This window comes from Gossypium raimondii, chromosome 1, assembly GCF_025698545.1.
Source record: "Gossypium raimondii isolate GPD5lz chromosome 1, ASM2569854v1, whole genome shotgun sequence".
Classification (NCBI taxonomy): Eukaryota; Viridiplantae; Streptophyta; class Magnoliopsida; order Malvales; family Malvaceae; genus Gossypium; species Gossypium raimondii.
In genome coordinates this window covers 51,607,027-51,677,981 of record NC_068565.1, presented here as the reverse complement: position 1 = coordinate 51,677,981, position 70,955 = coordinate 51,607,027, and the positions used below count along the sequence as shown (strand labels likewise).

General features: G+C 32.0%; 8 protein-coding genes and 1 long non-coding RNA gene across 30 annotated transcripts in view; 3 read left to right on the top strand and 6 right to left on the bottom strand.

The window, feature by feature from the left end:
• Positions 1-1,473: 1,473 nt before the first annotated feature.
• On the bottom strand, positions 1,474-7,472 carry LOC105786506 (uncharacterized). Of its 2 annotated transcripts, none has more exons than XM_052620847.1 (2): positions 7,360-7,472; positions 1,474-3,099 (listed from the first exon to the last, which is right to left on the bottom strand). In XM_052620847.1, exon 2 carries the CDS (start codon positions 3,064-3,066, stop codon positions 1,585-1,587), a length of 1,482 nt encoding a protein of 493 aa, XP_052476807.1. In that variant the 5' UTR covers positions 3,067-3,099; positions 7,360-7,472; the 3' UTR covers positions 1,474-1,584. The 2 variants fall into 2 exon arrangements, with proteins under 2 accessions (XP_052476807.1, XP_012468437.1); XM_012612983.2 differs by lacking the exon at positions 7,360-7,472 and adding an exon at positions 3,603-3,908.
• LOC105786507 (uncharacterized) lies at positions 5,175-7,508 on the bottom strand. Its single transcript, XM_012612984.2, has 2 exons — positions 7,360-7,508; positions 5,175-6,973 (listed from the first exon to the last, which is right to left on the bottom strand). Exon 2 carries the CDS (start codon positions 6,842-6,844, stop codon positions 5,402-5,404), a length of 1,443 nt encoding a protein of 480 aa, XP_012468438.1. The 5' UTR covers positions 6,845-6,973; positions 7,360-7,508; the 3' UTR covers positions 5,175-5,401.
• A 4,179-nt stretch (positions 7,509-11,687) lies between these two features.
• Positions 11,688-14,201, bottom strand: LOC128039795 (uncharacterized). The gene is made up of 3 exons (XR_008194445.1): positions 14,106-14,201; positions 13,570-14,020; positions 11,688-11,758 (listed from the first exon to the last, which is right to left on the bottom strand). It is a non-coding gene; the product is annotated as an uncharacterized LOC128039795 (long non-coding RNA).
• A 1,836-nt stretch (positions 14,202-16,037) lies between these two features.
• Positions 16,038-21,374, bottom strand: LOC105786508 (uncharacterized). Its single transcript, XM_012612985.2, has 7 exons — positions 19,779-21,374; positions 18,929-19,019; positions 18,685-18,842; positions 17,810-17,861; positions 17,627-17,706; positions 17,447-17,540; positions 16,038-16,792 (listed from the first exon to the last, which is right to left on the bottom strand). The coding sequence occupies exons 1-7, from the start codon at positions 21,372-21,374 to the stop codon at positions 16,038-16,040; spliced, it is 2,826 nt and encodes a 941-aa protein (XP_012468439.2).
• Positions 21,375-24,836: 3,462 nt separating this feature from the next.
• On the bottom strand, positions 24,837-25,250 carry LOC105787124 (cyclin-dependent protein kinase inhibitor SMR3). Its single transcript, XM_012613567.1, has one exon. The coding sequence runs from the start codon at positions 25,248-25,250 to the stop codon at positions 24,837-24,839; it is 414 nt and encodes a 137-aa protein (XP_012469021.1).
• An 11,411-nt stretch (positions 25,251-36,661) lies between these two features.
• On the top strand, positions 36,662-39,887 carry LOC105786504 (actin). Of its 2 annotated transcripts, none has more exons than XM_012612978.2 (5): positions 36,662-36,813; positions 38,059-38,128; positions 38,224-38,617; positions 38,904-39,517; positions 39,595-39,887. In XM_012612978.2, the coding sequence occupies exons 2-5, from the start codon at positions 38,069-38,071 to the stop codon at positions 39,658-39,660; spliced, it is 1,134 nt and encodes a 377-aa protein (XP_012468432.1). In that variant the 5' UTR covers positions 36,662-36,813; positions 38,059-38,068; the 3' UTR covers positions 39,661-39,887. The 2 variants fall into 2 exon arrangements, with proteins under 2 accessions (XP_012468432.1, XP_012468433.1); XM_012612979.2 differs by having other exon boundaries at positions 36,699-36,838.
• A 2,515-nt stretch (positions 39,888-42,402) lies between these two features.
• On the top strand, positions 42,403-47,259 carry LOC105786503 (pectin acetylesterase 5). Of its 2 annotated transcripts, none has more exons than XM_012612976.2 (13): positions 42,403-42,658; positions 42,778-42,860; positions 43,740-43,869; positions 43,979-44,058; positions 44,478-44,567; positions 44,665-44,789; positions 44,925-44,985; positions 45,733-45,786; positions 45,895-45,972; positions 46,049-46,154; positions 46,599-46,741; positions 46,829-46,932; positions 47,081-47,259. In XM_012612976.2, the coding sequence occupies exons 1-13, from the start codon at positions 42,421-42,423 to the stop codon at positions 47,106-47,108; spliced, it is 1,320 nt and encodes a 439-aa protein (XP_012468430.1). In that variant the 5' UTR covers positions 42,403-42,420; the 3' UTR covers positions 47,109-47,259. The 2 variants fall into 2 exon arrangements, with proteins under 2 accessions (XP_012468430.1, XP_012468431.1); XM_012612977.2 differs by having other exon boundaries at positions 47,071-47,259.
• A 13,060-nt stretch (positions 47,260-60,319) lies between these two features.
• Positions 60,320-61,130, top strand: LOC105786502 (metallothionein-like protein 2). Its single transcript, XM_012612975.2, has 3 exons — positions 60,320-60,487; positions 60,624-60,704; positions 60,791-61,130. The coding sequence occupies exons 1-3, from the start codon at positions 60,423-60,425 to the stop codon at positions 60,879-60,881; spliced, it is 237 nt and encodes a 78-aa protein (XP_012468429.1). The 5' UTR covers positions 60,320-60,422; the 3' UTR covers positions 60,882-61,130.
• Positions 61,131-62,745: 1,615 nt separating this feature from the next.
• The window catches only part of LOC105786499 (E3 ubiquitin-protein ligase PRT6), a 10,804-nt gene continuing 2,594 nt past the window's right edge, over positions 62,746-70,955 (bottom strand). The window contains exons 3-18 of one of the 19 annotated variants that reach the window (XR_008188727.1): positions 70,636-70,955; positions 70,388-70,528; positions 69,783-70,026; positions 68,990-69,691; positions 68,578-68,769; positions 67,811-68,487; positions 67,089-67,140; positions 66,369-66,999; positions 65,289-65,497; positions 64,424-64,944; positions 64,204-64,308; positions 63,996-64,062; positions 63,761-63,843; positions 63,453-63,521; positions 63,263-63,362; positions 62,746-63,147 (exon numbers count right to left, since the gene is read on the bottom strand). The exon at positions 70,636-70,955 is cut by the window's right edge and continues 816 nt beyond it. Coding sequence is in view for 10 of the 19 variants with exons in the window: in XM_012612966.2 (XP_012468420.1) it covers positions 63,288-63,362; positions 63,453-63,521; positions 63,766-63,843; positions 63,996-64,062; positions 64,204-64,308; positions 64,424-64,944; positions 65,289-65,497; positions 66,369-66,999; positions 67,089-67,140; positions 67,811-68,487; positions 68,578-68,769; positions 68,990-69,691; positions 69,783-70,026; positions 70,388-70,528; positions 70,636-70,955 (4,083 nt within the window). In the remaining 9 variants the exon portion in view is untranslated. Of the gene's footprint in view, positions 63,148-63,214; positions 63,363-63,452; positions 63,522-63,760; positions 63,844-63,995; positions 64,063-64,203; positions 64,309-64,423; positions 64,945-65,288; positions 65,498-66,368; positions 67,000-67,088; positions 67,141-67,810; positions 68,488-68,577; positions 68,770-68,989; positions 69,692-69,782; positions 70,027-70,387; positions 70,529-70,635 lie in introns of all 19 variants that reach the window. The other 18 variants (XR_008188730.1, XR_008188726.1, XR_008188729.1 and 15 more) reach the window with 18 other exon arrangements.

The window sequence follows — 70,955 nt, the reverse complement described above, 5'->3', positions numbered from 1 at the left end:
AATTTGCCCTCAAATTCCTACTAGTCATTAGCCATTGGCTGTATCATCAATTCACCTAAAACTATACATAGAATGTGGACTAATTCCCCACCCACCCACCATAGATACCTTAGCTTGTTTATTTTTAGTATCTCTTTTCACCCAAATTATCTATCATTTATACCTTTCTTTCTATATTATATAAAAAGTATAATGACTTATTTGGTCCTTTAACGTTATAAATAATATTATTTTAGTCATCTATTTAATTTTCTACTTTTTTATCAAATTATTTTAAAATAGATGAAAAATTAATATTTTTTAACTGAAGTGCCATACGTGGATGACACATCAGCATTTAATTGATTTTTTTTAATTTTAAAACTCAAGAAAATATAAAATTGAAAACCATTAAAATTATTTAAAATATATAAACAATTATAAAAAAAATTAATTAAATGCTAACAAGTCATCTACACAACAATCCACGTACATGCTATGTCAGCAAGGTTAACAAACATTAACTTTTCCATCCATCTGGGGTGATTTGATAAAAAAATATAAGTTCAAGGGTTAAAAGAGATAAAAAAATTAAATAGAAGGTTAAAATAACTCTTTTTATAAAGTTGGAGGGCCAAAAAAAATATTATACCTATATAAAATAAAAGGTTGTTAGGTGTCACCACTTTGTATGTTTTCATTGGTCTTAAACAGTAATTTTGCCCTTTTCCATTACATTAGGTGGCAGTTGGACTTGGTCTTGTGTCATTGATTTAGGATTAAATTAATTATGACAATGAACCTTTGAAATAATTGATAAAAGGATAAGCTCTAGGTCTCAAATTTTAAATATTTGTGCTTGAGTTTGACTATGTTTAAATAGTAGGTGAGTTTTGTTCAGATTTAATTTATTTTTTTAAAGAAAAAAAATATAAAACAATTATAATTTTAAAGTGTTATCAATGTAGAAAAACAGTATTACGCTCAGCTATCGGTAGTGTCCATACTGAATCTAAAAACTCCCAAAACAGTTGCACATTACTCAATCCACTTGAAACTGTTTTAGCCATATGACCAGCAACATTATTTTAAGCTCTCGAAACGTTGATGGTTTATATTTTTCTAATGACTTGAATATCATTAATTTTTTTCTCAATTTTGATCTTTACGATGATATGACACTCTAAAATTATAATACATAATCACTTAATTATTCTAAGAAAATATAAATTTTATGTATAATTTGGTACAATATCAAAGCACTTGAGCCAAAAATAGGATAAAATTGTGGACCAAAAACAATTTACGTGTTAATAAAAGGACTCACCAAGTAATTCAACAATTTCTACCTTTTCATTAAAATTCAATAAATAAGTTTAATATATCTTTTACTAATGACTAAATATAATAAAATATGTCTGAAAAATCAAATTCTAATTACAGTCAAACAAGGACCACTACAAAGAAACATATGAATTAGTGGGGCAAAAATGGTAAAAAAATAAAATGTAGGACCCATATTTTTGTTTTCATAGATTACATTGTATGGTACAAAAGTCAGTAAAAACAATGCAGCACCAACCATAGTAACTACCCTTTTATAATTCATGTCAACATGAGATCATTCCCCACATGTTTAGGCCGAAGACAAACCCGGATTTCGTGTTCTTCGGGCACCATCCGTAATTTTGGAACCATAATCTCAAGCACGGAACCTGGCCCGTCGTGATATGCTTCTATGTCGGCATCTTCGGGAATTCGAGTTGACAATGGGATTTCTCTAACGAATTCGCCGGGAGGGCAATGCTCGGGAGAGGGATCTGTAAGCTTGAAAGTCCGGTTGTGTCGTTTGATGAGCGGCATACCCGATGTGCTCAAACAAGATAGTTTTATAATACCATGAGTGAGTGTGTTCCTCCATGAGACCTTTACCCTTTGAAGATCAACAAAAGGCAAGCTGATAATGATCAAGTAACCGGCTTCGTCCTCGTAGATGGCTTTCGCAGCAGTAACGGGACCGTAAGTGCTTTTCATTACCCCGCTGAAGTCGTTTAACCAGTGTGGTTCACTAGGATGAATTTCCATGTCCGGGATTCGGTCAGGAGGAGGAATGACAGGCAAAAAGCAATCATCGTCTTTCCTCCTCTTGTTGCTCACAAGTGATAAGTCTGTGCCATCACCGTACGTATGGCTTGATGATTGAGTAGATAAATTGAGTCCAGACCCGTTGAGCAGTTTCCTCGAGTGAGAATGTGGTATGTTCTTTATTATCTGAGGTCTCTCGAGCTCAAAATCAGTGTTTGGGAGGTTTCTCCATGAACTAAAATCACTAGCTTCGGGTGGAATCGTGAAGTTTAAATCCCTTCCGGTAAGCTCAATCCATTTCTTCCGATCTTCTTCACTGAGAGCCATGAGATTCGGTGATGGAACAAGTTCGATCCCGTGCACACACTGAGGGTTTGACAATCCTCTATAATGCTTCCGTTGCATCCTATGGGAACGGATAAATCCCTTATCGACACTAAAAGGAAAAGGACGTTCCCCTTGGCGAGAATGCCCATTCATGTAGCTTCGAAGTTGCATTTTACCTAATGCATTCTCGGGCTTCTCCTTGAAAACCCACATATACATATTCTCCATGTCGTGTTGAACCATGAAAACATCCAACTTAAGATCCGATTTATCGAAACCAGAAACACCATTGCTATCTCGAACGATCTTAGCCTTGGATTTCTCTTTCAAAGCGGGTTTGAAGTAAAAGCTAAAGAACAACCAAGCACCCCATATACTATCTACCCGCTTAGTGCATTTCCGTCCGGCTTTCGAGACTGGAAGGTAGCTCTCAGTTTCATAAGCTTGTGAACACAGCCCAACATCTAGAATATCGCACTGATCGGAGTTCCATGGCTGCTGTGGTGGAGGGCTACGCTCGGCAGATAATGGCAAATTGATATCCGGTGGCCGGGACAGAATAGATTGCCGATTCTTGTCTAAATCAAACTCGTCGTGAGCGCTCGAATCCATAGATAAAAGAGTTGAAGGATGATGATTCTCCATTGAGAAAGTTGTAAGGAGAGAAGCTCCCATTTCAGCTTATGCAATTGGAGATTGTAATAATTGCTGCTTGTGGATTGAATTTTTCCATTTACCCCAAAAACCCCCCCAAAAAATTCAATAAATTATCAATCACCACATGATTTTCCCCTCAATCAAAACCCTAGAATTTTATTAAAAAAAACATAAAACAACAATCCCCAGAAAACCCACAGAAATCAACAACTTATTTTTTAAAAATCAAATTCAATAAACCCCAACTTATTAACAATATAACAAACAAATTGTAAAACATAAATAATTTGACCCTAAATTCTAACACAATAAATTTCCCTAAAAAGCTGCTAAAGAAAGAACCTAAAATCTACAGAAACTGAATCAAAAGCATAAATTCCATAAAAAAAACAAAAAAACCCAATTCTTATTTTTGCTTTACATAAAAAAAATTACATCTTAAGAATTAAAAAGAAAGAAGACCAAACTTTGACAAAGCAAAATTAAAAAAAAAAAAAAAGAGAGAGAAATTTCAAATTTTCTAGAAGAGAAATGAAGGGATCTTTAAAGGTTACCTTATGGGATAAGCATCGAGGAATCGAGATGAAGAAGGACCTTCATGAACGATTATAATGCTCAGCTCCACTAAATCATCATCATCCCCAACCTTACCCACCATTTTTTTTCCCTTTCCTTTATCTCTTCAACTATTTTTTTTTAAATTTTAGTTTCTTTTTTATATTATGATACGTTTATATGCTTTCCCCCCCCTTCTGTTCCTTCCATTTACTTGCTTTGTTTTGTGGCCAGTAAAGAGAAAACAGAGGAAAATGAAAATAAAAAAAGTGAGAGATAATGAGAAGAGAGATAATTGAAAGGTAAGCCACCGTCTCATTATACAGAGGTTTATATCGTTAGTAAAAGCCTACACTGGATATCACCCATATTGATTATCGCCGTTACTTAACGGTAACGGTGCACTTTTCCTTTGCGCCACTTTTCTCAATCCTCCACCGTTTTGTTTATCGGTAAAATACATCTAGCGGCACTAAATTTAGTAAACTTCAAAAAGTTATAAATTGTTTATTGAATTATTTGAAAGTTTTTATTTAATTTATTGGGCTGTTAAAATTATTATCGTATCGCTTTCTCTATTCCCATTGCTTACACTAATTGAAAGTTTTTTCTTCTTTCTCTTCTACAATTTTGTTTTTTTATAAAAGAGCTTTCAATGTCACGGATTTGGAAACTAAAACCCAAATAACTTTCTTCTCTAGTCTTCGGCTAACTGCCAAATCAAATTGGATCTAAGTATGTTCTTCTTCTCACTAATTGGTATTACTCCACCGTATCGATCATCGAATCATTGCTTGGAGCTCGCTAGCTAAATTAAAAAAAAAACTTAATAGCTTAGCGACTTAAATAAAAAATTTTGAATAGTCCAATTACTTAAATGAAAACTTTTTAATAGTTCAGTGATTAATTTGAAACTTTTTAAAGCTTTAGTGACTAAAACGTAAACTTATTAATAATTTAGTGATCTCGAGTGCAATTTACTCATAATTATTTTTTAACGATGTTGTGTGTTCTTAGTTTTAGTTGGGTTAATATACTATTTAGAACTTGAGTTTAGTTTCAATGTTTAATTTCGTATTTAAGTTTTGCTTTAATGCTCACTTTGGTACATAAGTTTTTTAGTTTGATACTTAAAAGTTTTTCTTAGTCAAAATTAAATATCTAAAATTTAGTTTCAATGTTCAATTTAGTGTTTTACTTTTTCTTTTGTCCTAATTAAATACGTGCATTTTTATTGAATAACGTGTCCAATGATATTTTTGATACCTAAATTTTTTAGTTTGATACTTAAATTTTTTAATCAAAATTAAATATTTGAAATTTAATTTCAATGTTTAATTTAATGCTTCACTTTTTCTTTTGTCCTAATTAAATATATGCGACCAAAAAATTTTTACTGAGTTAAATCGAGAAAAATTAACAAGTTCAAAGACTAAATGTTACTTTATCCCTTTATGCAAGGAGAGTAAATTATCTATTTTATAATAGAGGAATTAATTTGCTGTTCGATATTATTTTTGCACTAAAAGGACTAATTTGTTCTTTGATCTATAATACAAGGACCAACCAAGTAATTCAACAATTTCTACCTCTACATTAAAATTCAATAAATGTCTGAAACTACAAAACACAAGTTTAATATAATCAAATGTCCGAAAAATCAAATTCTAATTACAGTCAAAAATGGTAAAAGTATAAAACGGAAGACCCATATTTTTGTTTTCATAGATTACATTGTATCGTACAAAGGTCAGTAAAAACAATGCAGCACCAACCATACCAACTACCCTTTTATAGTTCATGTCAACATGAGATCATTCCCCACATGTTTAGGCCGAAGACAAACCCGGATTTCATGTTCTTCGGGTACCATCCGTAGTTTCGGAACCATAATCTCGAGAACAGAACCCGGCCCGTCGTGATATGCTTCTATGTCGGCGTCTTCGGGGATTCGAGTTGACAATGGGATTTCTCTAACGAATTCGCCGGGAGGGCAATGCTCGGGAGCGGGATCCGTAAGCTTGAAAGTCCGGTTGTGTCGTTTGATGAACGGCATACCCGTTGTGCTCACACAAGATAGTTTTATAATACCATGAGTGAGTGTGTTCCTCCATGAGACCTTTACCCTTTGAAGATCAACAAAAGGCAAGCTGATAATGATCAAGTAACCGGCTTTGTCCTCGTAGATGGCTTTCGCAGCAGTAACGGGACCGTAAGCGTTTTTCATTACCCCACTGAAGTCGTTTAACCAGTGAGGTTCACTAGGATGAATTTCCATGTCTGGTATTCGGTCGGATGGAGGAATGACCGGCAAATAGCAATCATCGTCTTTCCTCCTTTTGTTGCTCACAAGTGATAAGTCAGTGCCATCACTGTCCATATGGCTCGATGATTGAGTAGATAAATTGAGTACGCTCTTTATTATCGGAGGTCTCTCGAGCTCAAAATCAGTGTTCGGGAGGTTTCTCCATGAACTAAAATCACTAGCTTCGGGTGGAATCGTGAAGTTTAAACCCCTTCCGGTAAGCTCAACCCATTTCTTCCGATCTTCCTCACTGAGAGCCATAAGATTCGGTGATGGAACAAGTTCGATCCCGTGCACGCATTGAGGATTTGACAATCCTCTATAATGCTTCCGTTGCATCCTATGGGAACGGATAAATCCCTTATCGACACTAAAGGGAAAAAGACGTTCCCCTTGACGAGAATGCCCATTCATGTAACTTCGAAGCTGCATTTTACCCAACGCATTCTCGGGTTTCTCCTTGAAAACCCACATATACATATTCTCCATGTCGTGCTGAACCATGAAAACATCCAACTTAAGATCCAATTTATCGAAACCAGAAACACCATTGCTATCTCGAACGATCTTAGCCTTGGATTTCTCATTCAAAGCAGGTTTGAAGTAAAAGCTAAAGAACAACCAAGCACCCCATATACTATCTACCCGCTTAGCGCATTTCCGTCCAGCTTTCGAGACTGGAAGGTAGCTCTCGGTTTCATAAGCTTGTGAACACAGCCCAACATCTAGAATATCGCACTGATCGGAGTTCCATGGCTGCTGTGGTGGAGGGCTACGCTCGGCAGATAATGGCAAATTGATATCCGGTGGCCGGGACAGAATAGATTGCCGACTCTTGTCTAAATCAAACTCGTCGTGAGCGCTCGAATCCATAGATAAAAGAGTTGAAGGATGATGATTCTCCATTGAGAAAGTTGTAAGGAGAGAAGCTCCCATTTCAGCTTATGCAATTGGAGATTGTAACTATTGCTGTTTGTGAATTGAATTTTTCCATTTACCCCCAAAAAAAGGGCCAAAAATTCAATAAATTATCAATCACCACATGATTTCTCCTCAATCAAAACCCTAGAATTTTATCAAAAAATCAAAAACATAAAACAACAATCCCCAGAAAAATCAAATTCAATAAACCCCAACTTATCAACAATATAACAGACAAATTGTAAAATATTAAATATTTCCCCTAAATTCTAACACAAAATCTATTGAATATTTGCCTAAAAGCTGCTAAGGGAAGAACCCTAAAGTCTCCAGAAACTGAATCAAAAGCATAAATTCCATAAAAAAAACAAGTAACCCAATTCTTATTTTTACTTCAAAAAAAAAAAGAAACAAATTACATCTTAAGAATTAAAAAAAAAAAAAAGACCCAACTTTGAGAAAGCAAAAGAACAAAAAGAGAGAAATTTCAAATTTTCTAGAAGAGAAATGATGGGATCTTCCAAGATTACCTTATGGGATAAGCATCGAGGAATCGAGATGAAGAAGGACCTTAATGAACGATTATAATGCTCAGCCCCACTAAATCATCATCATCCCCAACCTTACCCACCATTTTTTTTCCATTTCTTTTCTCTCTTCAACTTTTTTTTAAATTTATTTTCTTGTTTATATAATTATACGTTTATATGGTTTTTTCCCCTTTTGTTCCTTCCATTTACTTCCTTTGTTTCGTGGCCATTAAAGAGAAAACAGAGAAGAAAATAGAAGAAAAAAACAGAGGAAACAGAGAAAAAAAAGTGAAAGAGATTTATAAGAAGAGATAATTGAAAGGTAAGCCACCGTCTCGTTGTAGAGAGGTTTATTTCGTTAGTAAACGCCTACACTGGATATCACCAATATTGATTATCGCCGTTAATTAACGGTCACGGTTGACTTTTCTCTTGCGCCACTTTTCTCAATACTTCACCGTTTTGGTTTTTGGGTAAACTACACCCAAGGTTACTAAACTCTTAGTAAGTTTATGTTTTGGTTATTCAATTTAAAAATGTTACAAAATGGTCACTAAACTATTTGAAAGTTTTTATTAAAGGCATTGAGCTGTTAAAATGATTGTTGTTTGGCCTTCTTTGTTTGTATTGATTGCAATAATTGAAAGCTCTTCTTTCCCTTCTCTTCTATAGTTCAATTTTTTTTAAATATATACTGAATTAAACATTATCTGAAATAACAAAATATCTAAAACAACAAAATCAGGGGAAAGACCATTCAGTTTCTAAGAAAAACACACAACATATGAACCAATTTCTTGCTTTCCCTTTTTTCAAATCAGTATTAGTTCAATTTGGTGCCTTAATCTAAAGTTGCGAACCAAAATCCAAATAACTTTTTCTCTAGTCTCCAACACTGATTATTAGATCGACTTGGATCTAAGATATGTTCTTTTACTCATTGATGGGTACTGATCCACTACACCAATTATCGAATCGTCGCTTAAAAAGCTTACTAGCTGAACTTTACAAAAAGGTTTAACAATCCAATGACTTAAATAAAAACTTGAATAGTTCAATGACTTAAATGAAAACTTTTGAATAATTCAATGACCATTTTGTAATTTTTTAAAGTTGAATGATCAAAATGTAAACTCACTAATAATTTAATGACCTTGGGTGTAGTTTACCCAATTATTTTATAATGATGTGACGTGTTCTTAGTTTTTAATTAGGTCGATATACTATTTAGAACGTGAATTTGGCTTCAATGTTTACTTTAGCTCTGAGTTTTTCACTTAAATACTTGAGTTTTCTTTTATCAAAATTAAGTACCTAAATTTGACTTTAATGTTTAGTTTAATACTTAACCTTTATTTTATACTAATTAAGTACCCACATTTTTTAGAGTACACATGTCCTAATGATATCATTTTATAAATTTCCTTAAATGTATTCCGACAAACAACAATTAAGATTATTTTTTCAAAAAAAATTATATATTTTTTATTAAATCGAATATAAATTATGCAATTAATATTGTATTTGTAGGTTTTGATCATAATTGTTCTTTCTGACATAAAGATATCTAGAATTATCCATAGCCCCTCCCCAATCCATTAATAAAAGGATAATGCGCTTCAACACACTCAAACCCACGCTCGCTTGTATTGACAACAATACCTATACCAATCGAGCTAAGACTAAATCGACAAAACCTTTTGGTTTTTAATGGTCAAATATTAAAAAAAAAACAAGTAATTTGGGTTGCTTCCAATAGTTTTTCTCAACTAATTTCTATCAAACTGTAGTACCAGTTTTTATTGAGAGATAATTACTTTCCTACTAAAAGTAATAAATCGTTTCTGGTTCTGTGTTGGTTCGTGATTGTTTAAGCTCACACTCAAAACACTTCGTGATACGAGAATAGTAGAGAAGGTCGTTCGATTGAAAATCGAGAACGTCTAGGATCCGTCTCGCTCAAAGCACATGTACTTTTCAGGAAAAAAATTACTATAAATATCACAAACTTACTCGATTTTCTAAATTTTAATTTTTCACTGTGATTGAAAATCATTTTTCTAAACCAAAATTTTCTAACAACAAATCATATGGCTAAAATAGCAGGAAACTTGAAACTATCATATAATTAAATATATATTTTTTATAAAAAAAATATCGATAAACTCAAAATAATACACCAAAATAGATCGATAACAATATGTACTATTTCCGATAAAAAAAAAAACAATGCATCCATTGATACAATGCCAATCACCTTAATTCTATTATTACTTGAAAAAGCTCAAACTATGTAAGTGGGAGATGTACTTGACATTAAAATTAGCCCAAATCAAATTTAAGTCACTAAAGACCTCTCGTCTCGATAGAGTCTAATAGCTTGTGGTTAGGAGGTATGTCTGGAAAAGATTAAAAGAAAAAAGAAAATAAATGGGGCTTCATTGTTTCGTATAATGACTTATTGGGTGCTGCTGCTGAATAATGGACCATCTGCTGCACTACTAATTTTTTGGACCACACTCAACATTCATTGCCTGTTTCCATTTTTACGAGTGATACGTTTTTTTCTGGATTCTAGATGTGCTAGGGTTTATGTATAGTTATAGCTATGATTACGATAGCTATAAGTACAAACATGTGCTATAATTTTAAATATTTTGATTAATCAATCATTCATCAAATTTAACTTTTATAAACAATTTTTTTTTGCATATAATAAAATTTCAAAATCGATTTTATTTGGATTATATTTTATCTTTTTTTTATTAAAATAATGAATAAAGTAGTTTTTGTATATTAGTTCGAAGAGGAAATTAGTTCCTTCTATTAAAATTTCATCCATGGTGTGTCTTGTGTACCTTATGCTGACGTACAGAAGTTAATTTTTGAGTAAAAAGGATAAAATACAATTTAACTTTTAGTATATCCACAAAATTTCAAATTTCAAATTTAAAAAGAAAAAAAAAAAGACCCAATTTTCTAGAAGAGAAATGAAGGGATCTTCAAAGATTACCGTATGGGATAAGCATCGAGGAACCGAGGGATGAGAAATTAATATAAGCATTTTCATTAAAAAAATAATTTGACTCATTTTAAAATATTAATGTTTAAATTTAATTAAAAAATATTATCCAAATTAATAAAAATATATAAAAATGGATAAACTATAAAAACAGTCACTTTTGTTTGCCTCATATTACATTTTAGTCATTTATGTTTAAAATGTTACATTTTAGTTACTTATGTTTAAAATGTTACATTTTAGTCACTTACGTTATCGTTTTGTTACGACGTGATCACTTTACCATTACGCTTCATTACCTCCCTAACGGTGATCCTACGTGGCAGTCTAAATGGGTTTTAAAAATGCCAACTTAGGTGTCCTATGTGGTAGTCCAAACTAAATTTATTTAACAACTAAACATCCAAGTTGGCATTTAAAACCCATTTAGACTGCCACGTAGGTCTGCCGTTAGGGAGATAACTGAGTTTAACGGTAGAGTGGTCACTTCGTAATAAAACGATAACGTAAGTGACTAAAACGTAACATTTAAAACATAAGTAACTAAAATGTAATCTGAGGCAAACAAAAGTGACTATTTTTATAGTTTATCCTATAAAAATTGAAGGTTGAATTTATCATTATATCATATAATATCTATAAATATTTTATTTCTTAGTTAGTGCCCAAAATCAAGCATCATCAAAAATCATTACAAATTTATAAATGTGACACATTGTTTGTAGGATGTTTGATAATTTGATTTCCATAACATTAATCAATAGGTGGTTGAATATATATTTGTGCCTAAAAACTACAAAGAAAGACTCAATATTTTGGCATAAAACAAAAACCTTTAAGATGGTGGATACTTTTTTTTGAATAATCTCATTATAGATTCTGATCATATCTATTCTTTTTGACACAATGCTTAGAACTACTCATAACATCTCCCCAACCTATAAATAGGAGGATAATGCGCTTCAGCACAGTCAAACCCACATCCTCCTATATTGACAACAATAGTTATTTCAATCGAGTTAAGACTCAATCGGCTAAGATGTTGAATACTTAATTGCATTTAATTAAGCAGAAGAAATTTAAACTTAATAATTGAAACAACTTATATAGAGATCTATGATTGGTGGAATATGGGGATCCTATTAGCCTCATTCTTTACATTTTTTTAATTCCTCATTAACAAACAAACAAACAAACAAAAAAGCAACATTATAGTCCATATCAAATGAGTTGAAGAACTCTCTTCCAATTAAAGTCGATAGTAGAAGAATAGTTCTATATGGATTCAACTTGTGTTGTATGGTCTGTACCGCAGAGGTGCCCCAGTCCAGCTTTATGCTTTGGCCCTTCACCCTCACAGATCTATTTATTTTGCCACTGTATTTATTTTTTCAACAAGTGAGGGATTTACGTCACACAATTATATGGTAGTTGCTTATTTATTATTAAATTCAAATTGCAATAACTATTATCAACCATTTCTTCTTCTTAGCATCAGCAAGTCACTGATGCTCGAGCAAAAAACTGCCAACTTTCCTATATCTGTTTTAAGCTCTTTTTATCTTTAATGGAGTTTTAAGTTTAATAACATGGAACTATTATATAATTCAAATCAATCATCATTCACATATATTATAAATGTCTATAAACTTTATTTAACAAATCTCAGAATCAATTGGGGACGAAAATTTTTGAAGGAGAAATGTAACGATTCGATTTTCATTGGTGTCGAAAAAATCAGTTTTGAAACCAAATTCATTAAATCGAACCGTCCATAATTTTTAATTAAGCAGGTACGAAGCAAGCACTGAATTAATTAGAGCTATTTGAGAGGTTGAATCAAGAAAATTATGAGTCAAATACGAGATTAAAAAACATATTTAATTAATAATTAAACATATCAATTAAGTTAGTATAAATGGTATGAGGGTTAAATTGCATAGTGATTCAAATGAATAGAAAATTGATTAGAAATTTTATAAGTTGTTAATAAGCTAGTAACCAAGTCCTTGAAATAAATATTCCACAATTAATATTATGGTAGTGGAATTCCATGGTTTTCTCCACCATTATTCATTAATCAACATTAGAAAACATGATTAGTGATAGATTAATGATTTATTAACTTAATTAAATCACTAATTATATATATATCCTTTAGTGGGAAAGAGAGAATGAACATTAGTTTTCATTCTCTTCCTCTCCATTCGGTAGCAAAATAAAGGAATAGAAGAAGACTTTTGTTATGATATTTGTTATTATCAGTCCAAAGCCCGAATGAGTTCGGGTTGGATGTCATTGAGCTCGCGCGATGAGCTCGCATGATAATAGCAGACTAAGCTCGCATAATAATATGTGTTCACAGAAGGGGTACTTATATTATCCTGTAAAATCACACGTGAAATCGCATATAGGATCACATAAATACGTTTTAAGTCTAGAGTATAATACGTGTTGATATGCATGAAACCTACCTAGTACATCATATCAATGAACAACACTTATATCATATAAATAGAGAAGCCTCACCATCTAAAAAGGACAGAAATAAATATTCAACAACTTTCATTTTGCATTCGATACAAATTAATCGACCTCGATGACTTTTATGGAATTTTGATCATCTAAGGTTAAGAATTCATGCTAATGTGTTACATTTCTTAGTTGTTGAGTTTTAATCAAGTTGCCATTAAAGAATCGATGAAATTAAATTTCAAAGAGATTGATTCATGAATAATGAGCTATTATAATTCGTTTCAATTATTAGTTCGATGAATGGTTAGTTGACATAGTAAAAATAATAGCAAGTTTCTAGCCATTGGAAGCCTGCTTTAAATTAGGCCGGAATAGCCCATTAAAGCAAGATCAAGAGTGGATCACTGATGGTCTAATTCTTCCCCCAGCCCTTGTATTCTTTAAACATTTGAAATTTAGTCTAATTTTAATTTCATGAATTCAATCCCTTACTTGTTTGACTTAAAAATTAAAGTCCAATTGACAACCTTGTTAATGTTAAATTCATGAAATTAAAAGTAGACTAAATTTCAAAAGTTTAAAGAATACAAGGGCTGGAGGAAGAATTAAACCATAACTGATCCTAAAACTTGTAGATTTTGGTTTTCTTAAGATTCAAAAATGTTAACTGCGAAAGCAAGAAGAACAGTGAAAGAGATAATGAGGAACCTTACCTTTTGATCAAATCTAGCGCGCGAATTTCTTCACCAATTTTCAATGAACTAACGAACCTCAGCTGAATCTTTTTTTGGATTTCCAGATCTTCAATGCTCGAATTTCTTCAACGCCGTTTTTTTTCCCACACGCTGAAACGGAGAACCGATCTCTTCATCTCCATCACTGCCATCCCTGAGTACATCGAAATCATCGTTAAGATCAATGGCTTTGTTTCTCCAGCTGCCTCCGTTAGAGTTCCTCGAATCCTCTTCCACGAACACCTTAAGTTCATCAACAGGCCACTCAAATCCCTTAAAATTCGTCTCCAATTTTGCCTTCTTTGAACGGCTTATCTTGGACGAGATCCCTGCTAGAATGACCGGATCTAAATAATCTTCTAGCCTTTTTTTAACCGTTCTTCCGCTCTGTTTCGAATTCACTTTCAATGCCAAAGAGTTAGAAACTTCCCTGCAAAAAAAAAGGAAATTTTGCAATTAAATCAAACGGGAAATTCAAAGCCGCTTTGGCTAAGCAGAGAGGTAAGAGAAAGTACGGAGGAGAATGAAGCGAGGCAGGGCGGAGGAGGCGTTTTTGGATATCTTCTACGGTGGCGAGAGGACTGGAATCTTCAAGCCTTATGCTCTCTGTCATACTTTCGCGCCTTAAATTCAAACCAGTTAATCGGTTACAAATACTTTCTAAGCTGCATCAGGTTTATAATTTTGGTTAAAATATGGTACAAGTCCCTGTATTTTTTTACATTTGAAATTTAACCTCTCTACTTTTATTTTCAAGAATTTAATACATTTATTTTTAGATTTCAAAATTCAGGTTTAATTGTTAACACTGTTAAAACTCTTCTAATAAATTCGCTAACATGACATTTTAAAATAATAAAAAAATTATTCGATAGTCATGTAATAAAAAAATGACATTGTAATGAACACTGAATTTAACGGAAGAATTTTAATGATATTAACATTTGGACTTACATTTTAATTTTGAAAAGAGAAGGACTAAATTTCAAACGTAAAAAAATTACAAAAATTTTGAGTATATTTTAATCTTTTATACATCATCTAATTTATATTATATGCAAATTAAATATGTAATTCCATAATATAAGTACTAGAAAAATTAAATCATTGTTTACGTTTAAAATTTTATCAGAAAATTAATAATTATAAAAAATATTTTTACAATGAAAAAAATAATATGGATGAAAATGGGTTTTGGATTAATCGTTACAAATATAAGTAACTTTTTAGACAACATTTGATAGTCATATTTCACGTTGAGCTGAACTAAATCAACTATATTATATATTGGTGACATACATAACTCAATCAGCCTAACTCAACTCATAGACACCATTACGATAAAATAGAGGTGTTTAAGTTCGGTTTGCCCGGTCAGTCTGACTCACTTTGGGCCAAATTTCTGTGTAGATTTTTTAAAATTGGATTAATCAACTTGACCCATTATATTATTTAAAAATAATATAGTCTATGAGACTTTGGTTTAGTGACAAAGTTGAATCTAGGGGAACTTTGAAATTTCAAGTTTGATTACATTATGTGTAGATCATGTACGAGTTATCACTACAGATTTATTTTAGTTTGTGGATCTTGTATAAGTATATTTTGAATATTAATCTAATTTTAATTTGTAATGTTAATTTTAATTATAGTTATTAAATTTATTAATTGTGATTGATTTTACATGTAATTATACGACGATAAAACTACAATGGAGACCTTATATTAGAAGTCAGATCCCGTATTACTCCCTCTATTCAATAAATAGGCAAAATGAGTCCCTATACGTTAGACCAAAGAGAAAATTGGTCATTCTGATAAAAGTTTCATCAATTTCTATTGTTAAGTGATGACGCATTACTATCTAGTTGCTTGAATTAGTTCCTCCATGTAAAAAATTCCATCCATTTCACTGTCTATTAAAAATTCCATCAATTTCTTCCGTTAACAATTTCATCCATTTTGCTTGAATAAGTCTTCATTGTCAACCTGAGGTACATGTGGCACGTCAAGTGTCATTGTATGATTGCTCCATTAGTCACGTAAGCACTTAACAATAAAACTGGTTGGGATTTTTACCAAAAAGACCCGTATGCTCTTTGATTTAATATACAATAATGAATTTACTCTTTTGTTTTCAGTAAAAAAGGTAAAATGCAATCTAACTCCGACCTCCATGGTACTTTTACATACAAACATTGAAATGAATTATAATTTTTTTTTGAAATTCAATTAGATGAAACAATTTCACAAAAAGGGTTTGATTAATTTCTTTTAAAAGATTAAAATTTATATTAAAAAGCCAATTTTGCAATGTAATTCAATTCTCTGTCATGCAAAAAAAAAATTGTTAGATTAAAAGAAAAAAAAAACAAAAATAAAAATAAAAATAAAAATAAAAAAGCAAATTTGTTTTTCGATGCTTTGATAAATATGATTATACAATTTTAGAGGCGACTAACTCTACGTGGTAACCCGAAATTTTGGTAAATCCTTATTTCGCCACTCAAAGTGGCCGTCACAATTACTAGTCCCCAAGCTGCCGCATTGTGTCCGTGACTGCTGACATTGAACCACGACCAAGGCGACGATCCTATGAAAGAAGATATCGATGGTGAATCACCGTATCTTATTGAACCCGAAACCCGGTTCGAACCTGAAGAGTTCAAGTTGCTGGCACCGGAAAGAGTGGAAGACCTTGACATCGATGATGTTGATGTTGATGATGATGAATCATCATTTGAGACCGAACTACTTCGACTTGAAGCCGAAGCAGTGGAAGACCTCGACATCGAATCGGCCATCTCACCATCTTCGTCAGTTATAATTTTGCCTAGATGGTGGTTGCTCTTCTTTTTCGGAAGTGGCGGCAAGGGCAAAATTTTCTTGTTATGATCATTTTTAGTCGGGGATTCGCCATTGGGAACTTGTAAACTTTTGGAGCTCCGTTTCAAATGCGATGATCCTGTCATTGACAGGGGCTCGCTTTTGATAGTGCCTGGCCATGGGATTGCTACCGAAACGTCTTTGCATGGGAAATATTCGTGGCCTCGTGCAGTGATCACTGATCGTTTTCCGGTGCCGGTGTTCCGAGGCTCTTCGGTTCTCCATATGAAAACCTGAGAATCTTCACTTGCACTTATCACATATGTTCCGTCGGATGTAAACGTAGCTGCAATTTGACTGTTTGTATTTTTGAACCCTGATCACAAAGAGCAAGTTTTATCGACCAGAATAAACTTGTTGAACTATGTTACTTGGAGTTGGGCATACGCCCGACATGGAAAAAATTCAAGCAAAAATCAACTATCTAGTTGAATTAACTTGTTTATGTTCACAACCATGGTAAATATAATTAACCAAAATAAACTCGTAGAAGTATGTTAACTTAGAGTCGAATATGTATTCAATATAAGGATAACAATGGAGCAGGGTGGGAGTGAGTACACAGTAAATATATTGACAAAATAAACCTATATGAAGTATATTAGTGAGAAATTCGTAGTGCCGCACGGGTTTTGTTATCCTAGTCCATCAGTTCTCGATCTAATCAGACCATTTAATTTAAATCTAATAAATTATTAAATAATCATAAATATTAAAAAAATATAAAATTTACCACTAGTTTAATCGGTTTTTTAGCCTAATTTATGCCAAATAATAATTCACAGATCAATAAGTTTTTTATCTCTCTTTAAACTAATACCCCAACTCATATTATCCAATTAAGAAAAGATTGACATTAAGTTCTTTTTTTTTCAAAATTTTTATATGATTTTAAAGCATCATATTTTCATACCCATATTCCGATGCAACATTGAATACAAATATCAAACAATAAATAGTCATGGGGTACCTTTAAATTTATAAAAGACTTCGGGACCGCCCAAAACTCGTATTCGGGAATCGGCAGAAGTGATAAGTAATTCGGTTGGATTAATCGGACAATACTGCTTGATATTAAAAACAATTATAAACCGTTAATGCATCAAATATAAATTCTAAAAAAAAAAGAGTTGAAGGGGAATGAAATTACTTGAAAACCAGTGATCTTTTTAGCATTGTCTTTCTTCTTGTTTTGAGTGGTGATCTGATCTAATTGAGTTAATCTGCAATCTAAATCATCAATTTATTTAATGATGAGAAAAATATAATTTAATTTCAATTAAAAGCTACTTACGAATATATGGATTAAAAGGAAAATCAGAGCAAACCATACCCTCAGTACTGTATAGTCGACAACTGCCTTTATGTGTACCAATTATGGCACCCTTCATTAATGAAAAACATATTCATAGTTTAGAATGTGAATATATTACAAAACCTCAATTTCATACATATATATACACGTATATTGTGAGTGGAGTTTTTAAATTTCACAAATAGAATTGTCAATTGATATGTGCATTGTTGTTAATACAGGAAGAAGTGAGTTCGAGTGCGCTGAAACGCATTATCCTCCTATTTATGGGTTGGGGACGGACTATGGGTAATTCTAGGTATTGTGTCAAAAAGAATAGATATGACCAGAACCTATAATGAGATTGTTAAAAAACAAAATTCACGAAACTTTTATGAACATTGCTCAATTAATGTAATTTTGAAAGATTGACAAACAATGGGTTATGTTACTTGGATCCGAATATGGAAATATGCCTATTAAAAATAATTAAATAAGAACAAATTGGAATAGAGTTAACATTTCTTGTTTAAAAAATAAAATCAATTGAACTGCAATTGGAAAAAATAATTTTTATACAATGAAATGTTAACTTTGTTACAATTTGGACTTATTTGATTCTTTTAATTATATAAAAACTAAATTAATCCATTTAATAATAGAGAGTCTAATTTAATCTAATCCTATAATGTAGGGACCTCCAAAGTATTTTTAACCATTTTAATGTTATGATATTAAATAACTACTTAGCCCAAAAGATTGTATAAATATTTATGTTGAGTTGAACATCAACTTAAATAATAGTATTTGATCGAATTAGAATTAAATTTTAAATAATAAATTTCAGATCAAACTCGAGCTCAAGTAACTCGATACAACTCGAGTATAGATATTTTAAGAAAAATGAAAAATACCTGACCATCAGGAGTGTAACAGACAGCAGTAACCATTTCATTAATGTCAGTCCAATCAACAACTTGCCTCTTTGGTATGTTCCAAATCCTAACTTTTGTATCAAGTGACCCACTTATGAAATAATCATCATCCATTGGATTGAAATGTATGCATGTTACTGCCAAATTAAATTAAATTAAATTAAAAGGGACTGATTTGTAATTTTATAAACTTTGAAGTTAAAACAAACTGAAATTATCTTACCATAATCATTGTGGGCAAATAATTTTAGACAGCTCTTGGTATCCAAATCCCATAACCTTACGGTTTTGTCCATGGAAGACGAAAGCAATTGCTGCAAAATAATGAAACATTCGAGAATTTTAATAAAAATATTAAACTCGAAAAATGTGATTCGATTTTTTAAAATATTACCATATTAAAAAAATTAAAAAATAATATGGATGGAAATAGACTGGCTTAGGTTAATTATTATAAATAGAGATGATTTGGATAAAATTTGAAAACTTGGTTGGATTAAGCTTAACAGTAAGCAAAAATCGGCTTTATCGACTTAACCAATCAAATCAACTTATTTTTAGTTGATTCGATTATATTGGTTAAGAACTAAACAATTAGTTAAAGTATGAAATTGACCGGTTAGATTTTTTAATTTTTAATCGAATAGATCGATTATTCTCTTGCATTTGCTTGTAACTTAAATAAAATTCGACCCAACCTAACACATACATATATATATATACACACATGTTATAAAACATGATAGAAGTATCATGAATATATTTGTATTAGGAGACAATTACATTTTGTCCCCTCTGCTAAAATAGTAAACAAATTACTCCATGTATGTTAGATTAAAGAGCAAATTAATCTTCTATTATAAATTACATTCATTTCTACTATTCAAAATTGATCCTTATGCGTCAATATAAGGTACACATAGTATGTCACGTCTCATTGTATGGTTATTTTGTCAATCAAATCAGTTTTTAATGGTATGAGTCGATCGGTTTATTTTTTGATGTAATGTGTCCAGAATGATTTAAAAGATAGAAAATTTTAGATGATTAATTAAGAATGGTTAGAATCATACCTGGGATCTAGACCAAGACAAGTCCAAAACATCATCCAAATGTCCTTTGAAAGAACATATCGGTTTATCCGACAATGAAAACACAGTTTCCGGCACATGAACATAGTTAGGAACTTGATTCCCTTTTTTACTACTCGACGATCCTTTTCCTTTCTTCTTTTTATCTTCCGGCGACGAACACGCTTCATTCATCGGCTTCACTTCACATTCTTGTACTTCCCATACATATATCATCGTATCTTCACCGGCGCTAGCCAAAAACCTGGCGTTGGTACTGAATTTTATACTCCAAATCGACCCTTCATGAGCTTGAATCTCTTGACATAAATGTAAAGCACTCAATTCCTTATACGATTTCCCCGTTTGTCGAACTTTCACCCATTGATTATTATTACTATTTCCGTTGTTCTTCTTTTGATCGACATTAAATAAATTTTGTTCCTTTTCTTTTTCACCTCTCAACGTCATCGAAGTTGCCACCCCTTTGATGCTTTTCAACACGGCGGCGCCGCGCTTTTTGCTTACTTTCAAGCTCTTTGAAAAATAAGAGTTGAGTTTCCGGTCGCTGCCGTGTTGGTTCGTTACCATGCGGTTAACATTTTCATCACGGCTCATTAAATCTTTAACCACCGGCGAATACCCTACCGATTTCTCGAATTCATCCATTGTTAATTGTTTTCCCGTTTGGATATCGCTCAACTTGTTCCACATTCCGTCTTGATCGAACTCGTTGACGATGAATTCTTTCCCGTTATCCAAATTCTTGATTAAGAAAAATGCTTCAAAGTTGTTGTCCGAAAAAGCCGACGTGAAACCGTCGTTTTGCTTCGTCGAAACATTGTTATTGTTGTTGTTGTTGCTACCACTACTCGCCACGGCGGTAGCATCTTTAGTTGAAGCTTTCTTAGCGGTTGCTTCTTTGTTAGGATACGATTGTGCTCTGGGTGTTGACATTAATGACGAAGTTCTCCTCAAGCTTTGTTTCGATACCGAACCGAGTAACTGTTTTTTTCGTTTCTTTTCGATCGAAAGCAGCTCCATTTCGCCGTCGGATCGAGATCCGCCCACCGAACCAGAACGTGGCTTGCTTTCTTTCGAACCATCTTTCTTGTTCTTCTCATCTTTAGAATCAGTTGTAACCGTAGTTGTAACTTTGGGTGGTGGTGGTGGTGGTGGTGGTGGTAGTGTCGTCCGAACCGAGCCATTAAGTACCTTATTGGTATCTAAATGTTTGAAGCTTAAAAGCTCTTTGTTAGCGGATAAGCCCATCCCTTGAAATAATTGTTGTCTACGGTGCTTTATGGACCCGGGAGATGACTTCCATATATCGTAATTAGGCGACATTGGTGGCATTATTGGTGGTGCCACTATTGGCGGTGCGACTGTTGCCACCGCCTTTGCACGATGGATGGGTGAGCCATTGGACGAGAACGAATGTCGACAGTCATCGAAATCATCGCTATCTTCATCGGTCAAGTCTCGAGGCACGGCGGAGGATACTCGATTACTAGGTTCAAAGAACTCATCATCGTCGTCACCTAGGCCATCCCAATTCATGGTCATGGTTTTTCTTCGCTCTAATTTGCGAGGCTCCATTTTGGGTCATTTGATAGAAAAAAAAGAAGAAGATAATTTCTTTTTTCAACGACAATAACAACAAAAAGGAAAAAAAGGTTATCACTTTTGAGGTTGAAACATAGGCTTTTGATTCAACAGTTCTTTGTTTTTGTTTTTTTTTTTTTTCCTTTAGTTTCTTTTGTTTTCTTGGGAAAGTGTTAGGGAAGAAAATTGGAAGGAAAATTGAAGGATATGGAAGAGAGGAAAAGAAGGGAAATTATCGTTAATGAAAAGGAAATTGACCGTCAAATAGGGTCGTTTAGTTTTGACATTTTTAATGTTGGTTTAATTTTGTCTTTGGTCCTTGTATCTTTTTAATTTTTATAATTTAATTCTTTTACTTTGGTTTAAAAATTAAAATCTTATTGATAATACATATACAAATTTAAATAAAGTCAATTAATAGTGTTATCAGTTACATTCTTTTATACTAACAAGTATTGAGTGCAGTGGTAAGACACATTGCACTCTTAAGAAGAGAGGCGACATTGTTAAGAGGGGCAGCCAATAACCTTGATCATAGACTATAAAATAGACATGAAAATTTAAAAAAAAAATATTCTTTTATACAATGCCTAAACTACCCATGACCCCCAACCCCTAAAGTAGAGGATATTACGTAGTTAAGTGCATTCAAATCTACGTCCTCCCAATTATTGCAACAACAATGATACTCAGTCGAACTAAAACTCAATTTTTTAAATCAGACAAGCAAAGTACTAGGTTTTAGAAATTAAAAGCAAAGGGACTAATTTTAAAAACTAAATAATATAGGGATTGAGGATATAATTAGACCTTTTAAATATCATATATCGGTTTGCTTGATTGTGCTACCCATGATTTCGCCACATATATTTTCTAGCTTACATCATTTGTATACAGATATGAAAAGATCATGGACTCCCACTTACCTTGTGTGATTCAATTCTGATTTGGTCAATTCAACCCTATTGCTCTTCTCTTTTCTTTTTCCCTTTATTTTAAATTCATAATCAAAACAACATTGATTTTTGCCCTTTTTTTTCATTATTTTTTTTATTTTTCGAGGTATCTAACTAATTCTCGCATTCTATATATCCATTAAGAAGTAGATGTTGGTTATGAGTTTTAAAGCTACTCCATACCTAGGGTGAGAACTAAACTTTCAACTACTGATTAAGATAAGAGAGACTTTTACCGTGATTTTTTTCACTCATTATTTTAAATGTATAATCAAATCAAGATTAATTTTATTAATTTGAGTTTGATTAAGGGTTGGGGTTTTTTTTTTATATTGATTGACCCAAAAAAGGGAGTTGGGATTGGTAGGCCACAATGGAAAGGGCTTTGGAAGTGAAACTTAGGAAAGAATCATTAGGATTTATTTATTTATTTAATGTATAGACTTTTGGGTTTGAGTTGAAAAGGAGAAAATGATTTTGTAATTGTAATTAGGTAGAGTTTTGAAAGAACCAACTGTTGTTAGATGTAATGGATTAGAGTTGATTTAGATGCATGATATTTTTCTTCAGCTAAATGTAATTAGGTGTAGCATTTACACACATATTAAATGGATTAGAAGTGATTATGGGTCGAGTCGGTTCTCAATTAAATTTTAGGTCTTTTTTTTTAATTTTATGTTCGTTTTAACTCGAAAAATAGGTCTAAAATTTTGTTCAAATTCGACTTGGATAAAAATGCTAAAACTCGAGTCAAGTTCGGCTTACTCGTATTAAATTTTTTTATATAAAAATAAATTTAAAAAAATATAATACATCAAATATGTTAAAAATATTAAAATAGATGTTTCCCAACAAATTGAAAATAAATTTAAAAAATATTTATACTTAAATAACACTAAGATAAGTGCAACTTAGTAAGCAAATACCTCTAAAATAATAACAAATTTAATAATAAAATAAGAGTTATATAATATCCAAACAATAACAAAAAAAGTAGTAATATAATAATAAAATGACACCAAAACATTAGTAAAAGCAACAATTTTTTTTTTTTTGCAAATTCAGGATGGGCCGAGTCTGGGTGAAAAAAGTTTACTCAATGCTTAGCCTGTTTAGAATTCAGGCCTCATTTTTTTGCCCAAGTCCATTTTTTGGTCTATATTTTTGTCCAAATTCTTTTATTTTTCAGACGAGCACCCAACCCGACCCATTATCAAGTATAATATGGATACATCAACATTATACACCACACTAGATCTAAAAGGAACTATCCAAATAAAGGTTTACCTCCTGCTCTCCAGGGGTTTGAACTTGAATGGATTTAATGAATGAACAACTTAACTCTTGATCATCAAACCAAATACGAGAGTTCAATATAATTAAATAAAAGAATTAAATAATTTTAGATGCTGCAAAGTCAAAATGGATTTAAATGTTTTGTCCAAGGTAATCATAAACATTGAAAGTATTATTCTTCTTAAATTGGAGGATATTTGATACCACAAAATAATCCATAATATTTTTCTCTAGTTAGTTAGATTTTGGGAGATTTAAAATAGTTTCAAAAATATAAACAAATATAAAAATTTAAGAATACATTCTAACAAAAATTAATCTAAACTTTTAACATTAACATATTGAAATTTGAATCCGAATTTATAAATTTATAAAGTTGATATAAAAGGTAATAGTTTACTATATATTAGACATGTTCATGGATCGGGCTATTCGCCTAGGTCCAAAGGCTCGTCTAAATTTTAAGAGGGTTTGGGCAAAAATATTAGGCCCAAAAAATGGGTTTGAATAAAAAGATTAGACCCATTTAAAATATGGGCTGAGCTCGGGTTTGAACATTCAAGGCCTGAGCCTGACCCAACCCGACCCCTTTTAAGTTTATAATACTTTATATTATGTTATTTTAATATATTATGTAATTTAGAACACATTAAAAAGATAAACATATACTAAATATATAATACTACTCTAATGCAAACATTAAAATAATATTAAAATGACTATATAAAAAATTTCAATAAATAAAAAAAATATAAAATTATTAAATAATATAATAAAAAAATTAAAAATCTAAAAAATAATATTAACGGACCTAAAATAGGCTTGGGTTAGTCTTTTACAAATATGGGCAAGTTTAGACAAAATTTTAAGCCTAGATTTCGGACTAAAACTAAGGTTAAATAAACATAAAATATGTTAATATCATACTTAGACCCGACTCGACTCATGATGAACTCAAATATACATACAATATCATTTTTCTTGGTTTGAAATTCATGCCTTCTTAATTCTTCTTTTCCCATACATTTAACTATACAATAACATCATATCATAAAATTTTGCTTATACCCAATTCCACCATCATGATGATGATGATTTTCTTGAAAATAAACCAAGAAAATTAATTCCCAAAACGATAACCATGATCATCTTATAAATGTTCTTACCATATATGGATAAAAAGAAAACAAAAAACAAAAAAAAATCATTGATTATAATCTTCTTTACGAGCTTTCTTGACCTTGCGGTGTGTATCAGCAAGAACATCACTAGGAAACAAAGACTCCACCTCTTTGGCAAAGTCGATTTTCAGCAGGTTCCTATCACCACCTGATGATGGCGGCGATGATGGTTTCCTTTTATTTGAGGAGAGTGGCTTTGGTTTCCTTGGTGCTGGTGGACATTGTTTCATCACTGGGATTTTATGATCCAATGATGTTGGAGTCTTAAACCCATCATCATCACCATCATCATTGGCCCTCAATTCTCCCAATGATATAATCTTCTTCTTGTCTTGAAACTCCAATGAGTTCCTTTCGTCTTCATCTTCATCTTCATCATCACCATCATCATCAATTACCTTAAATTCTCCCAATGATATCATCATCATCATCATCATCTTCTTCTTCTTCTTCTTCTTCTTCTTGTCGTCTTGAAACTCCAATGAGCTGGTCCTTTCAGCTTCATCATCATCTTTAACGACAACAAGCTTTGAACTTGACATTTGGGTTTTGTTTTTTGTTTTGTTTTTTTGGATATAGAGATTCAAAGCAAAAGAATGGTGGAATGTAATCATCAAATCACTTCCCTTTTTTTCTACATTTTTGGTGAGGGCTTTGAGATAGTTTTTAGATTTTTGTGCATTGGATCCTTGAAAAAGCCTATCATAATATTTTTTCACCAACTACCCTCGTTTAGGCTTTGATGTTATGTATGTGCACGTGGTTTGCTATGCATTGGGGGATAATGGGTAGTTTTCATATGATTTTCAAACCACATCCCCTGAAATATTATATTATTAGGGTTAATTCTATTGAAAGTCCTCGAAATATGGGTCAGATTTTGAAATGGTTTCAAATTTTAAAATGTTTTAATCGAATCCTCAAAGTAGTAATACGTTGTTAATGAGATTTTTTCAGTAGTCTAATTAAGAGCATATTTAAAACACATAATTAAATTTTAATCACGTGAATAACGCACCCCATGGTGAGGCCACCCCAACCAAGTAAAGATAGAGGCCACTAAGAGTGCAGACAATGGTTGCCAAGGGTCCGGATAGACCTCCTCAGATGCTGCAAGCCTAGAATGTGTCTAATTAGAGAAGGAAGAGCTCGGAACATGGCAAACACTTCTAGAACATGTCAGAGGAATTGGGTCCAAGCTATTCATGTAGTAGGAACACATGCGTCTAAAATTTAACCCGTACATTTGAGCTAACATTTAATGCTCAAGCTGACAGAATAACTTAATTGAAACAGTATTGATAATTTCAAAACTTAATCAGAGCGCTATGAAATTTGAGGACAAACTTGAAATCTGAACTATAATTTGAGGATTATGATGCAATTAACCCTATTATTGGTGAAACTTGCGTGCATGGTTTATCTTTGCAAAGGGGGATATCAACTAACTTTGACTTTGCATTATTTTCTTACTATACCCAACCAATCTTTTATTATTATTTTTTTCGTTTTCAACTAATTAAAATCTAATTTTGTTCATTGCAAATGGAATATTATGAATCACTTTTCAACACTCGTGTGGTATGAGACCATGTTTTAATAAACTAAAACTTACATTTCAGTGAATCCAAAAAACTTAATACACGCCAATTTCTTCACCTACTCTTCAAGGCTTATGCCATTACCACCGGCGGAGCACATTTCATCATTTTAATAATTTATATATTTATAATTTTTAAAGGGTTAAATTAAATATTTATCAGAATCAAAGTGCAACTTTACCTTTATTAATTTAAAAATTTATCATTTTAGAGAGGTGATGGCCCTCGGGTCTCTACTAAGCTCCCCCACTCACCATAAAAATACTAATCTTTGATTTTTTTGGGGGGTCCTTTAGGCTATATGGAAAGAAGGGAATTCTATGTTGGGAGTGCTTGAATTTTGCTTTACATTTAGGGTTTTCTTTTTCAAAGCAAATAAAATTAGTTGTTAGTACAATATCGACGGATGTACAGTTTTTGTTATAGTATTGGTATGTAGGGGTAAAGCCAAAATATTATTTAGGGGTCAATTTTATAATAAAATTTTAAAAGATCAAAGTATAAATTTATTATTATATTAATTTGTGATTGGGCTAAATTAGTTGAATATGTCGAAAAAAAGTTAATTGGCCAAATAGACCGTTTTTGGAAAGAGAGTGTGAAAGCTCGTCTAGCCGGGCGTGTTTTCCTTAACATGTCAGCAGGAAAGCTAGTCCAATTGAACATGCCACGCCCGGTTGGACGCACTTTCACACACTGTCTCCAAAAACGACATATTTCCCTAAATTTCAAAAAAAAAAAACTGGCCTATTTGACCAATTAATTTCTTTTTTTTTTTGGCATACTTGATTAATTTAACCTTGTAATTGCATAAATTTTAAAAAGATCAATACGGTAATTTTACCATGTTGGGGGGGCCAAGACCACTGTCTGCCCCCTTGTCTCCTCATCTGTTGATAAATATTTTATTAGTGTATTTCGGGGGAGTAGATAAGAAGGCACGCAGTGATACTGCTCCCAAAATTGATAAATATACAATTTAACCCCTTCGAAATTTATGAAATGACAAGTTAGTATGATGGGGTAAATTTCACTTTCTCCCAATAAATTAAGTTCATCTTTAGCCCCTCTAAAGTAATTTTTTGACTTTACCCCTGGTGTATTTCAATGTATCATTTAAGGTTTATATACATATTTGGAATCTAATTTCTAGTTTCTTAATAATATATTATATATGCATAGTCTAAATTTAAAATTAATAATTAGATTTAATAACATAATTTAATGATTACATTTTGTTTTCAAATGTAATCATATAAAAATAAAAATTAGTAAAGGCAAAATATTAAATTTTGGTTTAAAATATAAAAATATATTTTATCAATCAATATGAATTGATATGCACTTCTATAAATTAGAATCGATCGAAACAATTAAAACACACTAAAATTTTGATTAAAACGAAATTTAAATTATGTGATGTTAATTTAAGGATACAATTGTTAAAGGCAATTCTAATAAATAAATAAATTAATTAATTAATTAATTAAGAAGTGATAATTTATAAATTGTAAATTTAATTATCTCAATAAATATAATTATGTGTTTATAATAATGTATGTGAAACTTAATTGTAGACTTTCGTGTAAGTTCATACAACCATATAATATAAACATTAATAAGAAAATAATTAAGACCCAGAGATTGTAAAGACTAGAGACTCGGACCAACAAGTGGTTGGGTGTAATGTTAAGGTAAATTGCACTCTTAAGAGAAAGATTCAAGTTCGAACTTTGAAAATAACATTGTTGGAAGGGACAGACATAAACCCAGAACATGGACTATAAAACGGATATGAAGTATATATATATAAAAAAAGACCCAAATTAGGGTCCGGACTGGTCCTACTATCCTCATAGCATTTCAAGCAATAGAGCCTTTAGTTTCAAAAATAGATACCTCGAAAAGCACATTGTATTATTAGAATGAAAATTTAGGCTCGAAATTTAGATACAATATTATTGAGAGGGACAGTCACGAATTCTGAAAGGATTAATTTTCATAGTGAAATCAGGGGTAGATAGGGACATTGATCCCCTAAAATAAGGAATTTTTGTTTTAATTTTTGTTTTAGACCCCTAAAATATATAAAATTATAAGTTAATATATGGTAAAATTATAGTTTACCCTCCCAAAAAGTGATAAAATTTTGATTTAGTCCTAGGAGCGAATCTAGAAAAAGATTTTTCCTCAATTTTGAAAAGACAAATTAGACTTACTTTTTCATTTTTGAGGGGGTCAAAGTATAATTTTATCATACATAAATTTATAATTTAATGATTTATATGGGGGATAAAATGCAATTTTTCATTTTGAGACCAATACCCTTGTCTACCCTCTTGTATTCGTCTTTATTTAGTCCTAAAACAGTAAAATTACATTTTAACTTTTATAAAAGATATATAATTTAATCTCGACTTTAAAAAAAAAATCGAATTCACCCCTGCATAAAACGAATATAAAAAAATACCTATTTTGAGCTGACAGATAGTGGTAGTATGTTAATGAAATTGCAGTTATAATGAATGAGGTCATTGTGGGTTTTTGGCAGTGACACAAAGATAGTAGATTTATGCTTTAATTTTGTAATGGGTACTCCTTTTAGGCAATATGGGGTCACTTTCCATAACTTTTGTTGCAGTGGAGTAGACGATATCTAAGGCTTATTGTGGGGGGAATTAGTAGCTTTGGTTTTCCCACTCTGAAAATGGAACTGAAAGAGTTTGTGATTTTGGTATCTCTTTCATTCTCAACTAACAACTATCACCAGCCCCCATTTTTGTTATTATCAATTTTAATGCACATATATTGTTGTAACAAAAAAAAAAAACTCGAGTTATTGGCTGAAGTGAATTCATTTATGCTTGAGATCAGGGTTAAGGGTAAAGTCAAAAACTTTTTTGTGGTGGGTCGAAATTAAATTATATATTTGTATAAGAGTTAAAATACAATTTTAATATCTTATATCTTTATAATTTTTAACGGGCTAAATCGGTATTTTATCATTTTTGAGGGGTCAAAGTGTAATTTTATCATTTACTAATTTTACCTCCATTGGCACCACCCCTGATCAAGGTTCAAACAGCAAGTTTGCCTATGTGGTAATGTAATGGGTGCGTATGTGGGTGTGAGAGTTTGAACTTGTATTGTATAAAAAAATTGGTCAAATTCTACTATTAGACCCTGCACTTTGTGTATATTGTGGATTTAGTACATGGACTTTAATTTTTGATCAATTTTTGCTTTGTACTTTTCGAATTTTGAAATTTCAATCTTGACCCAATGGTAACTATTAAATCTGTTTGGTTAAATTATGTCATTAGTCCTATTTTATGCATAAAGTTATAGATTTAGCGTTCACCAATTGAACATTTTAGTGGCTATATTTTTGAATTTCAAAATTTTAGTCTTAATCCAAATGATAGTCGTTAAATCTATTAATTGAGTTTTTGTGAGTAATACGTGAAAATAACAAATAGATATAGCATTACACATTTGATAATATGTTTGACACATCAAATTTTAAAAATAACAGAACTTAATGAATTTAATAGTTATCATTTGGTCAGAACTAAAATTTTCAAATTCTAAAATTACGGGAACTGAAAATGACCAAATTAAAGTATATGTACTAAATCCACAACTTACGCAAAGTACAGGGTCTAATAGTAGAATTTGACCAAAAAATTCAACCCACATAAAATAAAAACAAAATCTTTTCAGAAGTCTTTTGAGATGATCGATCAAAGAAATCTCACTCTCTACCATCAACGTTAAGTGCAACGGTAATGCATATTGTACTTTAAAAGAAGAATGCAGATTCAAATCATGAAAACAACATTGTTGGAAAGAATAATAATGAACTTTCAACATGAAAATATAAGAATTAACAAAAAATTAAAAAGAAATATATTTCTTTTAAATATTAAAATATGGATATGAATGTATTGCATTACCATATGTTATTATCTTATAAGAGACAAAATTCTTTTTAGATGAACGATCAAATGAAAGAAAATGAGCATGTCATTTCATGATCTATATGTTATTCGGCTAATGACCAAATTATATAAAACTAAAATATATTAGAGTTGTATGATCCGAATCCGGTTTAGTCTCCAGTTTCAAAAGTTCGATGTGCAACTCACTTGTCAAAGAAATAAAATGGAAAAGCAAAATTGGGGACCTGTGGGGTGAATGACCGAGGACCCGAGGCCATAGCTCGCCATGGATTCCCATCCACCACTAAACTCGACTAGGGGTGCGAGAGCAGAGCCCCCGGTACGGACCATGTCACACAGGGTTGTTTCACCCTTAAAATATGTAGTCGAAAACCACTTGCATTATTGTTTTTCAACATTATAGTGAATTTCTCCTCCCCTGCCTGTGGTTTTTCCCGATAACAGTTTTCCACGTAAAATTTATGTGTTCTTATGTTTTTTTTTCTTCTTCTTCATACTTTGCTATCATTCCTACCACTATTATCGACGTATAGTATAACAAAATACAAAAATTAAATTCTCAAATTAAATACAATATACAAATAAAAATCACATTTTAACCCTTCAACTTTACATTCTTTTTAAAATACTTTGACATAGATCTAAAAGTAAGATATGTAATTAGAGGATGTGTACATATTTGTTGGATTTTTAGGTACATGTTCATTAAAACTAGTTTAATAATATCTGTTTTTAGCAGGTAATTTAATGAGGGGGACAAAAACTCTCTGATCTGATGCAGAAATTATATTGCATGCCAAATTGCATAAACCACATGGATCATGATTTTGACCCCATTGCTAACCATCATGCATCTGTCCTATAAATGCCCACAAAAAATCTCCATTTCAAGTTTAATAATATAAGGCTGCCATTTTGGTACCCATGACCCAATTATCTATATTTTTGGACTGCCTTTGAGATATGGGTTTAATTTCTTTTTTCCATGTGAATATGCTTTATTTTATTCAACCTTTATTTGTGTGTGTTCGGAGACTTGATGGAGCTTGTATTGCTTGATTACTATAGTTAAATTTAGGTGTAATCGTAATCAAGAATTGGGAGAATTATGTGGGTAAATTCTATAAGATTTTTTTAATTTTTTTTAAAATTTAAATGACTCGAACTCGATTCAATTAATCTGAATTCGAACTTAATTCAATCTGATTTGAAAATTATAATAACCCGTAAACATTTAGTTCGAACTTGAAAATGACTCGAACTGAAATAACCCAAACAACTCAAAATGACCTGAATTCAAATATCAAACCGGAATGAACCCCAAAATAACCCAAATCCAAAAATTTAAAACTCTAATTAACCCAATCTCTAACCCGTCAAATTAACAAGTCTATAAGTATGTAGGTAGAACTCATCCATGAATTAGGTAATTCGTAAGTATGAATGTGTATTATGCAATGAAGAAACAATGAAGGAGAGCTTAAACCCAGAGGCGAATCTAGAGAGGACAAGTAGGGACTTTTCCTTTAAATAGAAAAATTATTTCTTAGCCCCTATAAAATTAGAAGTTAATATATGATGAATGAAATTATAAAATATGGTTGAGCTGAAAGAAAGTTGTCACCTTCTTCAATTTCATTCATAATATATATTATATACGTACAAGATAAAATTACAAGTTTCAAAGGTCCTAGACAATAATTAAAAATGTAATTTTATCGTATGGATCGAAGGGGCCAAGCCCTCCCGTCTTTTTAGATCTATTCTGTGACATATAAATTTATTATTGATTGAACATGATTAATCAAGCTTTCAAATAATCTTAACTATATGATCAAACAATAATTTTTTTTACATAATTACTTTAACACAATCACCATTATTAATTTTAAATAATAACTTAAAATTGAACTAATGGTCTAATAAGTCAATTCACTAATTTCTAATTCAATGGTACAACCGTCCATTCAACAATAATTAAATAAAAAATGTACAAAAAATGTAAAAAAAAATTATAAATTATTTCAGCAATTGTTGTCTTTTTTGTCTTGATTTATGGTTTTTTACCATTTCATAAGCGATTTGTTGTATATTTCATTCTTACAAGTGGTCGGAAGAAATAGAAATGGTCTTCTTTTCCAGGCATTTGGATCAAGTTCAAATATTGGAGTTGTCATTGTAAAAAGGGCTTTACCGAAATACCACCTTAGCCCGAACAGGTCTGGTCTCAAACCATAAAACAGACGAGGACACCTATAATTATACCAAAAGAAAAATTAAACTATACCTTATTATAATGGAGAAATCAAATCAAAGTTCACTATCAAATTGCACATTATATCAATGTTTACGAATAATTTTGAAAATTTTCTCTAAAAATACTTCGCATAATCACTTTTAACACAACCACCATTATTAATTTTAACCAATCTTTTAAAAATCAATTCAATTATCGAATCAATCAAACCATTAACTCTTAATTCAACGGTTTGGTTATCGATTTAACAATAATTAAATAAATAATAAAATTATAAATTAATTTAACTGATAATTTAATCTATATACGATTTTACACTACCGATTCAATTCGACTCGATTCAAACAATCATTTTAATTCACTGATAACATATTTTTTAAAATATATATATACCTAATTATAGTGGTGAGACTGAATGTGGAAAACATAAAATTTTTAGATCTCAAATCTTAAAATAAGATGATGTCGTCCACTATGTTGTGTCAGAATTGCAAGCACACACACCCTATGTAAACCCTGTTAGGCAACCTTTTATCATCATGATTTGCACTTCTAAGAAGATTTTGATGACGATCAATGTTCTTTAATTTTTCGATGTATGTCAACATGATATCATTGTCTGAAAGTTTTGAAAACAATGATGGTGTGGGGGACCATTTAGATTCCGAATTCCAGGTAGGCCACCATTGAAAAGCAGCTAAAAATTGAGTTGACTTGAAGCTTTGATCATGGTGAATCATAGTGTGCTGTAATTGCAGCCATTTTGTGTTAACATGTACTATAACAATGACAATATCTATTTTTCGGGCAAAATATAATAAAAAAATTATTATTTTTAAAATTTATCGAAATAGACTCAGTATTTTATTATTTATCAAAATGGGCCCTTTTCCCTTAGCGCTATTTCTGTCCACGTCAGCAAAGCTTTGCTGACGTAGACGCAATTTAGGGAAAATAGTTCATTCCAGTAAATAATAAAATACCAGGTTCATTTCGGTAAATTTAAAAAAAAAGGCTTTTTTTGGTATTTTACCCCTATTTTTCACCCTAATGTAATAAATTCTAATTTTTCTAAATTTTATTTTTGGATAAACTACACGTTACTCACTAAATTATGATTAAATTTTTGTTTTCATTCTTAAAGTAAAAAAAGTTATAATTTGGTCATTAAACTATTCAAAAGATTTCATTTAATTTTTGTAAGCAAGCTCTAAGTGAAGATTTGACGATCGTTGTTGTATAAGAGAAAAAAGCTACTTGAATTTTGATTTGCAGATTTGTGACGTTTAAAGTTTATTCATGAAAAAAAATAAACTATAGAAGAGAATGGGAAAGAGAGCTTTTGATTGATGCATACAATGCGAATGGAGAAAGCCATATAACATTGATTTTAATAGTCCAGTAACTTAAATAAAAACTTTTAAATAGTTCAATGACAAAATTGTAATTTTTTTAATTAAGTGACCAAAATAAAAAAATTACCAATAATTTAGTGACTAATGGTGAAATTTACCATTTTCTTTATCTTTTACCCATTAAGATAATCCTTATATCACAACTATTTAAAAATTATAAAAATATGATGATTAAGTCTTAGCTTGATTGGCATAGGTATTATTATATATCAATACAAAAGGACATAAGTTCGAGTGCGATGAAGTACATTATCTTCCTATTTATGAGTTAATGAGGGGTTATGAGTAGTTATAAACATTATATTAAAAAAACAAATTATACCTATTTTTTAACTTAATAATTTTCCTTATTTATGATTATTAAATTGTTGGGGGTGAGAGGATACCCCAGAATTAATGAAGATCAAAATCTGCTTAAACATTACACCTAACTCCAAATAAAAATTTATAAACTTTTAATATAGTCCTGTATATTGATTTCCGTAAATAATTTTTAAATTTATAAATGTTATCACAATTATAGATATAATACATATTCGAATCATTATTATTAGAATCAATTGTTATAAAATATTATCGGACTAATAAATGGTTTTGAATCAAAATAAATCTAAATAAGATCCACAAATGATAAGATTTAAACTAGAATAAAATTCAGAGAAAAATCATACACGTTTTAAACTGTTTAGGACTCAAACTTGGAATCTCAAAATTACCCAAACTTCAATCTTCCGAAACCTCGTTAGAAAATTAGTAAATTAAATTAAATTAAAATGAATTGTTAAATATATTAAAAATCTAGATATAGGAAATATTTAGTAAACTACTAATGGAGTTTTAGATTCCACAAGCAGGACTAAGGGATGGATAAGTATCTTATAGTGTGATATAGTAAAATATTAAAATAGAAATTTAAAAAAAAGAGACACGTGTCAATTTTTAAATTTGTTTGTGAAATAGAAAAAAAATACATTGTCAATTGTCAATGTACCAAATATTGTTTAATATATACACATTAATTATGTTCGATACTATATTTTTATTAAATATATTACAATTATCTTGTTTAAAGTAGACCTATCAATTTTGATGTAGAGTAGAAAATTTAACTCGATCAATACGAAATTGGATTCAACTTGATTTGACAACAAAAAGTCAACAACTCAAAATTTTTAAATTAAATATTTTTGGAACTAGATTAGTGATTGAATTGGTTAGGCTACTCGTTTACGAACCGGTTGGTTTAAATAAAAAATAATTAAAAATTCAAACAAATTAAAAATTTAAAATAATAAAAAAAACTCAGTTCAATCATCAATTCAACCGGTTTTTTAGTTAGTTCAACAAATTAGTACCAATTTGCAAGTCAATCAATTTTTTTTTTTGTTCCAGATTGATGTATTGATTGGTCTTGTTTGATTTTGAAAACACCAGTTAAAATTGAATCTGAAGTGTCATAAACCCAAACTAACTCTATCACAAAATTGACTAAAATAAAAAATTATTCAAACCCAAAATGATTCAAATTTCAAATCTAACTTTTTCAAACAAATAATCCAAAATTATTTAAACCAGAACTAACGAAAACCTGAATTGATCTAAGGCCGTAATATCTAAACTCAAAAAACCCAAACCTTAAACTTAAATAAATTAAATCCAAAACAACCTAAATCTAAAATCACTTAAACCCATAGTTGATCCAAATTAAAAAGGATAAATCATAAAACTACATATGAACTTTTGGTTAAGCGTGCAATGTTATACATGGACTTTGATTTTGTGTAACTTTGTACATGGAATTTTGATTTGATTCAAATTTCATAAATAATTAATATCATTATCGATATAATATCATTTTACGTTTGCATATTACATACACAAATAACTGTACTTATCCAATATAAAAATAAATTAACATATTCATTTAATTAAATGTATACAATTGAATCAAAATCAAAATTTTATGTATACATTTAAACCAAAATCAAACTTTAAGGTGTATAATTGCACAAAACCAAACTTCATGTATCAAATAACACATTAAATAAAGGGTTAAATCACTATTTAGGGTCTGAACTGTGCAACTTTTTTTCACATTGGGGCTTGAACTTTTCTTTGTCTAAGTTAGTCTTTAGACTTGGCAATTGTTCTCACATTGGGGCTTGAACTTTTGTTTCAAGTTAGCCCCTGAACTTGGCAATTGTTCTCATATTTGGGCATGAACTTTTTTTTTCAAGTTAATCCCTAAACTTAACAATTGTTCTCATATTGAGGTATGAACTTGTCTCTATTCCTATATTTGGACTTGAACTCTAGGGTTTTCAAGGACTAACTTATACAAAAAAAAATTTTAAGCCCCAATAAAAACAAAATTACCAAGTTTAAGGCCAAAAAGTAATAAACCCTTAAATCAAAGTTAATGTATATTTATTCCAATTAAAAATAACTCGATTCAGATTCCCCAATTGGAACCATTATTATAGCAACTGATGGCGGATAATCTACATGATAGATTGTAGCTCTAGCAGATAACAAACGAATGCATTCAATCCACGTGTCGATTAATGAATGCCCCCATTTGTAAATTAAGTAAATACCCATGAAAATTAAAGGCAAATCCGTCATATGAGTATCCCATTTTTTTCGCTTTATTCTTCCCCATTATTTTTTTCAAAACTAAACGCCAGGCTCTAAACGCGGGTAGCAGTTGAAGAAAATAACCTCAAATAACCTGAAAACTCTCAACGCAAATTTTTTTTTTGAAGGTTAAATCTTCGAATCGATTTTTAGGTTCTTCTTTTTTTCGATTTTTGATTTCGGTATTCGTTTGATTAAATTTTCAATTTTTTTGGTAATGTTTTTGTTTTGGAGCTTGTGATTTTCTCTTGATCCGTCAGTTTCTTATGATGAATCATTTTTTTGTAATATATGAATCTTTTTTGCTGTTAAGTGTGAGAATCTAGAGATTTATAAGCAATATATATCCAAAATGTAATTGATCTTACACTACTTTTTTGTTTGATTCGTTTGCCTTTTGATCCAACCCGTTTTTAGTTTTTTCTGGAAATTTTGGTTGTGTTTATGCATGGCAATGGATAATGTGGATTATTTTAATTATATTCGGTAATGTTTTTGTTTTGGAGCTTGACATTTTGTCTTGATCCGTCATTACTTATGTTAAATCATGTTTTTTTGGAATAATTGAAATTTCTTTCCTATTAACTGTGAGAATATATAGATTTATAAGTAATATATATATATATATCCAAAATGTAATTGATCTTACACTGTTTTTTTTTTTCGTTTTTGTTTGATTCGTTTGCCTTTTGATCCAACCTGTTTCTTTTAGTTTATTCTGGAAATGTTGGTTGAGTTTAAGCATTGCAATGGATAATGTGGATTCGTATAAAATATAGATTCGATATTTTAATTATTATCCGTAACGCATTTGGAAAGAATGCTAATTTATTGCTCAAATCCTCTCCACTTTTGCAGATTTCCGTTCAGATTCATATATTGATTATCTGAATTCTGTTTATTATTGTGGATCCAATTTTAGTTTCTTCAAGAAATGTTTGTTGAGTTTATGCACGGCAATGGATAATGCAGATTCGTATATTATATAGATTCGATATTTTAATTATTATCCATAATGCATTTGGAACGAGTGTAGATATTTATTGTTCAAATTCGCTCTACTTTTGCAGATTACCAGTTCAGATTCGATTATCTGAATTCTGTTTATTATTGTGGATCTGGTTTTCATTATCCGCTTTATTTTTAAATTTTCTTAGACTTACTAAATTTGGGTTTTAAATATGATTTGTGCACTCAGATTTTACAAAAATTGCAAATATCCGATCCTTAGTTGAGTTGTAGGATGTGAGAGTATTAAGTATATTGTTAAGATGTTTGCTTTCAGACCAATCTACAATTTTGTTAGATATGGCTTTTAATTATTTAGGATTTCGCTACTTGGTACTGATGTTATGTTATTACTAATGTTTCAGATTGTAGAAGATGGCTGAGGGTGAGGATATTCAGCCCCTTGTCTGCGATAATGGAACTGGAATGGTGAAGGTACAAAGCTTGATTCCTTATCGTTAATTAAATGCCATTTTGAGTATTAAGTTTAGAGCTTTAGTTTAACTTTTGTTTTGAGAATTGTTACATAGGCTGGATTTGCTGGTGACGATGCTCCAAGGGCAGTGTTTCCTAGCATTGTCGGTCGTCCACGTCATACTGGGGTGATGGTTGGTATGGGACAGAAAGATGCATATGTAGGCGACGAGGCTCAATCAAAACGTGGCATTTTAACTCTAAAGTACCCAATCGAGCATGGCATTGTCAATAATTGGGATGACATGGAGAAAATTTGGCATCATACGTTTTACAATGAACTACGTGTTGCTCCGGAAGAGCATCCTATTCTCCTCACTGAAGCCCCTCTTAACCCGAAGGCCAATCGTGAGAAGATGACCCAAATCATGTTTGAAACCTTCAATGCACCTGCTATGTATGTTGCCATTCAGGCTGTTCTTTCCCTTTATGCTAGTGGTCGAACAACCGGTAAGCCTTTCATTTTTTTTGGTCCAAGTTATGATATGTTTTGATTTGTCTCCTGATGTTTTGCATCGTTAACTTGCTTCGGAATCTTATTGAATGAAAATCACCTTCCTGCAATGCTTTGTTTCTCAGTTTCATGATTCTTTGCTTGTTTTAATTCCGAAATATCCGTATTTAGTCATTGAGGAGCCTGATATATAAGGAAAATTTTGTGTTTATCATAGACAGATTATACTTAATTGCGTAATGCAGAGGTATGTGAGATTTTTGTTGTGTGTGTTTGGTGCAGGTATTGTGCTTGATTCCGGAGATGGTGTTAGCCACACAGTCCCTATTTACGAGGGATATGCTCTTCCACATGCAATCTTACGTCTCGATCTTGCTGGTCGTGACCTCACTGATGCCCTGATGAAGATTTTAACTGAACGTGGTTACTCATTCACCACCACTGCTGAACGAGAAATCGTGAGGGATGTGAAGGAAAAGTTGTCTTACATTGCTCTCGACTTTGAACAAGAACTAGAAACTGCCAAGACCAGTTCCTCTGTTGAGAAAAGCTACGAGTTACCTGATGGTCAAGTGATCACCATCGGTGCCGAACGGTTCCGATGCCCTGAAGTTCTTTTCCAACCATCCATGATTGGTATGGAAGCTGCTGGTATCCACGAAACAACTTACAACTCCATAATGAAGTGCGATGTCGATATCAGAAAGGATTTATACGGTAACATAGTGCTTAGTGGTGGCACTACAATGTTCCCCGGTATTGCGGATCGAATGAGCAAAGAGATCACAGCATTGGCTCCTAGTAGCATGAAGATTAAGGTGGTTGCACCACCTGAGAGGAAGTATAGTGTGTGGATTGGTGGCTCCATATTAGCTTCCCTCAGCACTTTCCAACAGGTAAGTCCATCACACATACATTTTCGTATCAGTTCATTTTACGAACAATTTTTTAACACGGGACAGTATAATTGCAGATGTGGATTGCAAAAGCTGAATATGATGAATCTGGCCCTTCAATTGTGCATAGGAAATGTTTTTAAAGCACAAGCAAAGAAGAGATAGGCTAAGCCTCAAGAACTGCTCTGTCTAAGGTTTCTTGCAATTTCATATTTTGGTTTCATTATCTGCTTTTTTTTCGTTCCATCATTTTGTCGTTTGGACAATAATCTTGAAACGTTTGATGATTGTTGGAATATTTATATTTTCAGTTATCATCTGTTTTTCTTTTTGGTAGTGAAAGATAATTGCCTAAGAAATTTGTTGGCTAGTTTGGTTATTCATGTTTTCATCTCTATTATATTTGCTAATTATCACCTATTTGATAGCAATAATTCATTTAAATTAACTTTTTATTTATTAAAATAGTAAATTTTAATCTTTTTTAAACGTATTTTATTGTCAGAATGTAAGTAAATCTTAATTTCTTATATAACTTGTAATTACATAATTAAAAAAAACAAAACATTAAAAGGAGTTTGAACTTCATCATGGTTTATTACCTTGCATATTCCTCAAATTCTCAATCTTCCTAGTAAGATTTGAAATTAGTATATGATTCTCTAATTGTACCCTATTGGGATTTACTAATTATTATATAAATTTTCAGGTCATGATATTTATTGGTTTTAATAATTGAATCAATGGTTGAATTGGTCGAATCATTGGTTCTTGATTTAATTAATTCGATCGGTTTAATACTTTATTTTGACCAGTGTGCTGGTCGGTTCTCAATCCAATCAGTCTAATTGATCAATCCAGTTATGATTTAAGAACATTGGTCACATAATCAAATCTTGACCAAATCTAAAAACTAAACTAAAATGAATCTTGTTGTCAAGTTCAAATATCAAAATGAACTAAAAAAAATGCAGGTATCAAAATCAACCTAATTATCAAATGTCCTCTTTATAAATAAAGACTAAAATTATTTTTCTAAAAATTGATTTTTATTTTATGACTTGTGAATAATCATTGTGAAATCAACAACATAAATGGGTATTAAAATTTATCATATTATAGATTTTTAAATATATTTTTTAGTAGAAATTTTAAATATATTTTAAATGAAAGAACAAAAATAATCAAATTTTAGTTTTTGTCTTTGTATCTTGAAATTTGATTCTTATACATTAATTTAACATAATTTTGTCTTTTATTATTGTTAAGGTCCTGTTTTAGTCTAAACATTAATAATATTAAAAGTTGTATTTAGTTGGGTGATGTCAACATTAAAAAAATTTTATTATAACATTTAAAAAGTGAAGGCATGATTAGGAGTCAACAATTAATTAAGCTAATCATTGATCAATTAATTAAGTTGGTTAATCAAAAATTTTATTATTGATATTTTTTAAATTTTGAATTAAATTAATCGGTTAAATTAAATCTAAATTATAGATTATATATTTATTAAAAGTAATATATATATTAAGCTAAGTTGATAGTTTTAATCAACTAATTAATTAAAATTATTTACTTAATTGAAATTAACATTAAATCGATTTTAATCAAATTTTACTCACTTGTAATTATGATTATTAAAATATTTATTTTTTAAAATTTAAATATTTTTTTTCCAATCTTACAAGTTAAGTCTATAGATTTGACTTTTAAGTAAAATATTCTGCAAAGGGAAAGATAAATATAGTATTCAAAGCTAAAACCACGTCGCTTTAGATCATTTGTCTTATCCGGTTTTGGTGGTTGGTAATCCATGGTTAAAACATGCCTTAAGTCCCTAAAACTTTCCAAAATTTTGGAATTTAGTCCTTATATAATTTCCAGGAATTTAGTCTCTTAACTCTGTTAAAGCTTTTCGTTAAATTTCTTGGTGTGATATTCTGAAATAGAAAAAAAGTACACACGTGGTTGGTAGCCAAGTGATTAAAAAATAACGTTAAAATTAATCTAAACTTAACGAAAAAAATTAACAGTGTTAACAGGCAGACATAAATTTTAAAATATGAAAAGTAAAGAGATTAAATTTCTGAAAATAAAAAGTATAAGAACTTGTGGCATATTTTAATCAAACTAAAATGACGTCGCTTTACGCCATTGTCTTTTTCGGATATGGTGGTCGGTAATCCATGGTTAAAACATGCCACAAGTCACTGTATTTTTCGAAATTTTAGAATTTAGTCTCTTAACTTTTCAGATTTCAGAATTCAAATCCAATTGTTAACCCTGTTAAAGTTTTTTTTTGTTGTTAAATTTGTTGCTGTAATATTTTAAAATAAAAAATACTCACATGGTAGCCATGTAATTAAAAAATAACGTTGTAATTAACTCGGAATTAACAAACAAAAATTAACAATTTTAACATTTATACCTAAATTTTAGAATCTGAAAAGTATAAAGACTAAATTTCTAATTTTAAAGATTATAAGAACTTATAGCATATTTTAATCAAACTAAAACAGCGTCACTTTAGGCCATTTGTCATTTCTCGATTTGGTGGTTAGTAATCCATTTCTAATTTAAAAGAATCATTATACCATTATTTTTGAGTTGTACAGTTATCAAGTGAGTTTTTTTTTTAATTTCAAAATGTCACACTAATAAATTTTTTAAAAAATTAAAAATCTAAAAAGTATAGAGACTAAGTCTTACAAATAAAAGTACAGGGATTAAATTTCTAATTTGGAAAGAGTACAGGGTCCTAGTCATATTTTAACCTAAAGATAGTATTCAAAACCAAAACGACGTCGCTTTACGCCATCCGCTTTGGTAGTTGGTGGTAATCCGTTTCTATATTAAAAGAATCAAAATCCAGTGTTGCTTTTTATCCAACTTTTTTACAAATGGCAAATACTGGTTTTTGCGCCTTTTGTTGTCGGAGAAAGTGGGTGAAAAGGGATTGGGCTATCGCAACCGTCGCAATCACCGTCATCATCGCCGCCGTCATTATCGTCATCCTCTTTTTCACTGTCTTCTCCGATTCTCGTAACCGCAAAACTTCCTCGCCTACTTTTGCTCCTCCTTCCGCCGGCGATTTCGTTCCGTTGACTTTGCTTCAAAGTGCCAAAGCTACAGGCGCCTGTACTGGATTAATCCTCCACCTTCTTCTCTAAAATTCAACTTTTCTTTTTTCAATTGTGTTACCAACTTACCATATATTTAAATTAAGTAACTAACTTCTTTTTTTTATATGTTTTCAGTTTGCTTAGATGGAAGTTTACCTGGATATCATTTCCAGAAAGGCTTTGGATCTGGTTCTAGCAATTGGCTTCTCCACATTGAGGTAAATTCTTTGCTTTTTCTTTCAAATTTCAATAATGAACCTGAATTCAAATCCGAGCCAATTCAATAGGATTGTAAATGCCATCAGTTCAACTCAAATTCGAATTTACTCCAACTTAAAATTATTTACGTTCGAAGTAATTTGAATATGAAGTGATTCAAGCTAAAATAGTGTGAATAAGTAACTCAAGATTAATGGTGAGATTGATTCCATTCAATCAAGTGTTTTGAATTTTCTTTTTGACTCATCCAAAATAGTTGGATTTAATTTTCGATTTTTCATATTAATTTTTATTTTGAATTTTTAACTTATTTTGAGATAAATGAATTTATTTCAATTTTTGAATATTATTGAATAAATTTTAAATTTTTTATAAATATTTCTAAAAAATACATTTTCGAATAAAAAAATTATTAACATTTATATGCTATTTTTAAAAAATAATTTTTATATAAAAACCTTTAAGTTTATTTTCGATATTTTAAATATAAAATATTTATTTTGATAAATAAAATATTTATTTTTAAATCATAAAAATAAATTTAGTTATAAATTAAATAAAATAGAATACTATTCAGTTTAAATAATAGTGATTTTTTAATTTGCATTTAATAAACCATTTAAGCTTTGGTAAGTTTTTCGGTTTCTAAATTAATCCAAATAATCAATAGGAATTAAAATTTAGTCCAAATTCAAAATCATAGGAACACAAAACCAACTTCAATTAAAATAACTCAGAAAATTCAAAATCTAAACTCCCTCAATCCAAATGATCCAATTCAAAACCAACTCACTACTAATTCAATTATACTTGAATTTTTTTCTTTTTAACAATAATTTGACTTTTTGTTTCTAATTTTTTCTATTTATTGAGTATAGGGTGGAGGTTGGTGTAATTCAATAGAATCATGTAATAGTCGAAAAGGAACATCTTTAGGTTCATCAAATTACATGGAACATCAAGTTCAATTTTCTGGGATTTTAAGCCAAGACCCTTCTCAAAATCCAGGTTTTTAATTTTGTTTTTAAATTTTGCTTCATATTTTCTTTTTTATTGAATTTTTGTTGTTTAAAGAATATACTTTCAGCATGAGTAAACTTTTTTTTCCCTTTTTTAGATTTTTATAATTGGAACAAAGTTAAGCTACGTTATTGTGATGGTGCATCTTTTGCCGGCCACCCTGAAAGTGAGTTCAAGGTAAAACTAGTTAGTCATTTCAGAATTAAGATTTGTCTTTTTTTTGGCATTAAAATGATAATGAGATTATATTAGATAAAAGTACCATGAAGGCTCTTATACTAAGAGGTGGATTGCATTTTGCTCCATCTATTTAAAAATTGGGTAAATTAATTTCTGTACATTAGATCAAAAAGCAAACTGATCCTTCTATTAAAAATTTGTGTGGTTATTTTGTCAACCACATCAGTTTTTAACAGTAGAAATGGATGAAACTTTTAACAGAAAGGATAGTTTGCTCTTTGGTCCAATGTACAGGGATTAATTTGTTTATTTTTGAGTAAAGGGGTAAAATATAATGACTTCTAATACAAGGACCTCCCTGGTGCTTTTACCGATTACATTGTCATTATTCATGTTTTTGTTGTTGTATTTAATAGAATGGAACAGAACTTTTCTTTAGAGGCCAACTAATTTGGGAAGCAATGATGAATGAACTCTTATCACTTGGCTTATCTAAGGCAAAAGAGGTATTAGAGATTCATATTAAATGGTGAAATTGTTAATTAAGTATTTTTGTAATGCAATCCCTTTTGTTGCAAGGTAATGGATTTTATGAATTTGCAGGCACTTCTTACAGGATGTTCTGCTGGGGGGTTAGCAACTTTTATACATTGTGATGACTTTCGTGATCAGCTGCCAAAGGATGCTACCGTTAAGTGTCTTGCAGATGCAGGTTATTTCCTTGATGAGTACGTTCTTTTTGGTACAAATCAATGCCTTTTTAAATTATAGATTTGTGCATGTTTGTATGTATTTATCAATCCATGTATGTATGCAACCATGCATTGCAACAAAATTATAACTATCTAGTTCCTCCATTGCAGGCCAGATATTCTTGGAAATCGCACCATGCTTGCTTTCTATCGCGATGTTCTCCAACTTCAGGTTTCTCAGTTTCCATATATCTTAGTATTAAATTTCTTAACATGGATTATTATATCATTTGTTTTTGGTCATTTTGACTGTTGTCTATAAAAAATTAAGGTGGTTCAGTGTACATTCCCTTGGGTTAGACCTGTTAATTAGGCAGATCAAGTTGGTTTGAATCGAGTCTATTTAGATTTGATCAATTGTCTATTTGGATTGGATTAATTGTTGTTTTAAAATTTCGGAATATTTCAATTCAGGTTAGTTTCTTGTCTGGATTGTTTCTGCTTCAGCCATTTTAGGCTTAAGTCATTCAAGTTTTTTTATATTGGGTCATTTCGGGTTTTGGTCACCTCGAGTTCGGTTGTTTCCGGTTCAAGTAGTTTTGGATTTGATTCAGTTCGGGTTTTGGTTGAATGAATTTGGGTTATTGACTTGTCATATTGGGTTAGATCGAATTTTGGTTCAACTTTGTTGGATCTAACTTTTATGTTCGGGTTAGAATTGACAAGGGTCCTTCTATTCACTGTTTTCAAAACTAGACCAAACCGGTTAGATTAGGAGCTGGTCGGCATACCGATCTGTAAGAAGGGGTTGGATTAGTTTACCCACAAATTGATTGAACCGGCTATTGAACCATTTTTTTTAATTTCTTGACTCTGTAAACTGGTGAGACCGAGAATAGGTGATAAGACCTGTTCGATTATTAATTCCATTACTTGACCCTTGTAAAAGTTGTTACTATCTTGTCTGCCGGCATCTCAGGGCGTAGCAAAAAGTTTGCAGCAGGATTGTGTTGGAAGAATGGAACCGGTTAAGGCAGGTTCTTGCTTTATATATGCTCATTTTTTTCTCCTTTAATGTTCAAAGTTAAACAAATTTACTAACATTATTTCCCATAATCTACTGTTTGCTTCAATTTTTCAGTGTATCTTCCCTCAAGAAATTATCAAAAATGTTAAGACCCCATTTTTCGTTGTCAATCCAGCTTATGATTCTTGGCAGGTACCTTGTTATTTGCTAACTTTTTAGTGCTATTTTCCTTTTCAATTATATGTTCTAACACTGACATAATCTTTAGATAGAAAATATCTTAGTCCCTATTGGATCAGATCCCCAAGGCTATTGGAGCAGTTGCAGATTAAGCATTAAGAAGTGTGATGCTACACAAATCAAAAGACTACAAGGTGGTTGGATATGTAATACTTTTAGGACCGTACTAGGAGTCAAATTGCATTTTGCTCCTCAAAAAATGGATAAATTAGTTCATGTACGCTAGATAAAAGACCAAATTGATCCTTTCTGTTAAAAATTTATTCACATGTACTGTTAAAAATTGGCATCGCTAACGGAATAACCAGACAGTGACATGTGATCCAGACGTATAGAGACTAAATTTAACAGTAGAAATGAATGAAATTTTTAACAAAATGACTAGTGTACTTTTTGATCTAATGTACATGGATTAATTTGTCAAATTTTTTTAATAGTGGGGAAAAATGCAATTTGATTGTTAGTATAGGGACCTCCATGATACTTTTACGGACATTGAAATAGACATGATGCCTTGCTGTGAATATTTCCAAGCACTGATGCAACTCTAATGTTGTGGCCTTGCTTCTCTCATATAGGTTACCGTGATGCTATGCTTAAGGCACTAAGCATGTTTCAAAGAAACGAGGAAGGGGGTATGTTTATAAATTCTTGCTTTTCTCATTGCCAGACATCATATTCTGCATGGCATTCACCCAATTCTCCAAGAATCAACAATAAGGTAAGTTAATGTTTTACCATGTACTGTATTATGGAGTATCAAATGGTAGTGTTCTCATTTTTTCTCTTCACTTGGATATCAAAACAGACCATGGCCGAGTCAGTGGGTGATTGGTACTTCAATCGGAAAGAATCGAAGCTTATTGACTGCCCTTATCCATGCAATCCCACTTGCAATAACGATGACTACACGTGAGTTCTATAAACAACATATCTAGCGACTAGCATTAGTTTTTTTTCTCTTCCAGTAGACCCCAGTTTTAAACTTACCCTGTTGGATATTATAGCATTTGTTTTTTCATTTCTAAGAACCGATATCATTGTTCATAGTTGATTTCAGGTCGTCCGTTTTATCTGCTGCTGTATGAATGGATTCCATATGTTTGATCGACTTTTCAATACCCCTGGCAAGTTGGATATACTCGCTCTGTATTCTTTATTTTAAATAACATTGATGTACACTTTGTATATCATCCTCTAATTGGTAATTTCAAAAAGCTTTAAAATCTTTCATTCAAATTGCATTTAATTTGAATCAAGCAGCACTGAGATTAATTTTAACCGATCATTTCAATCAAAAGAGCAGTAAGTTGTTCTATATATCTTGTTGAACTCTAGTACAATCGATATGAGATTTATGGTTGTTTTTTAGGACCATTAAATCTTTCCCCATGCATGTACATCATTAGTATCTCTAGAGTAAACTTTGATAGCAAATATTGTGGTCTACATCAACCTGCAAGAAATTATTTGTTTTGGCTAATTGAAAAGACAGCCTTGCAAGTTAAAAATAATGGGAATATTTATATATTTAATTGAATTTAATAGTTGTGGTATTGATGTGTCTTTGGTTGAGTGAGTTATATTAGACTTCTTTATGAGTCGAGTTATTCTTAAGGGTGAATTTGAAGAGTTAAGCTTGCATTGACTTACGCTTGAATAAATTTCAACCAAGCTTGTCTAGCATTGTTGGTAAAGTGCAGAACTCTTAATTTTGTGGTCTTCGGTTTGAGCCCCACATACAGAATCGATGCTTACTCCAAATACAAACATCTTATTGCTGTTTTTTTCTTCTTTTTTTTTTTAATTTTAGAATTTGCTCATAAGCATCAAAGGTAATGAACTATGGGGAGTGCCTCTTGATTGATTCTCTCATGAAAAATCATAAAAGATGAACAAAGGGAAGTAGTCTTTTTGTTGCTTTCATACTTCCCAATATCGCAATCGGACTCGGTTCATTTTGGACCCATCAAAAGAAACAAGTAATTTCCAATTGCTGCTTGTTCGTTTAATAATGGTCTAATTTTGATTTTAGTCCTTTTATTATGTTAAAATTTAGAATTTAATCACTTTAATGATCTCTTTATTCTAAAATGAACTGTGATTTTTTTTTCTACAATTTTTACTTCGAGATAAATATTAAAATTATACATAAACTTGATCCAATGTATTTGATATATGATCTGTCAAAAAATGTATTTAATATATAAATTTTGATTCAATGTAATTATACCTATGAAACTTTGATTGTGGTTCAAATGTATACATAAAACTTTCAATCATACACGTTTTAGAAAACAAAGACATTAATTTATTTCTATATTGGATAAGTATACTTATTTGGGTATGCAATTTGTAGATGTAAAATGATGGTATATTGATAATAATGTTATCCGTTTGTGAAATTTGTATCAAAATTCATGTATAAAATTGTTCATTAGATTAAAGTTTATGTACAGTTTTGAACTTTATCCCTTCTTAATTCTATCCATAATCCATCCCTAACCTTTAAATTGGAGAAAAAACGTGTTTAATAGCATTCAAATCCACGTCCTCCTAGTGGCTGAAATAGCAACAATACGATTAAAGTGATGACATTGATTTTTAAAAATAACTATCGTGTAAATTTATTACTGATTCAACATAGTTAATTGAATTTTCACATGAATTTAATTATGTGACCGAATAAACGTTAAACAAATCTACATCTTACTAATAACGTTATCAAGTTGGACATATTAATAATATTATAAAAATAAAAATATCAGATTAAAATAAAGAGATTAAATTGCTTATTTCAACATGGTAGTACTAAATCGAATTAAACCTTGATAATCACTTGTTTAGAACAGTTCATGGAGCACTTAATGGCTGTTGTTAGTGCTACGACGAATGCTGTTGTGGGGGGAAAAAGTTTTGATTTGAAGAAAAGTGTAAAATTTCTCAACCATCCTTTTTAGTCAATAGTGAAGCAGAAAATTTTTCTAACTTCAATAAACATCAATACGTCTTTCTTTCTTTTTGGGTTATTTAAAATCAATAATTTATTCATCTCAAACAGAGAATATTTACTATTTGATTAATTATGATGTTCTTTATTTCCGACCCGCTGTTTGATTACTCAATTGGGACTAACCCAATCCTCTTTACTCTAATAATAACAGATTGTATAGTTCGCCAATATGAGTTTACACGTGGTGGGTTCGCATCATCATGTAAACGAACCCACACCTAGAGAGCACGTGTTAATCTTAAAATAAGATATGTATCGGCATGCATAAGGTCTATCTAGGATGTCACATCCACAAACAGTATTATATAAATAGATAAATTAATCTTTTTGAGAGACAAATACACAAAAATCCCTTTACAATTTGATTAGAAATGAGAGGAGAAAAGAAGAATATGATGTTTTTTTTTTTGTGCGACCTATGAATATTGTTGTAGATAGGGTTGACCCTATAAAAGGGGTATACCACTAAATGGGTCCAATAGGAAATTTGGTGATGGGGTATGAAAATAAAATTAAAAAATTGGAGGGTTAAAGCTAAAAGTTGTGTATTAAAATAGCTTAGATTAGGTTTTTAATTTTTAGAAGAGATTAAAAATGATTAAATTAAATTATTAATATTTGTAGGCGATCAGAATTGTAAGGGATTTTTACTTAAATATTACAAAAAAATAAAAATAACCAAAATATTATATATTTTTTATTTATAAAAATATTACAAAAAAAACAAAAAACAGAAAAAAAGCCTGCGTGATGTGACAAGAGACTGATAGGCGGCACCAAAGATGCCATTCCCATAAGCGGCACCGATGGTGCCATTCTCATGGGCGGTACCACTCGTGTTATAAACACGAGATCCGTCTAGTTGAAGGAGAAAAATAAGAAGAAAAATAAGAGAAAGAGGAGGTGCTGCGGAAAAAGAGAGAAAAAGAGAGAAAGAGAAGAGGAAAAAAAAGTATTTTTTTTAAAATAATTGATTATATTGTTGTTATGTTTTTTTGTATAATTTTTATTATTTTTTGTTGTTAGTTTAGTTAATTAAGATTAATAAAACTGAAATTGATAGTTTTAGTTAGTATTATTATTAGTTTTTAGGGTTTAGATGTTACTTAGTGTTATTGTTAGTAAAAACTAGTATTATTATGGTTAGTTATTATTTTTAGTAAAACCCTAATTATTATTGTTAGTTACTATTATTTTGAGTATAAAACTATTATTATTTTTATTGTGTTACTTATTAGGATTAGTGGTTAAACGATGTTCATTTACAAAATGATAACTGAAAAAGTTTGAGCTTAATGATGAAAAATTGCATATTGAAACATTAATTTTTGTTATTTAAGTAATTTATTTACCGTTGGAGATTTTTTTTGAGATTTTGTTTATTTTTTGACAGATTGAATATTGAAGATGGATGATAAGTTTTTTGTATGCGTTTCGATGGAGTCATCTTGACAACAAGTGTTGGATGTGTATTTGAATGTCGGCAACAAATAGTAATGAGATTTAATTGAAATGTCTCGTTTGATGAAATTAAGGCAATGATTAATGCAAAAATTCTTAGACGTTTGTGGGAGAAGGATATCAAAAATTTTCTACAAGTTTCCAGTTTCGACAAATCCGGTCAAATTCACCGAAATGGAAGTTGTAGACGACAAAGACGTGGAGACAATGGTCGCTCTTTACTGTGGGAATGGGAGTGACAAAAATGCACCGATTCACTTATTTGCTAAGTTAGCCGGTATGGAGCAAAATGAAGATGTCAATGCATCCGATGAAGAACACGGAGCTCAAGAACCGTGGATGGTGGCTCCAATATCATACGTTGATAGTGAATTGACTATGGGTGGGATCGGTATCGATCTGAATATTACACCCGATATTGATGTGGTTGGTGGTAAAGAAGAAGGTGGTAGCGATCATTGGGATGAAGAGTTCGATAGTGATAGTGATGGTGATCCCGATGTGGACGATATACCTGATGATATTGACGATGAAGATGTCAACAACAATAGAAACATTGACGCTTCTTCAGTCGGGGAGCAGATGCAGCGTATTTTGATACACAATAATCCTGGGCCATACATGTCGCTCATAGACCCCGACGCAGCGTATGTAGCTGAGTTCCCGGAGTACTCTGAAATAGTTCATCCTCACGGGCTGGCCGTAAATTCTGATCATGAGGAGTTATTCATAGGCCAGAGATTCAGCTGTAAAGAAGAGTGCGTATTTGCTATTAAGCGATGCAAAGATGAACATATCGATTGATTATAAAGTTGCGATGTCTACTCCGACAATATATATTGGGAGTGTTGGAAGCGTGAAAGACGCAATTGGCGGGTACGAGCTGCATTCATTAAAAGTTCTCAGATGTGGGAGATACGAAAATTTGTTGGTCCTCATACATGCACATCAACACGTATGACAGAAGATCATGGAAAACTTGATTCAAAAACTATTTGTACGTGTATCATGCCAATGGTGAAGGACATGCCGACCATTAAAGTTTCAGTATTAATTGTCGAGATGCAAACACTATTCTAGTATCGAGTATCATATCGAAAGGAATGGATAGCTAAACAGATGGCAATGGAGTAACTGTATGGGGATTACGATTCGTCGTATAACGAGCTACAGGGATTGATAGCTGCTATGCGGGAGTACGTATCGGGGACTGTGATTGAGTTGCAGACAATGCCTTATTACGGCCAGGACGACCAGTTACAGCCGACAAAAAGGATTTTCCATCGGATGCTCTGAACGTTTGATCCATATGTGCAGGCATTTCCCCACTGCAAGCCATTTGTGCAGGTGGATGAGACATGGCTATATGGAAAATATATACAGATCCTACTTCTTGCGGTTGCTCAAGATGGTAATAGAAACGTGCTCCCTATAGCATTTGCCATCGTAGATAAAGAGAACTTAGAGCCTTGGGAATTCTTCCTCACTAACCTGCGAAGGTATGTTATTAGCAACGATAACATTTGCATCATCTTCGATAGAGGGAAAGGTTTAATTGCAGCAATTAGGTGTTTCGGTGTGCCATGGAGGTTCATTTACTGCATCCGGCACATTGCGGCTAACTTCTACAAAGATTATAAGAATGCAGACTGGAAGAGACAAGTCATGGCAATGGGTAAATGATAACATTATATTTTCAATATAAGTTGTAATGTTTTATGTTATCGAGTTAGTAGAACTTATTTTTTCTTAATATGTATTCAGCGTACGAGTTAGAGCCACATATTTTCTGCCAAAGAATAATCCGACTTGAGAGTGACATGGAGGGGCAGACAAACACATCTTTCCGACAATGGTTGGGTACAATGGAGCCATGGCAAAGGGCTCAAAGTTTTGACGAGGGCTTTTGTTATTGCCAAATGACCGCAAACTTAGTCGAGGAGATCAACGTTGTCTTGTTGAAAACACGTCATCTTCCGATTGCATCTGTCTTTTCTGTTACATTCTACAGGCTGGCTACCTTGATGCCAAGAATGGGTCAGCAACAAGTCGAGCAGATGGAGGCAGGACACGTATTTGTCAAACATGTCAGGGATGCAATGGTTGCAAATCGTCGGTTAGCCAGGTCAATAAATGTAGAAATATATTCACGACGACTAGAAACATTTCGAGTTACTGAGACGATCAGTCGTTGACCTGGTATACCAACTAGGTCCTATGGAGTTGATATCCGGAACAGACGATGCGAGTGCAGGAGGTTCGAAACGCTTCATTATCCATGTGCGCATGTCGTGGCAGCATGTGCTAAAGTGAACATTAATATCGAACAATATGTCGATGATGTGTACACGCTCGAGTGCACATTGCGTGTCTGGGAAAATGAGTTCCCCGTCCTGCCTGACCTATCTACGTGAGAGGTGCCTCCGACGATTTTTGAACTTCTCCCAGACAGAGGACTACGGAAGAATCCAAGAGGTTGTCTGCAATCAAACAGAATCCGTAATGAAATGGACATTAGGAAGAAATCTGACGGTAAGCGTTATGGATTATGCAGGTTAAGTGGTCATAGTCGGAATAAATGCCTTCAGCGAAACTTTCATGTCGGACAGTCGTCCGGATCGAGTTGGAATTGACCTAATGCTGTAAACTTTATATGTGTAATGATATAAAAAGTATAATTCATTAGAAACAATAAAAATTATTCAGCTTATGCTTATGCTTAAATTGTATCCAAATTAAGTTATAAAATAGTATATGGAAATTGGAATTATTAAAATTGTATCGAAAATGGAGGCATTTAACCTTAAATTAGCTTTAATATAATGCAAAATTAGAATAATTAAATTTATACAAAGAAGTTCCGTAGTAAGCATACATCATATTAGAATAATTAAATTTATACAAAAAGTACCGACTTTGTAATGTACAAAAAGTGCATTAAACCCCTAAAATTGATGGTTCGATGGTATGGTCCTAGGGGTATACCTATTCGGAGGTCGATGGTCACATTGTGGGTGTTCGTGAAGACCAACATCATCATTCGGCGTAGGTGGGGGTGTGGCAAACATAGAGGAAAAATCCTGTGGCTCGTTCGGCATCGACGAACTTGAATCGGAAGGAGTCACCGTGATGCTACAGGTACGGGTCGGACGGGCCGGGCCGGGCATGCCGTATTGCGGCGGGTTGGATCCAAATAGTTCAAAATCGTATGCATATTCGCCCCCTGAGAAGCTCAAAAAATAGTCACCGCCCGCCAAATCCGGATGATAGCTAGGTGAATCCACATGTGACTGTGATTGTTCGGGATCTGGTCGAGGCTCCTACTCGGGCTCTGGTTCCAGAGAATAATATGCCACAGGATCCGGATCCATCGGGGCCTTTGGGTACGATCCTCTAGGTTGTTGCATGTGCGGGGGGACTACAGCTGACTGGCCTCCAAGTATATATGGCTTCCCACAACTATAGTACTATTGTATGTACTCTAATGATGGTTGCAATTTGGAATTATAACCATCTGAGGTCTTCGACGCAATCGATCGTTCCACAGCGCCACAAATTTTTGGTACTTAATTTCCCAATCCAACATCGATTTTCCTCTCTTATTCATGTCGTGAGCTTCCCCCACCTCGCACGGTAAATCCGGGATAGGTAGGATGCAGCCAAACTGTCGTAGCACCCGATCTCCGTGATACCACTCGACCATGTTGAAATTTATAATTGGTGCATTAGTGCACCATATGTGGGAATGAACGTATGCAGACAAGGGTACCACATCTGTAATTTTTGGCCTATGGTATGGCATCTATATAAAATGTATGATTAATAACATGGTTATAATTAGCCATAACCTGTGAGTAATATATAGAAAGTATGATGTCATGAATATTAGAATAGCAGCTTACCTCTTCCCGGGTATACTGTTCGATCATGAGTCTGTATATCAGGACAGTGTGTGACCTCTCGATACCCGGACGAACACTCCACCTACAAAAAACAAATATAGGGTTTAGGGTTGGTAACATTAGTCAATATATTATGACTACAAATAATGACAATTTATATTTTATCACCTGTTCACCAGTGGATAAACATACGGTTGGTGACTAACTGATGTCAAAAATGGCATCCGATAGAGCGCCCAGGATTGCAGCAATGTGAGGCATTCGCCCATGTCTACAACATCTGGGTTTGTCACCCGACAAAGCTCCCGATACAACACTGCTAGAACGACGGAGCCCCAGCTATACGAGCTAACACTGGACAGTGTGTGACCTCCCGATACCCGGACGAACACTCCACCTACAAAAAACAAATATAGGGTTTAGGGTTGGTAACATTAGTCAATATATTATGACTACAAATAATGACAATTTATATTTTATCACCTGTTCACCAGTGGATAAACATACGGTTGGTGACTAACGGATGCCAAAAATGTCATCCGATAGAGCGCCCAGGATTGCAGCAATGTGAGGCATTCGCCCATGTCTACAACATCTGGGTTTGTCACCCGACAAAGCTCCCGATACAACACTGCTAGAACGACGGAGCCCCAGCTATACGAGCTAACACTGGACAGTGTGTGACCTCCCGATACCCGGACGAACACTCCACCTACAAAAAACAAATATAGGGTTTAGGGTTGGTAACATTAGTCAATATATTATGACTACAAATAATGACAATTTATATTTTATCACCTGTTCACCAGTGGATAAACATACGGTTGGTGACTAACCGATGCTAAAAATGACATCCGATAGAGCGCCCAGGATTGCAGCAATGTGAGGCATTCGCTCATGTCTACAACATCTGGGTTTGTCACCCGACAAAGCTCCTGATACAACACTGCTAGAACGGCGGAGCCCCAGCTATACGAGCTAACACTGGACAAATCAGCTAACAGGGGCAAGTACATCAAATGCACCTTGTTGTTGTTTGCATCGGCCATGAGTACTCCCCCTAGGATATGCATGATGTACGCTCGATCAGCGCACATCAACTCATCTTCAGTGGCAGTCGTTGATAATTGTCCAAATTTGGCTTTCAGCCATGTAAATTTTAATCCCATAAAATTCGACTCATCGTCCTCTGGCGAGTCTCCTAGGAGCTGATAACAAAGTGCAGCCGGATCGGTAAATGAAGATACTCCCGTTACAGGACTCCCGTCAATTGGGAGCCCAAGCTGCATTGCAACATCCTCCAAAGTCACTGTGCACTCCCCACATGGAAAATGAAAAGTGTGGGTCTCTGGGCGCCACTTCTCCACTAGCGCAGATAATAAATCATAGCGCAAGTTGGAGGTCCGGATCAATACTGCTGACCCAAATCCGGCTTGCTCCAAGTACGGCATCAATCGGGCATCCGGAGCTTTCTTTAAACCATTCACACGGCCCCTTATTACTCGGTACGAGTCCTGATTGTGTTAAATTACAGAAAAATATTACGATAACATGATTTATTTCTATATATTACGTATATCCTTTTTAAATAAATAAAACCCGTGATTAACAAATAATAAATCATACCGCCTGATTAGCCGCATCAGATATGTGTCTATCGGGTGGAATCAATGGAGCAATTGCGATGCCTACATGTTGAAAAAAAAGTTAGTAAAACACTCTTACTTCGGCCCTTTCTTCGTATTTTTTCCTCATTTTATTATTTTAAAAAATACCATAATTTCTAATTTTATAATTTTACATTATTTAAGTGCATTATGTTTGAAATTTATTAATTTAATGTGTTTTTAAATTAATTTAGTGTCAAAAAAACCCTTATTCCTGCCCTTTGCTCGTATTATTTTCCGAATTTTATTACTTTCAATAAAAATATTATTTTCGTATTTTATTATTTTATATTATTTCAGTACATTTTGTTTGAAATATTTGTATTAATTATTTCTGAATTTTAAAAATTTAGTAAAACACTCTTACTTGACCATTTCTTCGTATTTTTTCTCCGCATTTTATTACTTTAAAAATATCATAATTTCTAATTTTATAAATTTATTAATTTAGTGTGTTTTTAGATTAATTTAGTGTCAAAAAACCATTATTCATGCCCTTTGCTCATATTATTTTCCGAATTTTGTTACTTTCAATAAAAATATTATTTTCGTATTTTATTATTTTATATTATTTCAGTACATTTTGTTTGAAATATTTGTATTAATTATTTCTGAATTTTAAAAATTTAGCAAAACACTCTTACTTGACCATTTCTTCGTATTTTTCTCCGTATTTTATTACTTTAAAAATATCATAATTTCTAATTTTATAAATTTATTAATTTAGTGTGTTTTTAAATTAATTTAGTGTAAAAAACTTTTATTCACGCCCTTGCTCGTATTATTTTCTCGAATTTTATTACTTTGAATAAAAATATTATTTTTGTATTTTATTATTTTATATTATTTCAGTATATTTTGTTTGAAATATTTGTATTAATTATTTCTGAATTTTTATAAAATTTTGTAAAACGCTCTTACTTGACCATTTCTTCGTATTTTTTCTTTGCATTTTATTACTTTAAAAATATCATAATTTCTAATTTTATAATTTTACTTTATTTCAGTGCATTATGTTTGAAATTTATTAAATATATCATTTTTAGGATTTTATTACTTTCCGTGAATATATAATTTCCATTTTTTCTTTTCGTATTTTATGTTTTCTTAAACATATTTTTTATCATTTTATTTTTAATGCTATTTTTCTAAAAAACTAATTACAACATTCTAAATAAATTTCATAAAAAATTCTAATCAACATACAATTTATATAACATGAATTTTTCATGCTAAATAAATTTCATAAAATTTATATGCTAAATAACATAATAAAACACGATAATGTACATAACATAATTTTTTACACACAAATATTACAAAAATTAAAATTAAAAATAAAAAATTACCTTTCTTTCTTTCTTTTTCCTTCCTCCCCTCTTCTTCTTCTTTTTTTTCTCTTCTCCTTTCCTTTTCTTTCCTTCTTTTTCTTTCTTTCTTTCTTTTTCTCCTTTCCTTTTCTTTCCTTCTTTTTCTTTCTTTCCTCTCCTTTCCTTTTCTTTCTTTTTCTTTCTTTCTTTCTTTCTTCTTCTTTCCCTCTCCTTCCTTTCCCCCCACCCACCGGCCCATCGGTGCCGCCTATGGGATACCCTCCACCAAGGTATTGTCACATCACCTGCAGCCTTTTTTTTTGTTTTTTTTTTCTGATTTTTGTTTTTTCTTTTGTATTATTTTCGTAATTAAAAAAATATAATATTTTGGTTATTTTTATTTTTTGTAATATTTTGTAAAAATCCCGAATTGTAATTGTACCATTTAATAAAAGGGCAACCTAATTGTCTCATTAGTTTATGGTTTCTTCGATAGCAGTAAATTTATGGTTATATGAGAATGAGTTTGAATTATTAAATTATCTTATTAGATTAATTTTTTTTAAAATATCTAAATTTTACCATTTAGACAGATTTAAACAAAATTTTAAATTATCTTATTAGATTAAATTTTTAGAAAAATTATCTAAATTTGTCGTAATTCAAATTGAATCCCTTAAATAAGTGTGAAGTTAAAATTTTTTTGGGCGAAATTAAATTGTATATTTTTATGATATTAAAATGTAATTTTATCATTTTAATAGCTTATATTTTTATATTTTTAAAATATTAAATTAATTTTCTATCATTTATGAGCAACAAAGTGCAATTCTATCATTACTAATTTAAAATTTTATAACCTATTAAGAGACCTAAATAGAAAATTTTTCATTTTAGGGAGGGCTGGGGGCCCTATTAATATGGGTGAGTGTTGGGTCAAATCGAGTGAAAATATTTCGAGTTAATTGAGTTGATGAATCCTATTTTTAAAATTTTAACTTTCTTTATATATTCTTTAGAATTGTTTTTAAAAATTTATAATTTTTTAAAAAAATATAAATTTTAGAATTTTTATAAATATTTTGAATTTTTGAAAATTATTTTGATTTTTTTTTTTGTAATTTTTGTTGAGTGAGACAACTCATTTTCAATATTAGCAGGGACCAAAGGGATATCTACACCAATCTATTATTTAATTTATTCGAATTATTCGAGTTATTCAAATTGTAAAGTTCAGTTCGAGTTGAACTCGAGACTCAAATTACTTATTCGAGTTGACTTGAATAACTCGAATAATTCGAATAACTCGATTTGGTTAACTTGAAATTCGAATTTTGTTTTCGATTTTTCGAATCGAATCGAGTTTTGCTCACACTTATCTATAAGCCCCTTTAGAATCGCCATATATTCAACATTAAATATTGCCAAGTGTTATATATAGTTTTAATATACATTTTATTTTTAAATAGAAAATGTATGTTCGAAATTTAGAGACAATATTATTGATAAGGGCAGTCACGACCTCTGAACATGAACTGTAAAATTAAAATGGAAGATACCAAATAAAAAAATTAATAACGTTTAAGATCTTAAATTTGAGTGTTATAAATGAGAAAACAACGCTGACAGAACTTTACTCCATATATAAAAATTTAAATTATTCGATTCTAAATGGGATAAATATAAAATTATATATGAACTTTTCCAAATTGAACCAAATCAAAATTCATATATTAAATTACACATTAAACCAAAATTTATATATAAATTTAATATCTATCCTATTCCAAATTGAATAGCCATAAATTCAGCATGGGTAGATAATAAATCTTATTAATTATAATTATCATTTATTGAGTAGTAATAAGTTCATTGATTCTTAAATAATATTTTTATTTTTTGTTATAAATATTCGTTTTACAGTTTACTTTTTACTATATTTAACTTTCTCTTTCAACAATACTCGATTTTTACTCGCCGCTTTGGATCATCCGGAGTTGATTTTATTATTGTATTAAGTGCTTGAGTTGTGACAAAGTCAATGTCAACGTGTCATAATGTTCTATTGATACTGAGGCTAAAGTTTTTGTTGTGTTGAAGGAACTTGTTCTTCACCATCTACGACGAGTGTTTGCTATGTTTTTCTCTCTGAATTGTCTGATTCCATTTATTGAATGAATTAATGAATTTACCTTTAAAAAATATATAATATGTCTTGACATTACATAATTTTGATAAAATTTTATACTTTATTTAAGTATCCAATCTTATTGATTTCAAATTTAAACACAAAATCCAAAATTTTCATGCCAAAATAAATAAAATTATTTTATGGACTCTTCCCATTGCATCATTCAATTATTTAATGATATTTTAATAATTTTTTATGTCATTGATACATAATTTTAATAATTTTTTATATTAAATCCTAACCCTTAAATTTAAAACTTTAAACCCTAAATTTAATTTAAAATTCAGATTTAAATAAATTACTAAAATTATATATCAATTACATATAAAATATTATTAAATAATTAAAAATAGACCATATCGAAAGAATTTGATAAAATATAATTTCTCCAAAAAAATAACATATTAATTTCAATGCAAAACAGGAAAATGAAATGACAAATGTGACGTGAAAATGGAGACAAATGGTTGGACCAAAACCAAGAGACTCATACATCAATATTTCCAACCTCATTAAATCCAATTTGGCCCCATGCCTAAGAAACTCAAACACGCAAATCACATCATCACCGTCCAACTTCACACCCTGAAATGAAAACCGACTTACATCCAACAGTGGTAATTCAAGTCGAGGAACAACCACAACCTTGAAAACACTAGAGCTCTCCACCCTAGGATCAGCATGACGTAAGATCGTGACACGTGTATGGTTGATATCGCAAGTCCCCCTCCCCCTTAGTTCTATAAATATCATAGACTTCTTCGTGTAATTCCATTCAAATTGCGTTGTTGTTTTCGATTTTTGTATTAAGAGTCGCCCTTTGGTGTTTTTCTAATTCAATCAGTGAGGTGAAGAAAAATGTCTTGCTGTGGTGGAAACTGCGGTTGCGGCTCCGGTTGCAAGTGCGGCGGCGGCTGCGGCGGGTAATTAAACCATCCCCTCCCTTCTCCGGCCATGAATTTTTCATTTTTTTTCTCATTTTTCATTAAAGGGTATCTTCCAAATCAATTTATTTATTTTTTCATCATTTTTGTTCCTAATTTTTGTATGATCTTGTAGTTGCAAGATGTACCCTGAGATGAACTTTGCTGAGCAAACCACAACTGAGACACTTGTTCTTGGCGTGGCACCCCGGAAAGTGTACGTATCAAAAGGATCAAACTGAATACTAATTAAAAGAGTTAATCTTTTATGGTTCTGAACTATGTTTCCTAATATGCATGCAGGAACTTTGATGGAGCTGAAATGGAAACTGGGGCTGAAAATGGCTGCAAATGTGGAGATAACTGCACTTGCAACCCTTGCAATTGTAAATGAGGGAAAAAAAAAACCGAAGCATATTATGGAAGCTGATATAAATAATATATGATGTATTTGGGTTTTTATTATTAGAATAAAGCAGCCATGGTTCATTAGGTGTTTTGCTTCTTGTATCCATGGTTGCTTGGTGTGTGTGTGTGTGTGTATAGTGAAATGAAAGTATTTTAACTAGCTCTGTTGTGTTACTGCCATGTTATATAACTGATGAATGAATGAAGGAAAGCTCTATTTGGCTTTTGCTTACAAGATTTCTTCTTTTTTATCTTTCAATGCCATTTGGTTTGGAAAGGTTAAATTAATGGTATATTTTTAGTGTATTTAAATCTATTAAGTTACTGTTTTAACATTATAATTACTAATTTCAAGAAATTTGAGTAATTAATTAAAGAATATAAATTAAATTTACAATTTTATCACATAATTGAAATTGAATAAATTTTAAAATTAAACATCAATGTGCAGTGGTGTAAATGTGTATATATATGAAATCTTGATTTTATTTTAATTGTGCGTATTTAAAAGATTATATAAATATTTTATTATAATTATAATTATATATGAAAGCAATTAATTAATTTGTGAAAGTTAAATTAAATCAAAATTTTATATATAAAATTATAATTCATATATAATATATTATAAATTTAGATTAATCTCATATAAAATTAGTTAATTCAAAATATTTAAATTAAAAGTTCGGCTTGAATTAAAATACAAAGAGTAAAGATTAAATATATTATTTACACAAATAAGATAACTTTTTGGAAATGGAGAAGGTGATAAATCAAAAAGGTCCCCAAAAAGGGTAATTTACCAATAAAAGCTTTTTTTTAAAAAAATTATCGAAATGGGCTCATTATTTAATTATTTATCGGAGAGGTCTATTTTTCGTGAAATTGCGTCCACGTCAGCGAGATGTCAGGGTACGCGTCAGGAAATCGCATCCACGTCAGCGCGAGTTGTTGACGTGGAAGCAAATCGCTCCCTTTAGTACGTGGGATGCAGTTTATGTTTTTTAGCTTGAAAAACTTTGAAAGGCCATAACTTTAATCTCAGTTGTCCGATTGAGACGATTTTTTTTATTTCGAATAACTTTTCGAGATCTACTCGCTGACAAACAGCCGAAGGCGGTTTACCGTAATTTTCGTCGAAAAAGATCCTTTTTTACCTATAAATTTTGATTTTTTCGGTTTAAAATTGAATTTTGAAACATTCAAATTATTATTTTTCTTATTTATTTGAAGTAAACACCGGATTTTTTTTACAGAATTGTTATATTATTTTTTCTGATTTGCTTCCACGTCAGCAACTCGCGCTGACATGGATGCGATTTCCTGGCGCGTACCTTGACATCGCGCTAATGTGGACGCAATTTCGCAAAAAATGAATCATTCCAGTAAATAATTAAATAATTGACCCATTTCGGTAATTTTTTTTAAAAAAAAGAGCTTTTATTGGTAAATTACTCCCAAAAAAAACTTTTTTCTTTTGTGGTTTAATGAGTGAAAAATAGTGAATTTATGATCATTCAAATTATATTATGGATTATTCTTATCGCATCATTTGATTCATTTTAATTATTTAATAATATTTTAATAATTTTTTATATCATTGATATACAATATTGATAATTTTTACACTAAACTTTGAATTAAAAACCCTAAGCTCTAACCCCATTTTGGATTCGGGTTTGCAATTCGAGGTAAAAAAATTATCAAAAAGTAAATAAAAAAATCACTAAAATGTCATTAAATAATTAGAAATGGAGCATATATCATACGGTAAAAATACACAATTTTTTACATTAAACTTACTAACAGAGTGGATCATGTTGAACAGAAAAAGCTTAGGGACATTCATGGAAGTGAACCAAAGCGCATTTATAAGCACAAGATGAGAGCTGCTGTCAAGCGAAAATGTTGAACTATTTACAATATGTTATATATATATATATATATATATATATGCCCTTTAACTTGAGAAAGATTTCAACTGCCTTACATTAGAATTTATGGCTCTACTTATCGGTGATGAAAAGAAAAAACATGGAAAGTTATAGAAGAAACCAAACTGTTTTCTCATAGTGTTGTCTCCTTTGAAACCGGTACCCGATCAACATGGTGATCTAAAGCCTGAATATGTTCAATTGAAGACTTGTCGGTCAAGGCATTGGACTCTACGTGCCACGGGTTCTTCAATTTAAGAGTCTAACAACAGAATATGAAACAAGAGAACAGCAAAATCAGCCATATCTAACACCTGCCTGAAAAAAATAAAATGAACAAAATCGGTTGAGACATGAAGACAGTCCTGGACCATTTTAACTAGACCTTATGGTCGTTAATATGAAAGGTACATAAGGATAAAAATGCTCTCACCCACCACCTTAAACATGTAACCAAACTAAACCGCGAAGAAGGTACCAATGGTAGTTTGACCAAGAACCTTTGAACTCTGATCAAGGCCATGAGAAGCAACCTATTGAGAGAATATGGTATTATGAACATCGGAAAATAAAAACCTTTGTTTTCGTGAACAACGCAACAAAAAAAACGATTTGGATATCACCATGTTAGTTAGAGCGGCATAGCGTTCCTCGTTCAAGTAGAGCGGTTTTCCTCTATGCATTTCGTTATCCTGAAATAAGAAAATGATGCAGAAAATCAAGTAGACTAGCCTTTAGTAACCAATCATGTTGTAGCATTGAATTGTAACCAAAGAAGAACTAAAGTGGTTCCTTCATTGATGAATAACGGGGTGGTGGGTCAGGAGATATTATGCATTCCCTTCCCTTAGGATTCAAGAAAACATTTGCAGTGAGACCAAATACCTTACCTCTTCAACGACTACGAACTTTGTTAATGAAAGGGAAATACCTTACCTCTTCACCAAATGCATCCAAATAAGGAGACGGCCAAGGAGCTTGACGACCACATCTTTGTAGCAAGATTGTTGTTCTCTATTACAACAACAAAGACCATTAGCCTTTTTCACAGGAACAGGGCCAAGGGGGGCAGGCAGGGGCACTCAAAGATAAACTTTTGGCTTCGTCTCTGCTTTTTCATGAAATATATTAAATAAAATTTGAAGAAAAAACTAGGAGATTGATACCTTTATCAACAGAAATACACCAATACCAGCTCCACAGGACTTTGCATGAGATTTGCATCCACTCTCCCTAGTTACGAAAATCATGAAGAACAAAGAAATTGGTACTTTAGACTTAGTAATGAAGCTTAATAATAAGAATACAAGAGAACCAATAATAAATGCAGAGATTAAAGCACAAAAAAGGCAACAAGTGATGTTGATCATTAACCTGCAGCATGGCTTCCAGATTGAAGAGCATAATCTACCACACAACAGACATAACGCAGGCTCGTGAACAACAGTTTTGCAGTCAGGGCAACACTGACTTATATACCTGTTGAAAGGCACATTTTTTCTCATGAATGAAAGTATTCTTGAAAGTGGACCGATTAAAGTATTCTTGAAAGTGGACCGATATCAACTTGTATAAGGTCAAATTTGTAACAAACCTTAGGAATAGGTCTTGATAAACATGAGGCAGGCTCAGCAACTTAAAAGGAACCACAGGATTACAGTAGAAAACATTTTGGACACTACTGGTTCTATATACATTGTGGAAATGACGAAACCATTTTAATGCAAACAATCGTGCGACTTCATTATCAAGAATAACATCTACAGGAGGAATCTTAAACATCTTCTCCAGTTTTTGTGCTTCATTGAGCTCCATTGAAGTAGTTTTAGTTGCATCCATCATATGAGATAGCTTCCACAAGTTATCACTATCACAGAATGGTGATCGGACAGAAGATTTAAGCATCTTCCACAACAATGCACACCTCCGCAAGTAAGGGAAACTCAATCTTCTAATAATATCTTTAATATCACAAGAAAGTTCAACTTCATTTGATATGAAATACCAGCGAGCAAAATCAGATTCTCCAAGAATGTTACAGATATCAGTAATTAGGCAATGTTGGGAACTTAGCTCATTGACGTTATAACCTTGTATCCGACATGTAATTATAGCCTGAAAATCAGAGCATATCACATTCACAAATTCTGTTGCATTGCAAAATTAAGTGACTAATAGTTTCATTCATAGAAAATATCAGCTTTGACGAAATTTTTATTTAAAAATATCATCCTTTAAAACCTAAAAGAAAACATCTTCTATGATTTGCATAAAGCAATAGTAATATCTGCCTAAAGTTTGGAAGTTTCAAAGTTTTCATAATTTTCCATTTGACCGTTGGCAATAACCAAATCTACTTGTTCATACCACCCCCCTCCCAAAAAAAAAAAACCACACGCACGCACACAAATATACTTAAAAGACCGAGGTAGGCTATGTTAAGAGAAATAGTGGCAAACCTGAATTACGGAGACAACATAGAAGACATGCACAAGGGATAACACGGACTCCTCACATGATAGAAATGGGAATGGAAGAGAGAAGAGAACCCACATCAATGATGAGAAAGGGTCATGAGCAAGAACAGAATCAGCTGCCCGATTCCAAAACTGAATACCGGGATTTAATGCTTCCTTATCGTCAGGTTTCAAGATACGAAGGAGATTTTCTGTCAACACTTACAATCATGAGTAAACATTTAAACAAAAAGAATCCAAAACTAGGAACTTATCTGCTACTTGATTACTGTATATAAACTAAATCCAAAATTAATAACATCCCACCCTTCACATATGTATATAATAATGCTGCTCTTCATTAAATTAGTTCAAAGAAATGTTCTCTCCCTCTCACTGTACCTCCATCCTCCTTTATTTTGGTTAAGTAGAGAAAAGTCGGTCTATTAGCGTGAGTGGAAAATTTTGGTCTATTAGCGTGAGTGGAAAATTTTACCAATTTATTTCAACTTGTTTTCCTGAACGATCAAAACACCATAGTAAATTCTTCATATGGAGTTTATTGAGAACTTACTTGGATAACCATGATTTCTATATTTAAAATATATCTACACCTCTAGAACTTACTAGACATTCTGCATGAATCTAGTGCCAATTTTCTAGTGAATTTCAAAGGTAAAAATACCATGAAAGCCCTTGTACTAGGTGTCAGATTGCATTTTGCCCCCACTAAGAAAATGGGCCAAATTAGTCCCTACACATTAGATCAAAAAGCAAACTAGTCTTTTCTATTAAAAAATTCATCCTTTCCTACTATTAAAAACTGTCATAGCTGACAGAATAACCAAACAATAACAACGGGCATACTACGTGTGCCTCATGCTGAGGTATAGAGACCAATTTTTAATAGTAGAAATAGATGAAATTTTTAACAGAATGACCAATTAACTCTTTAATCTAACATACATGGACTAATTTGCCCATTTTTTGAGTAGAGGGGGCAAAACACAATCCGACTCCTGATACAAGGGCCTCTATGACACTTTTACCGAATTTCAAAGCAATAAATAGAGAAAATTGTACCTTCCACTTTATGTCGGGTACTGTGGTAATCAGATAAAATCCCATTGCAAATAGACTGTGCAAACAGTTGAAGAGCTCTAAATCTTTGAAGAGCGTGAAGAGAATTAGAATTGCTCAGGTTCTGGACAACTCTTAGCAACAAGGAAAAGATAAATTCACTAGAAGATTTAAATTCCTTATACAGAGAAGTAAGCGTATAATTTGTGGCCATAGAAGTCTTTAAACCACGGGCAGCAACTTCTGTTGACATAAGAGAATACTTGAGAATATCCCATATGATTATAGTGTGACTTAACCTTGAAGATCCAAAGAGCATCTCCTGGTTTTTTGAAAAGTTCATTTTATACAGCGCTCGAGATATAGGTTCAAGATCCTGACTAGTACTTTCTGTTCTTTGACGAGAAAGAGCTTTAATGAAATCAGGCCTCCCAACCACCTTTGCTGCAGTTTTTAGAAGACATAATCCTTGCTGAAGCATAAGGGGACAGATTTCTTCATTTGATGCAGATGGAGAACCTAGAGCAGGCAGTGGATCAACAGTTACACTCATAGCCTGCCTTCCGGTCCTTCCATTCACTGCAGGCAAGATAGCATTCGCTAGTTGTCGACACACTGGACAAAGAAACTCTCCCTGACAAGGCAAACAAGTACCAGATAGACAACAAATGTAAGATAAGGATTTTGCAAAAAAAGAAAAGCCAATTTCGAGTAAGCTTGTACCTTATCAAGATCTAAAATAAGTGCCCCCTCAAAGAAACTTCTTCGGGCATACCTATGACCACAGAACAAGAAGATATCTTAAACACTTTCAAGAAAGAGCACTTCTATGCAGGCACATGCATGGACAAACCTATAACACCTATTTAAAGTTACCAAGTTAAAAGGCATTTGTGTGAGACTTTTGCTTCCTTGTACAATGAAATTACGTATATTTTTTTAAAAAAAATATCCAAACCGTACACCCAAGATTCTTCAAGGTTTTTCAGAGTTCACTGTTACAGCACTCAATGTTATAAAAGGCATTCACTGAAACATGATATTTATTTACATAAAAAAATAATAATTTCAGCAAACCTTATATCTTTATATGCTTCCTACCATGGTTTGTCAAGCATTTTCAAGTCATAACATATCATTGCTGATAACTAATACACCAAAAGAAAAACCATAGAAATTTGAGCTTTAGTTTTAATAAAATAAATTTACACGAAATTTTCATTAATTAATTTACAATATAAAATTATCAAAAGGATGTATTCTTAAGTAATATTAATTTTTAATTTCCACTTTATCCTAAAATCAAAGTTTTGAAGAAACTAAAGTCATATTAATATACGGTGGCAAAATGCAACATTGAGATGGTGACATCTTTCCCCTCAACCCCTAAAAGAAATAAGCAAATATAATAAGAATGAAAATGAATTCCCTTTTAGAAGACTTACCTTTCCTTCAGTGATGATAAATAGCTATCAAGACAATCCTGATGAACAGCATGTCCACATGAAGAAAGATGAATTCCATCACAATCTAACAGGCCAAGTCCATCATAAGCAAAAGGCTTTGAAGCAGATTCTGTCAACTCTCTATCACCATTACAGTTCTCAAAACCCAAAGAGTTTTCACTTGTCTTGCTTGAAAGAGAAGCAATGTATTTCCCAGGTCCGTGACAGTCAGCATCCCTGCTGCTTCCCAGAGAACCTCCACTGGCAAAGGATACATCATCCTTTTTAAGGCTTGAGCTTAATGAAGTATCACACATTTCTTTACGAATACGTATGCACATATCTTCTTCTAGTGTCTCCAAATTATATTCACTACTGTCCCTCATGTAACTAGATGAGAAAGGTGCTTGAGTGCTCCTCAGTGAAGGAAACCAAGACTTGATAAACTCAAGAATGACATTTACTTCACCACATTGTGCTTGCTCATAATCACCAGACTCAACAACCGAATTTTCAGTCAACTGAAATGGAGGAGAAGACAACCCTGAACTGCTGGAAGAGCCATTTGATCCAGATTGATCAGTCACTCTATTTGTGGGAATAGAACCTTGCTTCTTGTCTGCCCATCGATCTCCAGAAGGACAACGTCTATCAACAAAGCTCAAAATCCTAGATTTCTTTTTCCAAGGAAGAACAATTAGTTAGTTCTTGCAGGAAAAAAAATCCATTTGTCTCAAGTGACGGTAACCTAAAGACTAATCACTTACCTGGAGAAGAATCAAGAAAGAAACAGGATTTTTGGAAGTAGGATCATGGCAAAGAGAGCAACTTTGTTGCACAGCACCTTCCGTTTCATGTTCAGGAGCAGAATTTGGCATTTCTGCTTCGGAATTTGAATCATAATCAGCATCTGAAGTGATGCTTGACAGAAATTTGGATTGCTCAACTTTCATTTTAGCCTGCATGGAAAATGAAAGAATAAAGAAAACAATTCAAACCAACAAACTAATACACTGGATGATGTTCCATTACGGTTCAACTTCCCATACCATTTACATTTATGATATTATGCACTGAATTTGATTACAGACAATTAACAGCATTTCTGTTTTGAAGAACATAATATCTTTAACTTTTATTCTTAGCATAAATTCACCCAACTCCAGTGCAAAACCTCACCATTATGGCCGCTTGTCTTTCACGAGCTTTCGCCTTATGCATATTAGATGTACTATCAGTAGTAGGAATAGATTTTGACAGACAGCTAACCACTTCGGGTGCAAGTAGTTGCAGTTTGGCAAAGCAGTGTGAATCAACTTCAGCAAACTTCTTCAATAAGCTCTCAACCAGAGGAGAAAAACTAGAGTTGCTAGAATCCAAATAGCTATTTCGATTCACTTGCTGATGCATTCTCATTAAAGCAACAAGAAGTGATAACAAACTTTGTTTGCTGGCAGCAGAGTTCAAAGATTCACCAATTTCCTCAACAGCAAAAACTGGCATAGAATATGAATCTTCAATATGACGTTCCACATCAGTAGCTCCATTCTGCTGCAAATAAATGTCTAATGCTAGTGACAGTAAGTGCAATGCTCTCATAAGGATACCATCAGAAGCACGTGATTCAGTGCATTTATCAGTGAAAACAAAATAAAATAACACTGCACGAATAATCTTAAGTGTCACTCTGCATGTAGCAATTCTAGCAACTCCCTCAAGAGGAGGATATATTTTTGTCCACCTAGGCAGCTGAGTAGTCATTGCAGAGACACCACAGAAACGGAAGTATCTTTCTTCTGCAACTTGCAAATCCCTCGAGCTCCAACGAGGATGGTACAAATCCAGCTCCTTCCAATACACCCCATGCAATGAATACATTCCCTGACACATCGATGTTAAGAAATATTAACTAATCAAAACATTTGCTCAACCCATTAATATTGAAAGAATATTTCAGAACACAAACTCCAACCTGATTTAAGTCTGATGGATTAGAGTATGCAGCAACTTTGTCTAAAATTTCCTGAAGCTGATCAAACTTAGAGAGCTCACAAGGTAGAGATTTCAGTAGTTGACTGTGAGTGGCATCTCCAATTGCTAACTTATAAATGAACTCTCTTTTCAGACTGTCAGCTATACTGTGTCCACTGAATCGCCTTTCTTGTAAAATTTGCATGATCAGAGTGAGCATTTCCTTTACAAGAATTGGCTCATACCTGAAAGCACCCATTGAGCCCAGTAATAGTGTTGCATTACAACAAACAAGAATTCAGAAACTTATAATCTTAAGCGTGTATGGTGGTTATGGGAGTTTGAGTGCATGTGCCATTTTTACTACTACAATTTTGCTGTCCAAAGCACAAAAGAACAAATCAAAAAGCTTGGTCCAAACTAGCAAAAGGTATTTCCATTATGATTAACAAGGTCCATAACATTTGCTTGAAAACAGAATGAACCCTGCTATTGCATATTCAAGCAGACACATTTCTGATCATTTATGGAATCTGTAAAAGGAATTAAATGACATTAAAAGCATTTCAATGGTGCAAAGTAGAAGTTAAGGGGACAAACGCATACTCATTTGATCTTTCAAGATTTAGAGAAAGGTAGTTTAATAGCCCAAATCGTTCTAAAATTCTCGTAACATAGAGATCAGGAGCAGCTAGTGCAGCACAGCATTGCAGCAAAAATAGATCAAGCTCCAAACCTTCTTCAGACCTGCAAGTAAAGGACATCAGAAAGAACTTGACAACTAAAAAATGGAAACTTGGAGGGGAACTTTTTCTGCCTAATTATATTCAATTTATAAAGCACAATTGACCAACCAGCGAGAAGAGCGATACCACTTGTAAGATACTAGTCCAGCATCCCCATTCTTCAGCCACATTCCAGATAAAAATTGAGAACAAAACACCCTGATCCGCAAGGGATGCTCCATAACTGAGGCAGAGAATCCAAAAGGATGGCAGCCCCCAAGGATGTGACCAAAGAAATCTGGATAAGTTGGTGACAACAAACTTGGAGAACAAGAAGAATTTGTTATATTTGGCATTACAGATTCACCATAACATGATTTTAATGCATTCTGCAGAAGCAAGGAAAGTAATCGATGTAATGGTATGTGAACGGATATCTCTTGCGAACT

Excerpts from the sequence above, each read along its gene's own strand:
- LOC105786506 (XM_052620847.1), bottom strand. The coding sequence starts at position 3,066 with ATGGGAGCTTCTCTCCTTACAACTTTCTCAATGGAGAATCATCATCCT.
- LOC105786507 (XM_012612984.2), bottom strand. The coding sequence starts at position 6,844 with ATGGGAGCTTCTCTCCTTACAACTTTCTCAATGGAGAATCATCATCCT.
- LOC105786508 (XM_012612985.2), bottom strand. The coding sequence starts at position 21,374 with ATGGAGCCTCGCAAATTAGAGCGAAGAAAAACCATGACCATGAATTGG. Across the intron at positions 19,020-19,778 it reads TGTCTTGGTCTAGATCCCAG|CAATTGCTTTCGTCTTCCAT; the intron begins GTATGATTCTAA and ends ATTATTTTGCAG. Across the intron at positions 17,541-17,626 it reads AAAAGATCACTGGTTTTCAA|TATTGTCCGATTAATCCAAC; the intron begins GTAATTTCATTC and ends AATATCAAGCAG.
- LOC105787124 (XM_012613567.1), bottom strand. The coding sequence starts at position 25,250 with ATGATGATGATGATGATGATATCATTGGGAGAATTTAAGGTAATTGAT.
- LOC105786504 (XM_012612978.2), top strand. The coding sequence starts at position 38,069 with ATGGCTGAGGGTGAGGATATTCAGCCCCTTGTCTGCGATAATGGAACT. Across the intron at positions 38,129-38,223 it reads ATGGAACTGGAATGGTGAAG|GCTGGATTTGCTGGTGACGA; the intron begins GTACAAAGCTTG and ends ATTGTTACATAG. Across the intron at positions 39,518-39,594 it reads CCCTCAGCACTTTCCAACAG|ATGTGGATTGCAAAAGCTGA; the intron begins GTAAGTCCATCA and ends GTATAATTGCAG.
- LOC105786503 (XM_012612976.2), top strand. The coding sequence starts at position 42,421 with ATGGCAAATACTGGTTTTTGCGCCTTTTGTTGTCGGAGAAAGTGGGTG. Across the intron at positions 44,790-44,924 it reads GCAGGTTATTTCCTTGATGA|GCCAGATATTCTTGGAAATC; the intron begins GTACGTTCTTTT and ends CCTCCATTGCAG. Across the intron at positions 46,155-46,598 it reads ACAAATCAAAAGACTACAAG|GTTACCGTGATGCTATGCTT; the intron begins GTGGTTGGATAT and ends TCTCTCATATAG.
- LOC105786502 (XM_012612975.2), top strand. The coding sequence starts at position 60,423 with ATGTCTTGCTGTGGTGGAAACTGCGGTTGCGGCTCCGGTTGCAAGTGC. Across the intron at positions 60,488-60,623 it reads TGCGGCGGCGGCTGCGGCGG|TTGCAAGATGTACCCTGAGA; the intron begins GTAATTAAACCA and ends ATGATCTTGTAG. Across the intron at positions 60,705-60,790 it reads GGCGTGGCACCCCGGAAAGT|GAACTTTGATGGAGCTGAAA; the intron begins GTACGTATCAAA and ends ATATGCATGCAG.